The sequence below is a fragment of the Haemaphysalis longicornis genome, unplaced genomic scaffold (genome assembly GCF_048455015.1).
Source record: "Haemaphysalis longicornis isolate Haplotype H1 unplaced genomic scaffold, Haemaphysalis longicornis Haplotype H1 scaffold_4, whole genome shotgun sequence".
Taxonomy (NCBI): domain Eukaryota; kingdom Metazoa; phylum Arthropoda; class Arachnida; order Ixodida; family Ixodidae; genus Haemaphysalis; species Haemaphysalis longicornis.
The window spans coordinates 198,708,282-198,780,370 of record NW_027526361.1 but is presented as its reverse complement, the minus strand read 5'-3'; positions in this window follow the sequence as shown (position 1 = coordinate 198,780,370).

Below are 72,089 nucleotides of genomic sequence, written 5' to 3'. Positions count from 1 at the left end.
TTGAGTTCTGAGTACATTTTGAGTTTGAGTCCATTTTGAGTTCTGAGTACTTTTGAGTTTGAGTCCATTTTGAGTTCTGAGTACATTTTGAGTTTGAGTACATTTTGAGTTTGAGTACATATTGAGTTTTGAGTACATTTTGAGTTCTGAGTACATATGAGTTTTGAGTTTGAGTTCTGAGTACATTTTGAGTTTTGAGTCTGAGTGAGTTCTGAGTTTTGCGCTCAATGTGAGTTTGAGTTTGAGTGAGCGCAGATTTGCTGCTCAGCATTGAGTCTGAGTTTGAGTGAGTAGTTACTCGAAAAAAAAATTGTGAGTGAGTTTGAGTGAGCCGCGCCAACTTTGCCGAGGTATGATCAGGGCTCCCTCACCGCCGTCCCCTATTTTACAAAAGCTATCCCGACGATTGTTCCCGTCGCCACCACTAATGCCTCTTTCACAATTTGTTCAGTCGGCTGACAGCGGCCGTAGCGCCGTTATCCTATGATTGCGGGAAATCAACACCAGCGCGAATGGGTGCAAAGACGCCCGAGAGCCACCGCCGCCGCCGACCATTAGCTGCACGCCCCTGCCGGTAGAAAGCAACTTGCCCCGTTGGAATGCCGGCGTGAGTCCATAATTCTCGTTTATATTGAAAGCCAGTCCGAGCAACATAGTCGCCTCAGCGGCCCTCATTGACCAGCTGGTCATAGTTCTTCCGAGCAAGGACAGCTGGCCGAAGTCAAGCCATCCCTGACTAGGGACGCCTTCCACGGGGCGAGGCCCAGTCACCAGCCTCTGCTCGATAATAAAATATTTATGATATGCAAAGCATCTCTTTGTCGAGGCTCCTCCGTCCGGGGTCCGGCGTTCCCACCTCTCCTCCTCTCCACAACAGATGGGATAATGCCACTCTCTCTCCCCTCTTCCTCTCCACACAACCTGTGCGATAGCGCGCGCTGCTCTTCCGCCGCCCCTCTCCACACCACCTCGGCACGCTGCTCCTCCTCTCCCCTCCTGCTCTCCTCCTCCTCTCCACTTCAGATAACCAGGTCCGCGCAGTGGAGTTGACGAAATCCGGTCTGCTGTTTGGAGCTATTGCCGAACAACAGACCGGATTTCGTCAACTCCACTGCACTGCCGACAGCATCGCTGATGTATCCGCACTGGAAGAGGCCCAACATATGGACGAAGTGGCATTTCTGGTTTTTGTGGATATTGAGTCTGCCTTTGACCGCCTGCCACACTCAACCATTGAGGCTGCGCTGGACCGCATTCATGTCATTGGAAGATTGCGGAACTACATACGGGCTTTCTTGTCTGGTCGCCTACTCAAAGTTCGTGTGGGCAACGTCCTCAGCAGTCCAAGAGGTGTCAGTGCCCGAGTGCCCAAAGGTGCAGTGCTTAGTCTGCTGCTGTTCAACCTCCCGCTGTCGGGCCTACCTGACAGCATTCCAACAGACCTAGAACGCAGCGTATGCATTTCCGTTTATGCTGACGATGTTGCACTGTGGACCCGGGGACCGAAGCGTCAGAGCAGCCAAATCAGGAAATCTCTGCAAAGAGCGCTGGATGCGATTTCGGAGTATATCACGGCAATCGGACTGCGGCTTTCTACTACCAAGTCAGAAGCTATGATATTCCACCCCAACCCCAGAGCACGTTATCGAATTCCCCCATCGGAAGTACACGGCTCACAGCTCCGGTGGAAGACCCAGGTCAGATATCTGGGACTTACTATTGACCATCGCCTGACCTGGGGCCCGGGAATCAAACAGCTGCTCGGTCAGTCCAGTCGTGTCCTGAAAGCCATCCGTCAACTCTTGGCCAAGGGGCGTGGGTGCTCACACACTTGGGCACTACGAATTTACGATGCTATGGTGTGCTCCGCAGTCCTCTACGCTGTGCCCCTAGTCACCGTCAAGCCAACGCGGTGGAGGAAACTCGAGATCGAGCACAGAAATGCACTTCGGACCGCTCTAGGTTGGCCCCGAGCGTCGCAATGCGCGGGAACTCTTTGTGAAGCTGGTGCCTGGCCCCTCGCACTTCGCGCCCTACAGCGAGCTCTCAATCATGTCGAGCGGCTCCATAGGGCACCAGACGGAGGCGCCCTCCACGAACGGCTACGAGAACGACCTCATTCTCGAATAGGTATGATTGTCCGTACCTTCGAAACGGTGATCGGCCAGCCCCCGACGGATCACATCATACCTCATCCACCCCACGTGACGAGTAAGATCACCATTAGTGCAACTCTACCGAACTTGACCTCAAAAAGGATAACTCCACTCTGTGAATTAAGGCATGAAGCAGCGGCCTGCCTAGAGAACCTTGAGGGCACGTGCTGATATTCACCGATGGGTCCGTGTTTCCAGACAAGGGGGTGGCGGCTGCAGCATCCATCGCGCCTGCCTTCGCTTCAGCCAGGCAATGCCGCCTGCCAGTGGCCAGCAGCTCCACAACGGCAGAAATCGCAGGACTTCACTTGGCTGCGGACATCATTAATGAGTGCGAGCAGAACCTCACCAACCGGAAAGTAGCCATCCTCTCAGATTTCGAAGGCTGCTCTCCTGAGGCTCGACCGGGCCCACCTCAGCTGTCTCGCTGTGCAAAGTCTTGCCAGCAAACTGCATAGCCTCAGCACCAGAGGCCTTAGCATTCATCTGCAATGGCTACCTGCTCACGTAGGCATCAAGGGAAATGAGGCGGCTGATCGTCTGGCAAAAGAAGCGCATCATCCATCCACTTCGATGAGTGAGGCAATCAGGCCCCTGGACGTCGCGCAGTACCTTATCCGAAGGGACCTCCAAGCCATGCATCCTGACCCCCGAGTTGCATCCGGCAAGCCACCGCACGCGCTTCCTTCGAGGGGACTGACCCGAGATGACCGTGCTCTCCTTCTTCGTCTGCGAATCGGCTGTCACCGTTGCGCGGAAAGAAGTCACAGGCTTCGCATCTCCAGTTCACCCGCCTGCCCACACTGTCCTGCAATAGAGACACTCGCGCATGCACTGTGCGAGTGTCCACAACATTCGCTGGCTCGATCAGCGCTGAGAGCGTCGTATCCGAGACTGGGACTGCCTTCATGCACCTCATCAAACCTGTTGTTCCCGGATTGTTATAAATCAAATCGCGAGAAAGCGTTCCGAGCCCTGCTGGACTTTTTAAAAGACACGGGACTCTCGGACCGGCTATGATGCCGTCAGTACTGTCCATGCTGCGCGGCTTGTGAACCGTTGTCTTATTCTCCTTTTCTACCTTTTTCTGTCCACCCTCTTTCCTTTCTATCCCCCTCCAAGACTCAGTCTTGATTGAGGTGCCCTCAACCCGAGAGGCAGTTATCGGCTGAGTGAACTTTCGTTTCTCTTCTAATAAAGCAACTCTCTCTCTCTCTCTCTCTCTCTCTCCCTTCAGTTGCTGCTTTCTGTCGAGACATCGCTGCACCCTCCGATGAGCGGACAATGGACGCTGGCGTTCGGCAACGTGACAACGCTTCGAAACGCCAGCGTCGAACAGCGGATTCTTGGCTTCGAAAACGAGAAGCCGCAAAACGTTCCCCACTACTCGATAAATAAAGAAGACATTTAATACGCTTCTACACCTGTCTACTCTAACAACAAATTAACATGCTACTACTCCGCGGCTTTGCATCTCCTCAGGTGTCCCACGCGGGAAGATGGTGTAATTTTTTTCTCTCCCTCTCTCTCTCTGGTGGACGAATAATAATAGCTGTGAGTATGGTCGCACATAAAGACTCTCTTTCCCCATTCGCCAGTGTATTTCACGCCTAATTCCCCGCACGGGTCACCTTGAGTAATCTTGGTGACGGTGAGTGGCGACAGCGCGTACCCCGAGCCCCCCATACTTAAGCTGTCACCTACCGTGGCTAGAAGTTGAAAGGTGAAGGGTTAGAAGCCGTGAACGGTGGCCGTCGGAGCCTTGGTCAAGCTCTGGCCGATGGGCTCCCTGCCTGTCTACCAGGCAGGGAGCTCCGGGACCTCTTTGACTACCAGGGACAAGGTCAAAGGAGAAAGTAACCCCGTCTCCCTGCTTTCCAATGTATCATATGGCATTTTCCAACCCCCCCCCCCCAGACGTGATCGGCCCCCGAAAAGGGGTCGCACCGAAGTACCTTTTCCTCCGTTGCAATCAATCTCGCTCCCAAAGCCCGATAATTTCTCGCGCTTTCTGATCATGGAATCTGTTGACAAGACAAAACCAATCACTTCCCAGTCCGTCTTTCTAATCTCCAAGTATCTTGAAAGCCTTGTTGGAAAGTTGTACAAGGCTAAGAAACTGAAAACGGGAGAACTTTTGATTAAGGTAGACAACAAACAGCAGTCCGCAAACCTCCTTTCACAAACGCGCATGGTCAATGTTGACATCAAGATCACACCTCATCGCAGCCTTGATAGCTGCCAAGGCGTGATCTCTGATCCCGATCTTCTAAGTGAAACTGAAGCCAATCTGCTCTAGGGCCTCCATGATCAGGGTGTGACGGCAGTGAGGCGAATAACCATACGCCGAAACGATCAAATCATACCTACCAAACACATCATCTTGACGTTTGACCGCTCAACACTTCCTCAGTCTATCAACGCAGGCTTCGTTAGATGTCCGGCCCGACCCTACGTGCCGAATCCACGCCGCTGCTATAAGTGTCAGCGGTTTGACCACGGCACAAACTCTTGTCGTGGGAAACTGACGTGCGCCAAATGGGCAGCACAAGATCATCCAACCAATAACTGTGAATCTGAGCACTTCACCTGTCCGAACTGCCAGGGACCGCATGCTGCCTATTCCAGAAGTTGTGAGAAGTTTAAACAAGAGAAACAGATTATTGCCTTGAAAGTAAACGAGAACATCACCTTCCCCGAGGCGCGCAAGAGGTTCGCCTCCTTCCCTCTGGGCAGGTACGCCGACGCAGCTCGCCGGGGGGCGGAGCGGCGTCTGGTTTCGGCGGGGACCCAGTACCGCGAGTCGGACTTGGTCCCGCCCCCTCCCCCCAGGGTTGCCCCACGCAGCCCAACCAGCCTCTGCACCGCTCGCTCACCCAGCAGCGGCTGTGGTGGAAACGTCTGTTGGGGATGCCGCTGCATCCACTGCTTCCTCTCCACCGGCCCAAAGCACACGCGAGGGCACGGAGATGGAGACGGAGGCAGTCGCAGCGACCCCCTCCTCTGCCTCACTGCCTGTGCCTGAACACCTCGTGCATCTCCTCAAACCGAGCGCTTTATCTGAAATGTCACCGTACCGCCGCGAAAACTAAGAATTGCAGTCAGCCGCAATATAGCAACGATAAGCTATACATTTTCGATAGTTTTCCAATAAATTATTGTTGCGGTCGCCGTTGCTCTTCTATTTTTGCGTTGTCTTCGGTACTACACTGCTACCGCACCTTATTTAAGCTATGTCGCGTCGCTTATCCCGCATCAACGTTATAAAATCTTTTATTTTTCTGTCCTAAATAACAATGACGTCGTCTCGCCTGGCTGATTTAGGACTTCTCCCTAAAATGGTAGTGTGATTACATTAAGGAGGGAGTCCTATGAGTGTGAAGAGAAAGTTGGCGGCTCTTACTACTTAAAAGCACCACCGCATACCTTTCTTTTTAAGTGTGTTTTTCCAGTAAAAAGCAAGTATGTGGGAAACGCGCAAGTATCACTGGGGGATTGCCCACGCGCCCTGCGCAAAAAGTCGCGGCAAGCTACTGGACGCGAAGGAGAAGCTCTCAAAAGAAAAATACCCTGGAGCCGTTTACAAGATCCTGTGCGACGACTGCAACTGCGTGTACATCTGTGAAACCGGAAAGTTCCTGAGTCGCAAAAAGGAACACCAACGTGACTAAAAATAAAAAGAACATCACCCCGAATGCACTCGGAGAACACCTGGATGTTCATAATCACAACATTGAGTGCCCAGGTGGTCAAAAGTATACCGGAGTACTCCACTACGGTGCACCTCATCACCTGCGTTGCGTCGGCGCGTTAAACACCCTACAATCAATCATATCAAACAACATTGAGTGGGACACAGCCCCAAGGGTAGCACAACAAAGACACGCAAATACCAGGTCCCTCGAGGAATCGCTTATGATGCAAATAAAATGACGTACGATCAAGAGGATAGAGCGCACGATCATTACGACATGATCTATGATCTACGATCTACGCACGGTCATTACCACACATTTCGCGAGCATAAAAACCGCGGCGACGTATTATCTCGCCTTCTTGGGATTATAGAGTTTCTTAGTAAGCACACCAGAAGCAAAACCGGGCTGGAAATTTGTGTAGACACGCGCCGTGGGGGGGGGGGGGGGGGGGCGAGGAGGAAAGATGGGTAGACCAGTGCTGCTGCCTTCGCATGTTTATCGAATTCTTAAGCGTCTTTTTTATTTGCATTCTTCACTGTGCATTACTATGTCTACAAGGTAGCCGAAATTGTCGAAACCCGCTTCGGGTCTCTCGCTTTGCTTGTAATCTGGAAGTTCGCTCAATTTGTTCATGCTAAGACAGCTATGCTTCACCATAGGGAATTGGGAGGACTAGTGCCGGTGACCGACCATCGGTATATATTTACACTAGCGGTAGTACCCGGCGGTGCCCGGGTGGGCCATTATATTAGGGACAGCAATCGGTATTTGTTAGTCGCCATATTAGGCTACTTCATTGGGAAGCGGTACGCACTCGGAAGCGTCTGCCTCCTGTCAGTACATAGGCTCTTACTGCAGGCGCGTCGTGGTAATGTGAAACGACTGGTACTCGTGGTTTACTCCAACTCTCGCTAAACAAATTGCACCAAGATGGCGCGTTTGAGCGAATGAGTCAGTGAGTGAAAAAGGTTTTATTGAGCCGGCGAAGTGGGAGTGGTTCCCAATTTCAGAAAACCATGTGATGAGTGGGCATCCTTCGCTCTGGAGGAAGTATTGTCTGGACATCCAGATAGCTGTTAGTCACCAGTTTCTCCCACAGCTCAAGGTTTGGAAAAGTGGATGGAAGAAGGAGCTTGCAATTGCACTCTTAATATGATATGAGGAAGAGTGCCAGGTTGCCAACACAACTTGAATTCGGCAGGAGATTGCGGCAGGAACACATGATGGAGGCCGGCTGGGTGACGGGTATTCTTCCTCGTAGGAAGTGCTATCTCACAAGATATGAACGATGCTCATCGGTACCGTTTTATCATAAGTAACATGGGCTCCCTACGGGAGGCGCGAGATTGCAGGAAGTCCCAGCAGATGCCGATGGCTAACCTTTGCGCGTTTTACTGGTACATTTACATTTTACATTTCACATTTTACATTCTACGTCTTTTACATTTATGATATATGACACCTACGGGAGACGCGTAGTTGCCGGAGGTGTCAACAGTTGGCGACCGCTAAGCGAACGCGGGAAAACTAAACTGAATTTTACGTCCAAAAGAATGCAGATTAAAAAATCTCGCTGGCCTTCTTATCCACATGTTAGGACAAAATCCTGAAAGCGGTTTTTGGGCAAATAAATGGACAGCATTTTCAAGAAAAAACGAATGGGAGATATCAACCGGCTGGGTGGTTATTTACGAAAGTGTAAAAACACAGTGTTTTCCCGAAATCCCGCTTGCCTCTATTGGGAGGGTGTCATTGAAAAATATTGTATAACAGTGTTGAGATACGTGAGTAAGTTGCCTATCCAACGAAAATCACTTCGATATCTCAGATGGCGGGCGGTAAAAAAATTAATATCTGAAAAACCATTTTACCGCTTTTCACTCTCTCCATGGCGGAATTTTTACAATTTTAAGTAATATTGACGTCCAACACCGTAATCAGAATGTGCCCTTGCAATCTGTAGCCGTTTGAAAGAGCAGTTTGGCTAGACGTGTACATAACCTGTGAGGCCTTTTTGGCTCATCAGCCGTGTCATTTGTAAAAAAACAATTTGACCCTTTTAGCGGCGTCGCAGAGCGAAATCCTTAAAAACGGTTCTGTGCATTTGTATCAGTAACATACGCTAGGAAAAATCAGTTGGATTACTGAATCGTTGAAAGATATACTTAAGAATCTTTAGGAAAACCGTTTTAGTTCCGGAATGCGGAATCACCTCGCTGGTGTAGGTTAGGGCGAAATCCAAAAACTACTTTTTAGGTATTCTTAAGGGCTACTTATATTAGCAAAAAGCGCTTGGATATGTGAATGGGTGACTGAGAAAATCACGAATTCGCGAAACCACAATTTCGCCCTTTTCTTCGGTTAGAAGGAAATTTCTGAAAAACCCGCCTTAGTGAGCACCTACTCAATGACGCAAATAAACTCGTGAAATTTCAAGTCTCTAGGTATAACAGTTTTGGCTGGGCGTTGATGAGTCAGTCAGTCAGTCAGTCAGTCGGGCACTTCTTTTATAGGTACAGATAAACGCAAACCCACAATGTGGATACTTAATTTGCAGTAAGGAGAGTCCGTTTCCCGGTACGTTTTTGCAGTAGCAGTACATGTGTTAACACCGCCTGGGCATCTTCACTGAGCGGGTAATTAGTCACCGCGAAAGTTGTAGCGGACAGTTCATGCCCCGGTTCAACGCGAATGCTTTGTTTTTGTAGGTACTGGCATGAAACCTTTCGGAGCTTTTCAAACAATATAATATTTGAAATTTTAGCAAAATAAAAGTCTTCTATGAGTATTCTCCCAAAATTTTACGTGATTGCTAACTACCTGCTTGCTCTGCAGAATATTAGGCACAACCATTTCGGCAGACTCTCAGTAGAAGGAATACATTTTGCTTTCATTTTGATTAGCTTTAAAAGAGCGCGTTTTTTTATGTTCATACAATTTCACACTGTTTGCGGTTTTGTGGCACTGTATATGAATTTGCGGCCACTAAAACGTTTCAATTCAAACCCATGATGAAGCAAAGGCGAGCGTACGGTGGATTACGGCCCATGTCAACACAAACCGGCTTGATGTGAGCCATTTAGACGCTAGCGCCAGATTGCTCTCTAGTGTATATTGCAAGAAACATCAAGTATCCCGTATAGAATCCGAAACACAGAATTGGCGATTTGACCTGGTCAGTGACCACGCCTTTGATATCAAGATACGAAATTACCAAATAGACCTACGTCCTACCCTGTACTACGTAAATACAAGGGACTGTGATGGTAAGGGGAAGTGGACGCTTGCGCACATTTTACCCGCATGGTTTTAAGTGCGAGGCACTTTATAAGCGACCCTGAATCCGCCGTCATCCGCGCTCCTCCTCCTCTCCCCTAGCACCGGCGCGAGGAGCGGAGAGGAGCGTCTGTACCAACGGTGCAGCGACGTCACACCCCACGTGACCCGCGCGCGCTCCGCCTCCCGCGCCGTGGCTGCGCGCGCCCGCGCCGGCTCCCGCACCGCTCCTCGCGCCGTGACGTCACACTGCCACGTGACCGCGCGCTGGCGCCTTTGCGTCTGCTCCCCCTCTCCTTGCGCCGTGACGTCACATGCTCTGCAGCTGGCGCGCCTCTCCCCCCGTTAGGTTTGCACTCACCCTCGGCGCGCGCCTCTCCCCTCGCTTGACAGCTTCCCCTCGCCGGTACTGCGCCTCTCAAGGCGATGGCAGAACTACTACGCCGTGTACTCTCGGCGCAAGAAATGCATTCGCACTTCCTCACCATTCCCTTCGGGGAGGTGGGGGCAATTTTTTTTCGGCGTTGTGTCCCTTGAGTCGGCTATCCTTCCAAGGCAAAATTCTTGAAAACAAAGTGTGCTTGAATCCTCTGTCATAGGAATCGTTGAAACACGAAAGTGCATTGTGCAGCGAAATCGGCAGCGGAGCGTGATTTCCGGTCGGCGGCTGTCTTGTGGGTGTGTTTAGCGAGCGATGTCCTGCTGGCGGGTCGCTTTGGCAAAGGTGAACTAGCGTCATTTACGTGCCGAATATGACGGCAGTGAAATCTTTTGGTATTGCGGCATAAAGCACTTTTGTGTTAAGGTACAAACCGCAAAAAAGAACAACCTAAGTATAGCGTGCTCATTAGTACTAAAGGTTGCTTCTCCGCAAGGCGACCCCATGTGCAGGGGTTCACCCTTTTCAGGCCGCGTGCTTCATTGTGTTGTCGTCCCTTTCGTGACGTATATGACGTCACCGAAGTGTTTGTGCATCCAGGAATAAAACAGTTTCGTGTTAAAAGCAGCGTTGTTTTGAAGCGACGCAGCAGCGCCATCGCAATCCTTGTGTTCTTTGGTTGGGGCGTAAGCTTGGGGTGCGCGAAAAAGAGCAGTAGACTGGAGTGCCAGGAGTTGCCCTGCTATAAGAGCACAAAGCGACGCGCACTGACCCCGTCCTTTGGCGCGTCGCTTTGCGCTCTCTTTGCAAGGAAACTCCGGGCACTCCTCGTGCGCTTCTGCGCCTTTTCTGGGTCCCCAAAGCGACGCCCAAACCCGAGAACACATGCGTTTGCATGGTGCTACCACATCACTTCAAAACAACGCCCCTTATTGAAGAATTTGGCTTCTGATAGCAAATTTTTTTTTGGTCCCAGCTTACCGCCCTCTATGGAATAATATTATACAATCAAAAATCCCCAAGAAAAGCGTGTGTTCTAACGCGCGTTGACAGTTTCACTCTAAACAACAGCAAACCGTAGTACTTACTTTGCACTAGAACTGCCGAGGTATGGCTTAGTAAATCTTCTCACGATATGAATTACGCTACGTACACGGAGTTCTGGAGCGTTGGAGGTCGAGGCACGCCACAAGGCGCAGTTCTTTCCCCACTGTTATTTAACATCGCCCTCATCGGCCTTCCCAAACTATTAGATGCTATCCCTGACCTTCGACACGGCCTGTATGCCGATGATATAACGTTATGGACGGGTGCAGGGTCGGTAGGGGAAATGCAAGATCGTCTTCACCAAGCTGCTGACATAGTGCAAGCTTATACAGCTAAGTGTGGTTTATGCTGCTCTCCACAGAAATCTGAGCTTCTCCTTGTCCGGAAGCGCCACACTCGAAAAAATCAAGACCCAGGCATCAAAATTACACTTGACGGAGCTACGATCACGCCTTCCCCACACATAAAGATACTGGGGATAACCTTTCAAGAAGACTGCTCTAACTCCACACTTCTTCGGCGCATCACTCAAACAACAGGACAGATTTTTCACGTGTTCCGCCGAATCAACACGAAGACTAGAGGGATGACGGCAGCAGACACACTACGGCTTGTCCAAGCTTTCATCATCTCTCGCATCAATTACGCCATCCCGTATGCGATCCTCTCCAAAAGCGACGTAACCAAACTTGATACACTCATTCGGAAAGCATACAAAAAAGAACTTTGTCTCCCCGTCAGCACGGCAACGAATAGACTTCTCAAACTGGGAGTACACAACACTGTGGGGGAGCTCATAGAGGCTCATTTTGTAAACCAGCACCACCGTCCAGCGACCACAAGAACCGGACGCCAGCTGCTTGGTCGCCTTGGATGCAATACCCAAGAAGAACAAGGCCGTTCTTCCATGGACATACCCACAACCATAAGGCAAAACATCTATGTGGCTCCTATTCCACGGAATATGCACCCTCAGTTTCACCAAGGAAGACGTGCGGCGAGAGAACAGGCATTAGATATAGTCCATGGATCAAACCCCAAAACTGTGTACACGGACGCTGCCAACTACGCTCGCATGGATACGATGACAGCTGTCCTCACCAGATACACCGAGCATGTCGCCAGTGTCACACTTACTGGAATCAACACTACCCAAGCAGAAGAAGCAGCCATCCCTCTTGCCATTGCCCACACTTGAGCCGATACAATCATCACTGATTCTCAAGCAGCATGCCGAAGCTACCTACGCGGAAGAATATCAAGACCAGCTGCAAGAATCCTTCTCCAGCAACCCCCTCAACGCAAGATCAGTCTGGTTTGGGCGCCTCCCCACTCGTCCCTTCGCGGTAATGTCATGGCCCACACGACAGCCCGAGAATTAGCCTACCGGGCATCGCGAGACGACTGGCTTCAAGCGACTCATCCCCAAGTAATATACCAAGGCATCACACAGCACTACAAGCTGACTACGCACGAGTATCCTCCTGCCCACCCATCACTCACCAAGGAACAGGAGCATAAACTCAGGCTGTTGCAGACAATCACGTTCCCACACCTATCTAAAGTTCACGCCATCAACCCCACCCTCTACAGCGCCACATGCTCACACTGCGGTGAGATCTGTACCCTATACCACATGGTCTGGGCCTGCCAGAAAAACCCAAATGTTCGCCCAATTCCCAACCCTTCTTATAAGCAATGGGAGAGAGAACTGGCCAGCTCCAGCAGCGACACTCAGCTTCGGCACGTGGAACGTGCGGAGAAGGCAGCAAGCTCCAAAGGGATCCTGAAATGAGGAGTCCGACCACGTGCTCCCTCCTTTTTTTCGCAAAATAAAGTTTACTCTCTCTCTCTCTCTCTCTCTCTCTCTCTCTCTCTCTCTCTCTCTCTCTCTCTCTCTCTCTCTCTCTCTCACTGAACTGAATGAAATTTTCGATGTTTTAAATTACCTGTTTCGCGTGTACAATGCGATCAAAAAATTATCTCAAGGAACCACACACAGCACGTGACTGTTCAAGTGGCACATCATTTTTATGGATGCCGTTTCATGACTCCATCAGCGCCTTTTAGACACGCGCTGTTACTACTTACTCCAGTACTCTTTGAAGTAAATGCTGCGGTTGGGAGTTTAAGATTAGTGCTGCATAGGATTAGTACTTTTCTAAGATCGGGGATTGGGTTCCGGGGTTGCTTCAAGCGTGGTAGTGCATTCGAAATGAACTCTTAGTATTAGCTTTTCGGCTCCGTTGAAAGACACGTGCCGAAAGATTTTCTTTTAGTAGCTCCTAATTATCCTGGCGGAGTTACCGCTTCTCTAATGTATGTGTTTCATGCAAGTTACACTAAGGAGACTTGCATACGGCTTCAGGTGCACGTGTACGAAAGCATCCTGGTAGGCTAATACTTTGTAATAGGAGAAGCTGTAGGCACGGCTCACCTTAGGTTTATTACCGTAGGAATAAAGAAAACAAGACAAAATAATAAACGTCGGCACGTGGCACTTATCTATCGTAACCAAGCTTTTGGTTTCGTAAAAGTTTGCGGACACAATGATACAAGCATTGTAAAATACCATAATTCGTGCTTGTTCGCGGCATTCGAAAGGAATACGAACACATATCAGATCCGGAAATTTTTAAGCAAAGCTTTCTACGAACAGTGATGGGGACCGTGCCGTCGCGAAAAGCACTGCAGAAAAGCCAACACTAAACAAATGGTTTCACAAAATGATGATGTTGATAACCAACGGCACATCAAAAGCCTCAATAAAACACGCTTTTTGCAATTGCAATTGAACTTGAGTAGCTCGCGTTATGAGGGTGTTTGTCTATTTACACAATACAGGTACTTTCGAAGCAGTTTTGATTTAAAGTGAAGCTTTCGAGGTCTCATTGGTGGCGTCCCCTCACCAAACGTGCCCCCAAAATCTCAAAAACGTCGCAATGACGAATCCCTCTGGAGAAATCTGAGGGTATCAACCATCGTTGTTGTTATATCACGGGGCGTTAGTCTTTTGAATGACAAGAGTGAAAAGATTGTTATTCTCAAAAATTTAAAATAAAGAGACAGCCCTATCAAATTTCATAAAACATTTCTAGAAAGCTCGCATAATATGCTTGCCTCTTGGAAGTTCGAAGTACGACTGAGTAATAATTTTTTCGCCCTTCTGAAGAAAATAGCCATAAGCTTAATATAGCCGTCAGTCTTAGGCCTTACTGTAAGCCTAGAAAAATATCTGTAATCGTATTAACAGGTAGAAAAACGCGGCCGTTCACATTTTATAGCCGAACGCTACTTTCAGTGTCTTTAGCAATAAATGTAGTTGTTCTGAAATAGTTACCACTACTTCAAAAAATTACAAAAATGGGATGCGAATATTATCACCACCAGACGGGGTTTACCACAAAAAGTTCATCCGGGCACTTAAGTCCGTCCACGCGTCTTTTCAGAAAAGGAATAAACCATTAAATAAAACACAGATATGGAGTTTGTACAAAAATGTAATGGTTGTCAAGTCGTTCGGGCGCTTTTTGTTATCTAGATATTCTTCTGGGGACTTGCAGCTACTTAGAAGGTGTACGCGATGGTTCAGCTTCTCCTGGCACTGCGCCAGAGCTCCGAACAGCCGAGTCTTCGTCAGAGCAATGAAAGGCTCCGTGGTTCAAAGCAAAGGCTGTCCATTACGCCCCAACGTGTTGCGTCTTTCGTTAGGGCGTGGTATGACGTTGGTGGCGTCATAGTGGCTACCTTGTGTTTTGTTGTCCAATCCTTACCACAGATGGGGACCACTTGCCCTTTGGCCAGTGGCTGAAGCGGACAACGCTGAACAATAGTCAGGTTTTACGTTAGCGCGGCCATGCGTGCTACCTCGATATCGGGCACGGGCTTGCCTAGATGTCGGCCGAGAAGCAGCTGTTTTGGTGACCTACCGTCATACAAAGAACTAGACCTGCAATTCGGTAAACCAGACCCAATATTTCACTTTCGAGTGTGGTTGATTTCAAAATTATTTCACTACTTACGCCCCCAGAAATCGCCGACGCTATCGACGACATTTTGGTTTCACCCCTCCCGTCAAGGGGAATACAACACCCTCAAAAAGACGGTGTTGTACCGCAGCGAGGCCCCTGAAGAAAGCAGACTTCAGCAGCTATTATGTCGGGAAGAGCTGGGCGACCAACGGCCTTTCCAACTGCTGCACCGGATGCGGCAACTACTCGGTGCGAACGCGCGTCAGGACGGCCAGCTCCCACTTTTTAATAAACGTTTTCAGCAACGGCTGCCCCCGTCAATCCGCGTGGTTCTCGCGGGTTCAGATGAGACGGCTCTTGATCGACTGGCCCAACTTGCAGATCGCATCACGAAATACTCTACTCAAACCTTCGCCCCCATAGCTGCTGCATGAACACACGAACAAGCAGATCGACTGTCGCGAATCGAGGAGAAAGTGCAACAACTTACCGAGACCATGCAGCAAATTTTGCTGTCTGGCGTTCCCCAACCGGGGGAGCGACGACGCAACCGATCCCCTTCAAGACAGCCAAGCTCCTCCCAGAGAAGCCGGTCACGAGATAGACATGATGGAGTTTGCTGGTACCACCGTCGCTTCGGCACGGGTGCTAGCCGCAGCGATCAACTTTCCTCCTTTGTGGCAAACATTTCGGCTAGTCGTTAACGGCGGTTTACGACATCAGCTGTCCACCCAGGCACCTGTACTTCGTAGTCGACCGCATAAGCAACTGGCGCCTACTAGTCGTCACAGGAGCCGAAATCTCTATTGCCCAGGCCAACCCTGACGATTGCCGACGTAGCAAGAACATATCGTCGCTGCAGGCGGTGAAAAACCTTGCCATCGCTACGCATGGCTTCCGCTCGCTGACAATAGATTTCGGACTTAAGCGCCAGTTTCACCGAGTCGTTGTGGTGGCGGACGTTAATTTCGCCATCTGGGAGCAGACTGATGATGATGATCGTTGGATGTTTATGGCGCAAGGCCAACTGGGGCAAAGAGCGCCAAAACAATAGTCGATGATAGGGGTGAAACCTTAAACACTAAGTAAAATCAGCAAAAACAAAAGTAAAATCACGAAACGACAATGAGCATGGCTGGTGTATAGGGCCAGATTTCATGATGCGTGATAGGAAATGAGGTTTAAAAACTTGACGTCGGACAAATACTCAAACACACGTTTCACGGAAACAATGGCATCATCACCTAGGAAAAACGATGGATGTAGGGGAATATGTTGTCTGTAGAGTTCTCTGAAGTGTTTGTGTCGTGTTGTGTGAAGTGCCTTGCATGTGATTAGTATGTGCACTACGGATAGGGCCTCTCCGCACCTGCTGCACTGGGGTCTAGAAGATCCCGTCAGCAGATACGAGTGCGTCGCATGGGTGTGCCCTATCCGTAGCCTACCCAAGGCGACTTCCGTGTGTCTGTTGCGCGAGTCAGCTGTGTACCGTCCCAAGTGTGGCTTTATTACATGTAGTTTGTTGTCTGTCTGTTCGTCCCAGTGTGTTTGCCATGTTCTGCGCAGGTGTTGTCTTATGTGTGGCTTGAGGTCTGTGTAGGGTACCGTTGTAATGTCCACAGTGTTCCTGAGTGCAGCAGCACCGGCCCTCTCGTCTGCCAACTCGTTCCCAGCGATCCCTGCGTGTCCTGGGACCCAGCAGAGGACCAGCTGATGCTTTTGTGCATACACGGACATGATAGTGCTGAATACAAGATTAACTATGTGGTTTTTGGGGGGCTTGTGCGATGACAGTGCGCGAACAACACTCAAAGAATCTGTATAAATGATGGAATTGGGAATTTGAGTTTCAAGAATGTGTCGTACAATCAGTAAAATTCCATACGCTTCTGCTGAAAAAATTGATGTGTGCACGCTCATGGTTCTGGCTGCATTGAAATTAGGACCATGAGCAGCGCACGACATCATACTGTTGGTTTTAGAAGCGTCACTATAAAATTCTGCACAAGTGTACTTAAACTGCAAAGACAGAAAGTGCTGCAGTATTGCAGCTCGTGGTACATGATTTTTGTCAAGTCTCATAAAAGAAAGGTCGCACGACACAGGGCGAACTTGCCAAGGCGGTAAACTGTTAAAAAAGGATGACCTGTACACATCTAAAAACGAAGCACTGAGATCCGAGGCTCGCTCTCTCACTCTAAGTGAGAAGGGCAGAGGAACGGATGGGCGATTTGCAAAGAGCAGAGATGTTGATGTGTCGTTAAAGACAGCATAAAAAGGATGATTATTCAGTGATGAAATTTTAAAAGCATATAGCAAGTCCATGTACGTTCGTTGGTTGTCAAGGCTCCACTTATCACACTCGACATACAGACTCTCGACAGGGCTAGTGCGAAAAGCACCCGAGGCGAGACGAAGCCCCAAGTGTAGCAGTGGGTCGAGCATTCGCAACACTGTCTTAGTCGCCGACCCATATACCACACTGCCATAGTCTAAACGAGACCCAACCAAAGCAGTGTAGAGCCGTAGTAGGAGTTCTTTGTCGGAACCATAAGATTGATGGGAGAGAACCTTAAGTATATTCATTGTTTTCAGACATTTATGTTTAAGTTCCTTGATGTGTGGAATGAATGTAAGTTTCTGGTCAAACACAACACCTAAGAACTTGTGCTCCTTGTTCACAGGAAGCGACACGCCATTAAGAGTAATGTCTGGGTCTGTATGGACCCCGCGCTTCCTGGAGAACACAACGCAAGAGCTTTTTACAGGATTTAATTTAAAACCGTTCTTGTCTGCCCAGCCGGCAAGTTTCTTTACACCAAGCTGGACTTGACGTTCGCAGATTGACATATTGCATGATTTATAGGATATCTGCACGTCATCTACATACATGGAATAAGAGATTGTAGGTGGCAGTGCCTTACCAAGAGAGTTCATTTTTACTATGAAGAGAGTGCAGCTCAACACGCCACCCTGTGGCATGCCATTTTCTTGCACGTAAACGTTTGAGAGTGCACAACCAACTCTTACTCGAAACGTTCTGTCTGACAAGTAACTAACAAGAGTGTTCAACATGTTACCCGAAACACCGAATGACTTGAGGTCACTAAGGATCCCATAACGCCAAGCGGTGTCGTATGCCTTTTCAAGGTCGAAAAAGACAGTTAAACAATACTGCTTATGCGCGAAGGCATCCTTGATATACGAGTCAAGAGCTACAAGTTGATCATTCGTCGATCGCCCCACCCTAAAGCCTGCCTGGCAGCTCTCGAGAAGACCGTTGTACTCAAGGAAGTACACGAGCCTGCGATTTACTATCTTCTCGAAGAGCTTGCACAGGCAGCTCGTCAGGGCTATAGGACGGTAGCTTGAGGGGGACGACGGGTCCTTTCCCTCTTTCAGGAAAGCTACAACTATAGCCTCCTTCCAGGAGTTTGGAATGTGCCCCGAAAGCCAAATCTTGTTATATAGGTGTAAGAGTGTTAGAAGAGTGTCTGCGTGCAGGTGTTGTATCATTGTGTATGTGATGTTGTCTGGGCCTGGAGCTGAGGGTGTACACGTGCTCAGAGCAGCCCTCAGCTCATGTAGTGAAAACAGGGAGTTGTACGAAGTCTGTGATTTGTTGTTGTCGTGTAGGGACTTCTTTTCACAAGAGGCTTTATGTTTCAGGAAAGTGTTCGTGTAATGTGCTGAACTGGACACGTGTTGGAAGTGTTGTGCGAGTGTGTCAGCCTGGTCTTCCAGAGTGTCCCCTGTTGTACTGACCAGGGGTAGGCTGTGTGTCTGTTGTCCTTTGTGAGTTTGCGTATACGTGTCCATACTTTCCGTGTGTCTGTGTAGGAGTTTACTGATGTTATGAATGTACGCCAACTCTCTCGTTTTGCCTCACGGCGCACACGTTTTCCCATCGCCTTAGCCCTTTTGAACAAGAGGAGGTTTCCCGACGTGGGGTACCGACGAAGGATACCCCACGCCTTGTTCTGGGCCTCTCGCGCCCGCCTACAGTCCTCATTCCACCACGGCCTCCGCTGGTTGCGCGGGGCACCAGAGACGTGGGGAATGGACTTTTCGGCGGCGTCGAGGATGTGCGCCGTGAGGAGTTGGGTAGCTTCTTCAACGTGTAGGTGTCCTATGGATGTGTGGTGTAGTTTGGATGTCTCTGTAAATGTATTCCAGTTAGCTCGTGCTTCATTGAACCTATTATGGGAAGAGGAACTGCTTGGGCCTTTACCTATATATGTAAGTGAGGTGGGGAAGTGGTCACTGCCATATGGGTCAGTTCCCACACCCCACTCGAGATGAGGAAAGAGAACTGCGGAGCCAATCGCCAAGTCAAGACATGAGTATGTGTTGTGTCCTATGTTATGGTATGTAGGCTGTTTACTGTAAGGAATTTCTCTGTAAGGAATTTCTCTATGAGGCGACCTCGGGCATCCGTGCGAGAAGAGCCCCAAAGAGTGTTGTGAGCATTAAGGTCGCCTGTCAGGATGTATGGTTCGGGCAGCTGGTCAACCAGCGCCTCGAAGTCGGAGCTCGTAAGTGAAACATCAGGAGGGATGTATATGGAGCATACCGTTATCAACCTGTTAAATATTATTAAGCGTATTGCTACAGCCTCAAGGATAGTGTTCAAGGTGACAGGGTGGCATGCTAACGATTTCCGGACGATTATGGCCACACCGCCAGAAGAGTGTGTGCAGCCATCCCTGTCTTTCCTGTATACCAGGTAACTATTCAAGAAATTTGTGTGTTTAGAATTCAAATGTGTTTCCTGAACACACATAACACTTGGCTGATTGGTATGCAGAATCTCATACACGTCGTCAAGATTATTCAGAAGGCCTCTGCAGTTTCATTGTACTATGTTCTCTCTTCCCATTATGAAGTGTTCGGAGCTACTGGACTGTGTTGTTTATGTGTCGTCTTTCGGGGCTGTGACTCTCGTCTTTTTTGGCTTGTCGGGAGGCTTTGGCGTCGGGACGCGTTCCTTGCGGTGCACCGCAGACAAGAACGGACCGACGTCCATTTCATCCTCGGATGTCCTCGGAGCGCCTGAGGGATCAGGCTCCTTGGACCGCGAACCCTTTGGGGGGCGCTTTTCCTTGCCCGCAACCACCGAGGGGTTAAGGAACGCCTCGGATGGCACAGGCGGTGCGGTGGGGGTGGGAGCTGCCGCTGGCTCCCCCAAGTCCATCTCCTCTGCGCCCTCGCCTGTGGCTTGGGACGCTGGAGTGGAAGTGGAGGATGCAGCATCGCTTCCACCAGACGTGGTTGCCCCCACAGCCGCTGCTGGCTCAGCGAGCGGTGCGGAGGCGGGTTGGGCTGCCCGAGGCAACCCAGGGGGGGGCGGGGCAGGGACCAGGTCAGACTCGCTGAACTGGGTCCCTGTGGACACCAGACGCCGCTCCACCCCCCGGCGAGCCGCGTCGGCGTACCTCCCCAGAGGGAAAGAGGCGAACCTCTTTCGCGCCTCTGGAAAGGTGATGTTCTCAGTGACCTTTACATTTATGATTTGTTTTTCTTGCTTAAATTTCTCACAAGTGCGAGACCAAGCTGCGTGGAGCCCCTGGCAGTTGGCACAGGTGAAACTCTGGGTGTTGCAGTTTTCGGACGGGTGGTCATGTTGGCCGCATTTCGCACAGGTAAGGCGGCCGCGGCAGGAGTTGGTGCCATGCCCAAACCGTTGGCACTTAAAACAGCGCCGCGGGTTAGGGATGTAAGGCCGGACCGGACATCGAACAAAACCTGCATTGATGTATTCTGGAAGGCTCGACCTGTCGAAAGTTAAGATAAGATGCTTTGTAGGTATTTGTTTGTCCTCTCTACGTATGTTTATGCGCCTGACTGCTGTTACGCCCTGACCTCGAAGGCCCTCCAGCAGGTCGGCTTCAGTTTCGTTTAGTAGATCGGGATCGGAGATCACGCCCTGGGAGCTGTTTAAGCTGCGGTGGGGCGTGACCCTGATGTCAAGATCACCGATTCGGGTCTGGCTCAAGAGTTTTTCTGCCTGCTGCTGCTTGGTCACTTCGACCAGCAATTGCCCAGTTCTTTGTTTCTTGGCTTTGTACGCCTCACCAATTATACTCATCAGGAACTTCGATAACAAGAAGACAGACAATGAAGCGACAGATCTTTCTGTGTCAGTTGACTCAACTACAAGAAAACGGGAATAGTTGTTTACAGTTGTTGGAAAGACAGTTGTTGAAAGAGGTGGAAATGGAACTTCGGTGCGGCCCCTTTTCGGGGGCCGATCACGTCTGGGGGGGGGGTTTTGAAAATGCCATACGACACATTGAAAAGCAGGGAGACGGGGGTACTTTCTTCTTTGACCTTACCCTGGTAGTCAAAGAGGTCCCGGAGCTCCCTGCCTGGTAGACAGGCAGGGAGCCCATCGGCCGGAGCTCGACCAAGGCTCCGACGGCCACCGTTCACGGCTTCTAACCCTTCACCTATAAACACATTGCCACGGTTGGATCCAGCGTATGTTTGGGGGCTCGGGGTCCGCGGTATCGCCAATACCGTCACCAAGATTACTCAAGGTGCCCCGTGCGGGGTGGGAGCAGACTGCCTGAGCCACTTCAACCTGGATGTGAGCATATGTAACTGTTGCCTCAAGGATAACAACACATCCTTCAAAGTACGTGGTTTGGAGTCAAACATCTGCTTATCTGGCATCTGCGCCTTTCAGCCTGCCACCACGTCCTGATTGAATTTCCTCCTCTCATCAAGCCCCGTAACTCGGAACAGCCGGTGAAACATAACGTGACTCACCAAATCGTTACCACCGGGCCGCCAGTCATCGCGCGGCAACGACGACTGTGCAGCAACAGGCTTCAAGCTGCACGCAGTGAGTTCGAGCATACGCTGCAGCTGGGAATTATTCGGCCTTTGTCTAGCAACTATTCATTCCCGCTGCACATGGTGCCTAAAGATGAAGGGGACGACTGGCACCATTGCGGTGACTACAGAGCCTTGAACGCATCAACAATGCCGGGCCAGTATCTTCTGCCACAAGTTCACGATTTTAGTGCGCCGCTGGCAGGTACAAAAATATACAGCAAGATCTATCTCGTAGCGGCATACCACCAAGTCTCCGTCGAACAAGAGGACCTACCAAAAACAGCCATAAGAACTCAATTTAGCCTGTTTGAGTTTGTCCGTATGCCCTACGGCTTGAAAAATGCTGCCCAGATCTTTTAAAGCTTCATAGATGAAGTCACCCGGGGTCTTCCTTTCGTCTTTGTCTACCTGCATGACATTTTGGTTATTGGAATGGGAATTGAATTGGGAATTTGCCGCGGCAACCCTTCTTATTCATCCACTGCCTGACGCTCCCACACGCCTCATGGTGGATGCCTCCTCCACATCGGTCGGAGCAGTGCTGCAGTGACAGGAGGGTGCACAGTGGAAGCCACTCGGCTTCTTTTCGAAACGCCTGAAACCTGCAGAAGTACGGTACAGCCCTTTTGGAAGGAAGATGCTCGCAATTTATTGTTACATTAAGCATTTCCGCTAATTCCTAGAAGGTCGTGAGTTCTACATCTAGACAGACCGCAAGCCCCTCACCTACGTATTCAACAACAACAGTTCCTCCTACTCATAACAGGATATTCGTCAGCTCTCATTCATCTCTGTGTTTTCTACAGACATCCACCACGTTCCCGGGGTCGAAAACGAAGCAGCCGACGCCTTGTTTCGCGTCAACGCTTGCGGCACAAAAGTCCAGCAGTTCGAGGCGATGGCCGCGGCTCAGCGGGAGGACGCTGAGTTGACGAGACTCAAAGGTGACGGATCTGCACTGTCGTGCTTTTGGAGGTTGAACTTTCCTACGTCCACGGCATGCTAACCTGCGATACCTCCCAGGCAACCCCACGACCTTTCGTCCCATTGAATTTTCGCCGAGTGGTAATCAACACTTTCCACTCCATCAGCCAGCCAGGGGTCCACGCCACCCAGCGGCTGATAACAGAACGCTTCGTTTGGCCCGGCGTCAACGCGGACGTGCGACATTGGGCTCGGTGATGTGAAACGTGTCACAAGTGAAGGTGACTCGTAACACTCGGGCTGCACTACAGGAATTTTGGAGTCCTGAGTCGCGGTTTGACCACGCTTACGTCGACCTGGTGGGACCGCTACCGCCCTGCCAAGGTTCGAGGTACCTGCTGACATGCATCGATAGATACAGCCCAAGGCCCGAAGCTATACCAATAGCGGAAATATCAGCTGAGACCATCGTGCAGGCCTTTGTTGAGACATGGTTGTCCTATCTCGGCTGCCCCGCCAGCATAACTATTGGCCGGGGACGGCAGCTCCAGAGAAACCTCTTTTCCTTGCTTTCCACCCCCTTCGGCACGAGGCTGCAGCATACAACCGCCTACCACACCGCCAGCAATGGAATGGTGGAGCGCTTGCACAGGCAACTCAAAGCTGCACTTACAGCGAAACTCGGTAACCAGCGCTGGGTGGAAAAGCTCCTGTTTGTTCTTCTTGGCCTACGCTCAACGTTGAAGGAAGACCTCGGTGTCTGCGCAGCAGAAATGGTGTACAGCTCAACAGTGCGCCTCCCGGCAGAATTCTCCGACCAGACACATTCCGCCCCAGCAGCCTCCGACCACATAGAGAAGCTGCGCAAAAGGCTTGCGCAACTCAGGCCAACAGCACCTCGCATCGCCCGTAAAAAAAAACGTTTTTATTTTTCCCGACATGGACTTAGCTACACATGTGTTCGTGCAACACGACGCAATGAAGCCGCCCCTCATTCTGCCGTACGGTGGCCCTTTCAAAGTTTTGGGCCCTAATAACAAAACCATCACAGTCGACGTGCGGGGCAAACGAGAAGTCGTCGCCGTCGACCGCGCCATGTCTGCTGATATTGAGGTTCCTGTTCATGCAGAATCTCTCTTACGGATTCAGTGATAAGCATTCCACCGGTAGCTGCTGCTTTCCTTTAAAAGCTCCGCAATCTAGGTGGGAGCCTCTGTAGCGGAAGCCACTCGGCACCCCAGCTCAAGCTGCTCTCGCGAGGCGGGGTTTTTTATTTCTCTCCGGTCTGCCGCCGGCTTGACGACAGTGCCTCTTTGTGGAAGGCGCGTATTGGCGACGTCGCCGATGGCTTCCGACTGGGGTCATTCCCCCGCCCTCTTCAACGGTCGCCGTCGGGGGAGGCGTAACTTGTTGTCCGGCCGACTCCTGCATTAGTCCTGGCACCACTGCCGTCTGCTCGCTTGGGAGGCCTTTTTCCTCTTTCTTTTGAAGGACGCGGCGGTTCCCCTTCTTTCCCTCGTCGGGGACGCTCCAAGCGTATGCCTCTTTTGAAAATAAACAGTCTTGTCTTGAAACTGCAAACCAAATCCACGTCTGCTTTTTCGCCTCCTTCAGCAGCTGACATTCCCGGCTGCTACATCTTCTTAGAGACAAAAAAGTTAATCCGGACAGAACGCGTACAGGTAGAATCGCAGGCTTCCAATTAAGTTTGATTATTGAATAATACTTGAAAATTAGGGCGTGCTTACCCTCTTGTGTGTCCGTACTAGGTCATACTGTTTCGCAGGACCCAGGTTTGGAGGTCAAGGAGTACAAATTATGATCTTTCTAGAAGCCTTAGGTTGCCTTTTCAATAAGGAAACCAAAACCGTTCATTTCACATGGTCATGCGGGAAATAACCATGCCTATACGTCCCAATAAAGTTTTGCTTATGTTAAACTATTCCCGTTTCACCACTGCCAGCCATATTAGAAAATGAGTGTGCAGTGTTCCAGACGTCATCGACTGGACAAAAAAGCAAACATTCTGTTTGAACGCGTAGCGTTAAGGGCTCTGTTCGCAGAAAGCTTGGCGTCGGCGACTTTATTGAAGGTGAAACTTTCGTTTTCGCCGCCTTTCGGCATCCACTGGAACCGGTGGCACGGCAGAGAAAACAAAAACACATTTGCGTTCGTGTGCTATTATAACCTGCAGGCCTCCAGATCAAGGGCTGAGTGCGTTTCACTGGACCAACTTCGCACCCCCTGAGGGCACAAATAGCTGGCTGGGTGTGTGCCTCCTGGCCGGTGAACGTAACTGCAGGTGCCTAGAACAGGTGCCATACTGGCGCAGTGAGGCGTGATTCCGGAGAAGCTGTCGAGTTAAGTGCGGCCGGTGTATCCTGTCGCAGTATTCTGCGCCAAGACGAAAAAAACTGAACTGAAGAAAAGGACCCAGAGAAAGCACAGCAATAAAGAAGTCTTATTATCGTTATGCTTTAGTCTTGGAACCACGTAAACAAGGAATACCGGAAAAAGTTTCTTTTGGTTGCTCAGGAAAAGCGAACACTGACATTGGGTTTGCTCCGGCAATGCTTTGCCAACTGCCGGCATTGGGAATTCCGACTCCCCTGCTCCAACAGATCGGCAGCAAGAGCGAAAAGGTTTCATGCGATGCTAACGGGCACAGATAATGCAGTCGCGTTGACCGCCATATGGCGAATCTTAAGCATCCTCTACTTTTTGTTTGCTTATGATAACTCGTCTATGGTTTGATAGAAGTTTCTGCGGCAAACAGAAACTTCTGTAAACTTTTCCAGATTAAAAACGCGTTCACAATGTATTTAAACTTGTATTACGGGTACATGTCCCATCGCAAACCTTTTCTGAACATACTGGTCGGCAGCAACCTACACGAATTCTTTTGTGATTCAACCGCTGAAAAAAAGACATGAAACAACTGTTTCGTTCAACGATACCCGCATTTTCTAAATCCCATTTGAGTGGTGCCCTCAACAATTGGTGGTTTGCCACTTGGGTGCTTGTTTGTCGTTTAACTCAGCAAATACTGGCATCTTTTGTGTACGAACACTCTGGACACAGAATTTGAACTAAGTACACAAACGTGACCAGCCACTTAAATTTGTAGCAGAGTGTGTTAGGCTAGAACAATATTGAGAAGGATCAAAGCGAAGTTAGGAAAACTGGTGCGCTGGGTTTCATATTCCTTGTGCAAATGACGAAAGGTACTGGTGAGCCGGGTAAACTAACTTTGACAACCAAGATAAACATAGTTCGTTTTTTTCTTGTTCTGAGAAATCGATACCAGAAATTTGAAAGACGCCAAGATGAGAAAACACGTTTGTTTCATTCATCGTTAGAGTAACACTGACGCCAGTTTTAATTTGGGCTACGCCCAGATAAGCTGTCCAATTAAGAAGAAAGAGAATGGCCATGCGGCCCACTTGATGATTGTCTGTAGAACCTATGGCTCATATGGGCAACTGCACGATTTGCGTAGGCGGGAAAAGAAAACGCAAGTTAGTCATGGCTTATAAGCATGCGGAACGAGTTATTTGCGCCTACCTTTAATGCATATCCTTTTTGTAAGAGTACGAATGAGTGTGTAAACAAGGGCAGTTTCGAAAGTGCACGTAAACATATAAGCACCAGTGCGCACTGTTGTTGGTATTTCGCGCACTATGCTTCTTATAGATGCACAGTAGTATGGCGCTGTGGAGTTCCCTCGCACGATACTGACCCTTTTTGCCGAGCATACCCAATGTTACACGAAACGATTACTATTAACCATAACAAAACAAGCCAGGTGCAAATACGGTCAGAGACAAAGTGAGCACGGACAGCGATACTTAGCGGTATTGTGTAGCTATTTGGAGGACTGGCGGCAAACAAAGCGTTTCGCACTTCGCTGCAGATTAAACAGCGTATTAACGTTCGCTTCACATGCTGTACTGGACATGTTATCGCAGATGTTACGGCACACACGATTTAGGGCGAGAACGAGCATTTTTGTTTAAACTGTTGAAAATATAAGTGAATAAGTCACCATTTTCTGCAGGAAAAGCGCTGGGGCATTATAAAACACCAAATCTTTCGATTATAACAAACGTTTATGTTGTCTACATGGCCCCTTGAAACGACGCTTTTCGAGCACGTTGTTGGCAATAAGACGCCATCTAAAACAACAATTTAAAGGTCTAAGTTGGATGTAGCTTGCAGAACTTACGATTTAGCACGTATATTGATATATATATATATATATGTATATATATGTTTATATATTCCTTAGTTGCTGCAGCAATACGCACAAAGTAAAAGTACGCTATTCTGAGACTTTATTTCCAACGTTTCGACCTGAGACAGGTTATCCTCAGGAATGAAAGATTTGGGAAAAAATCGTATGGACTCAGGGTGGGGGCGGCACGCCGAAACACAAGCCACATAAGATACAAACGCACAAACGATCACACACACTATACAGAGCTTATTCTGCAAAGGCAAGCAAAAAAGACCCCCAAAACAAACAAATCAAACAAACAATAAAAAAAACAAAAGAAAGAGGGGGGGGGGGGCTGGGAGGAACATACTGCTGAACACAAGTGGTGGGGATGACAGGAAATGCGACAAGTTTATGGGTGGCGAAAGGCCGAAAAATATCCGCGGTCTCCAAGAGGGGGAAACAACAAAGCACATGCCGCCACGAGCAGTGCGTTTACATGCGCGTCACTGGTAACAAGGATTAACTACCGACCGTCTTCAGCGGTAATATCACGAATGCAAGCGGGGCCCTTTACTGTATTTTGAGCCGAGACAGCTTCCGCGACTTTGGGGGGTCCCACACAAGCCAATGGGGGAGCCCATTTGAGGCGACCCCTACTCCGCCTGCGCCTCCCTCTGTACACGGCGTCGCGTCGTGTCGTGTCGCGGCAGGTGAATGCACGGCGTCTTACCTGTTAGCACCCGGCCTGTCACCGGCACGCGTGGACCCCTGGGCTTATTCTCTGAAAATATGGCCGTGTGCGGCAATTTGTAAATATATATATATATTGTTACGGTACGTGTACGTCTGCAATACCCCACAGCGCCATCACAAAAAACCAACAACGACGACGACGAAGAAAGTGCTGGTAGACCCTGCGCTGGATCTCTAAGGGCCCCTATGTAAATACTGTACATATATCGTTCTACCTTTGTTATATCACTTTATTTTCAACCCTGGTTCAAGTCATTTGCTCTGCCGCCACGTAACAATATATGTATATATATATATATTTTTTTTCCACTCAGCAAGTGCCGTGTTGTTACCGGATGTTTTACGTTCTCTGGCATATTCCCCTCCTTGATGAGGGAGAGGAAGAGAGACTCCCTCGCATGCAGTGTGCATAAGGATTCGGTGTTCATTGTGGGATTGTCCCTGAGGAAGGAAGTTCCACTTCCGAAACTGTCGGACTAATTTATAATAAACAAGTTAACCGCAAAGTTGTTCTTATCTTTTACCTGACCGTTTCTTCTGGCCCGTTGCAAAACTCATCGAAATCTATATATATATATATATATATATATATATATTGTGAGCGCTGTCTTCACATTGATTGCTTGAGTGGTCATTCTCCCTATTGTGTCCAAACACACTGTCATCAGCATCCTCTCGCCCACGCATCGTTTGGTGTCATCATCGTATCGCCGGGCGCACGCGATCGTAATCATCATCGGAGTTCGCTGGTTCGGCTGGCTGCTGAGTAACGACCGCCGGAATAAACACCGCCCTGCATTAGGCCTGCTTTCCTGCTACCCTCTCTTAAGTGGTGGAGTTGCTTGTCGGCCCCGTCCTCTGCCGCTCCCAGCTACACCCCTGGAGCTCCGTTCGGGTCGACGTCTCCCGCTCCACGAGCCAACGATGCAACGAGAAAGCGCGTCGGAACACAGCGCTCCACCGCCCTTGACATGGGTGATCACAGGCCACCAGCGCGACGCTCCCTCCTTCGCTGGTCTTCGGGGTGAAGACGTTGAAGATTCGCTCGACCAGTATAATCGCGTCAGCATATTTAACCGGTGGGATGATGCTTTTAAACTGCGCGATGTTTCATTCCACCTAGACCTGGTCGCAAAGACATGGTACTTCAACAACGAGGCAACCTTCGAGAACTGGACCGATTTTACTCAGCGTTTACGCAAAGCATTCGGCACCCCGTCAGCTCGCGTCGATGACGCCAAGAAAGATCTGGGTTCTCGCGTCCAACGTCCCGACGAAACATATGCGGCTTACATCGAGGACGTCCTCACCCTCTGCCGCCGGGTGGACGAAAGCATACCAGAGGCTGACAAGGTGCGGCGCATCTTGAAGGGCATTGCTTCATTTGCCTTTAACGCCCTCGCTATCGAGAATCCCCTGACAGTCAGCGATGTGCGGGAGACCTGCCAACGCCTCGATCAGTTGCAGTCACTTCGCCTTCAGCCTGAGCCGGCTCCTCTGGATGGGAACACAGATTTGCGTACTCTGATACGCGCAATCATTTGTGAGGAGCTAGGCACCCGTACCTCACCGTGTCTGCAACGCGATCACTGCCACCATAGCCCATCTCCGCTGCGGGATTTAATCAAGGAAGAACTGGCATCCATGACAGCGTACTCACCGGCAAATTCGAGTCCTCCTGCCCCTTACATGACGACATACGCAGAGGCCGCTTCAAAACACTCCTTGTTCGTGGAATCGCCTCCGCTTTCGACTGCTCCCGGACATTTGACGGCCATTGCCCCCTCTCGGGGTGCCCAGGCGTACTACGCGCACGTGCGCCCCGACCGCCAGCTTTTCCCTCGGGACCGCCCGGTTTGCTACTACTGTGGAATTCGGGGCCACATTTCCCGTTTTTGCCGAAGACGCCAGCAGGATGAACGCCGAGGGTACGCTCCTGATGAGCGGGACAACGCCCGCTTTGCTTATGGTACAGGTAGAAGCACATACGTCCCTCCTAATCGCCGTTCTTCCCCGCCTCGCGATTCTCCTGAGTTTTCTCAGCGTAATGCGCCAACCCGACGTAGATCGCCTTCGCCCTACCGTCGCTCGCTGTCCCCTCTTCGTTCTGCCTCACTTCCCAATAACGACCCTTCGGAAAACTAGCATCTGCAGTTTTTTGGGGGGAAACTGCATTGCTCGAAGACGCCAGAACTCCTCCTGAACGTCCGTGGAACTTATTATTAGTGGAAGTGGAAGGTTTGCGTATTGAGGCACTTGTTGATACGGAGGCTATTGTGTCAGTTATTAGTGCACAGTTATGTTAACATCTGAGGAAGGTGAGAACTCCTTACTCCGGGCCATCCTTGTGTGGGGCAAATGGTGATGCGATTCGGCCTTCTGGATATTGTACAGTGCGGGTTACCATAGACGGGCTCCTACATTACGTTCAGTGTGCGGTGCTGACTCTGTGTTCTCATGAAATTATTTTGGGCTGGGACTTTTTATCAGCATCGTCTGCAGTAATTTCCTGCCGCGAGCCTGCGATTCACCTCACTGAGACAGGAATGGACTGTGTATCCGATCCTTCCGTACCGCGGTTGGTCTCTGCCGAAGATTGTGTCTTGTGTCCCGGCCAAGAAACGGTGTTTTCCGTAACGTGTGACAGTATCGCCGATGGAGATTTGCTTGCCATACCACCTGGGAACTTCGCTCGCAAAGGAGTTATAATACTGCCTTGTGTCGTTCACTTTTCACAGGGATCAGCTTTCATCGCCGCACTAAACATTGCCTTTGAGCCGATTCTGCTTCCTAAAGGCACTAAGGTTGCTTCTATTCTAAACGAGGAAGTTGGCCGTCTTGCGCTTTGCCCTATAGCATCACTCCAGCATGCCTGCGGACAAGCGATTACGTCTTCGAGCCTTACATCCACCATCAGCACTGAACTAAGCGAGGAAAATCAAAAATCACTACTCGCCCTCCTTACCAAGCACAAGGCGTTGTTTGACAGCCATTCCCTCACTCTTGGACGAACATCAGCAGCGACTCATCGCATAGAAACCGATGGTTCTTGTATCGTCCGCAGTCGTCCCTATCGCGTTTCATCCGCAGAACCTAAAATCATTCAAGAAAATGTGGACGACATGCTTCAGCGGGACATTGTTCGCTCTGCGGGCAGTTCCTGGTCTTCGCCGGTTGTCCTGGTCCGGAAGAAAGATGGCTCAGTGCGCTTTTGCGTGGACTACAGAGCGCTTAACAAAATAACCCGGAAAGACGTCTATCCTATGCCTCGAATTGACGACGCTCTCGACACGTTACACGGCGCAGAATAGTTCTCGAGTCTCGATCTTCGGTCAGGGTATTGGCAGATTCACATGGCCGAAGCCGATAAAGAAAAAACAGCCTTCGCCACACCAGACGGCCTCTACGAATTTAACGTGATGCCGTTTGGACTTTGCAACGCTCCGGCCACCTTTGAGCGTATGATCGATACTGTACTTCGTGGCTTGAAGTGGAAGACTTGCCTATACTACCTAGATGATATCGTCATTTTTTCGTCCACTTTCGCTGAACACCTTCAACGTGTGGATGAAGTCCTCACCTGCCTTGGCAATGCTGGTTTGCAGCTGAACACCAAGAAATGTCGCTTTGCCAGTACCTCAATCAAAGTCTTGGGCCACGTTGTAAGCAAGGAAGGTATACGCCCAGATCCAGACAAGATCAATGCGGTCCTCAATTTTTCCCGGCCTCTTCGCCAGAAAGAGCTACGAAGTTTTCTGGGCTTGGCTTCCTATTTCTGTCGCTTCATCCGAAATTTTGCAGCAATAGCCTCACCCCTTCACAAATTACTCACATCCAGAACTCCATTCATCTGGACCCAAGACTGTGAAAAAGCTTTCCAAATCCTGAAACAATCTTTAACTTCTGGACCGGTCCTCTGCCACTTCGATGAGTCGGCACCCACTATTCTTCACACCGATGCAAGTGGTCACGGTCTTGGTGCTGTCCTTCTTCAGCGTACGGATTCCTCCTCGGAGCGAGTAGTTGCCTATGCAAGCCGCACTTTACTCCCGCTGAAAAGAAGTACACCATAACTGAAAAAGAGTGCCTCGCCGTTGTTTGGGCAGTGCAAAAATTTCGTCCTTACTTGTATGGCCGCCATTTCTCAGTGGTAACAGACCACCACGCCCTGTGTTGGTTATCCTCCCTCAAGAACCTCTCGGGGCGCCTTGGCCGCTGGGTACTCCGTCTACAGGAATATGACTTCACTGTGACTTACAAGTCGGGGAGAAAGCACAGTGATGCCGACGCTCTTTCCCGTTGCCCACAGCCGACCACCCACTGCCCACAGCCATCGTCTCAAAGTAACTCATCGCCTTCAACAACTCCGGTCGCGTTGCCCATGGCCCCTTTGCTAACCACCGGTCAAGATATACTACAAAACCTTGTTTCTCTCCAACGAGCCGACCCGTACTGCAGACGATCACTGGATCTTCTCGACGGTTCAACATCCCCTCTTAACAGCCGAACGCGCCGCCAACTAAGTAAATTTCGCCTTTCCATTGGTGGAGCCTTTTACCACCACAATTACCACCCTACCGGAGACAGATGGGTTCCAGTCGTCCCTCGCTGTCTTCGAGCCAACATATTGGAAGTTTTCCACGATGACGCCACAGCTGGCCATCTTGCTTTCTACAAGACCTACGACCGCATCAAAAGCAGATTCTTTTGGCCAGGCCTTTCCTCAAGTGTCGCTAAACATGTTGCGTCCTGCCCTTCGTGCCAGCGTCGCAAACGCTCGACCTCAGCCCCTGCCAGTATGCTACAGCCGCTGCCATGTCCTTCTGCCACATTCGAAGTTGTGGGCATCGATTTGTATGGACCCTTGCCTCTCACTTCGACTGGTCATCGATGGATTATTACCGCTGTCGATCACTTGACACAGTATGCAGAAACTGCCCCTCTACGTACCGGCTGCGCTTCTGAGGTCGCAGATTTCTTTTTGCAAGCCATCTTCTTACGGCATGGACCACCTCGTACTCTTTTAAGTGATCGTGGCCGAACCTTTCTGTCAGCAGTCATTGAGGAAGTTCTCCAAGCTGCTGGTACTGCCCACAAAACCACGTCGAGCTATCATCCGCAGACAAATGGGGTAACAGAACGGTTCCACCGTACACTTTGGGATATAATTTCTCTCTATATCAACCCCGACCACAGGAATTGGAACGTCATACTTCCCTTTGTCACATACGCCTATAATACCGCCGTTCAAAGCACCACCGGATTTTCACCGTTCTTTCTCGTCTACGGCCGCCACCCACCGTCCATTCTAGACGCATCTTTCTTTTCCTGTCCCGTGGATACCACAACCAACATCACCGACCAATTTGTTTCTCGACTAGCGCAGTGCCGAAACCTCGCACGATTGAACACCGAGTCTTGCCAAAATGACCGCAAGTCGCGCTATGACGCAGACCGACGGGAAGTTATATTCAACCGTGGGGATGAGGTACTGGTTTCGACGCCCCTCCGTGCGCCAGGACTCTGTGAAAAGTTTATGCCGCGCTTCATTGGTCCGTACAGCGTACTACAGAGAACATCTCCAGTCAACTACGTCGTTGCTCCCACTCGTGGAGTGGCTGACCGACGGTGCCGTGGCATCGAAACTGTCCATGTTTCGCGCCTAAAGCCCTTTCGGCGCAGATCATTTTCCCTTTGACGGCCAGGATGGCCGCTTCAGCCGCCGGGGAAACTAGTGTGAGCGCTGTCTTCACATTGATTGCTTGAGTGGTCATTCTCCCTATTGTGTCCAAACACACTATCATCAGCATCGTCTCGCCCACGCATCGTTTGGTGTCATCATCGTATCGCTGGGCTCACGCGATCGTAATCATCATCGGAGTTCGCTGGTTCGGCTGGCTGCTGAGTACCGACCGCCGGAATAAACACCGCCCTGCATTAGGCCTGCTTTCCTGCTTCCCTTTCTCAATATATATATATATATATATATAAATATATATATATATAAATATATATATATATATATATATATGTATACAGAAACATAGGTCGGCAGTCTACAACGCCAAATGAGGCATAGGGGTGTGGTTAGGCTCTATTTTTTACTACGATTAATGAAGTTAAGATTTTTTTTAAATATAAGGAAGAAAGAAAGAAAGAAAAACACGCGCCCAGAGTGGGGACCGAACCCACGCCTTTCGATTAGATCTCGAATGCCTTACCAATTCGGCTATCTGGGCGACTGTGTACTCCTTCACTTTCTGGGCTATTTATATTTACTAGAAGTGTATCTGACGCTTGAGGGTGGTAGCCAGCGCCACTCTGACTACACGGGGAGAAGGGGACCTTCTTTTCAACCCCCGGGGCGTGACTCAAACGTCTACAGCCTGACATGAGTGGGTAACTGGCGGGAAGCCCTCTTATGCTACTTAGGCATCAAGGCTGCCATAACCGAGACCCTCGCTAGGCTTTCGCAGAATAATATAGTAAGGAAATGAGGGGCTCGTTGAGGAAATACAGAAACATAGGTCGGCAGTCTACAACGCCAAATGAGGCATAGGGGTGTGGTTAGGCTCTATTTTTTACTACGAATAATGAAGTTAAGATTTTTTTAAATATAAGGAAGAAAGAAAGAAAGAAAAACACGCGCCCAGAGTGGGGACCGAACCCACGCCTTTCGATTAGATCTCGAATGCCTTACCAATTCGGCTATCTGGGCGACTGTGTACTCCTTCACTTTCTGGGCTATTTATATTTACTAGAAGTGTATCTGACGCTTGAGGATGGTAGCCAGCGTCACTCTGACTACACGGGGAGAAGGGGACCTTCTTTTCAACCCCCTGGGCGTGACTCAAACGTGTACAGCCTGTCATGAGTGGGTAACTGGCGGGAAGACCTCTTATGCTACTTAGGCATCAAGGCTGCCATAACCTAGACCCTCGCTAGGCTTTCGGAGAATAATATAGTAAGGAAATGAGGGGCTCGTTGAGGAAATACAGAAACATAGGTCGGCAGTCTACAACGCCAAATGAGGCATAGGGGTGTGGTTAGGCTCTATTTTTTACTACGAATAATGAAGTTAAGATTTTTTTAAATATAAGGAAGAAAGAAAGAAAGAAAAACACGCGCCCAGAGTGGGTACCGAACCCACGCCTTTCGATTAGATCTCGAATGCCTTACCAATTCGGCTATCTGGGCGACTGTGTACTCCTTCACTTTCTGGGCTATTTATATTTACTAGAAGTGTATCTGACGCTTGAGGGTGGTAGCCAGCGCCACTCTGACTACACGTGGAGAAGGGGACCTTCTTTTCAACCCCCGGGGCGTGACTCAAACGTCTACAGCCTGACATGAGTGGGTAACTGGCGGGAAGCCCTCTTATGCTACTTAGGCATCAAGGCTGCCATAACCGAGACCCTCGCTAGGCTTTCGCAGAATAATATTGTAAGGAAATGAGGGGCTCGTTGAGGAAATACAGAAACATAGGTCGGCAGCAGTCTACAACGCCAAATGAGGCATAGGGGTGTGGTTAGGCTCTATTTTTTACTACGATTAATGAAGTTAAGAATTTTTTTTAATATAAGGAAGAAAGAAAGAAAGAAAAACACGCGCCCAGAGTGGGGACCGAACCCACGCCTTTCGATTAGATCTCGAATGCCTTACCGATTCGGCTCTCTGGGCGACTGTGTACTCCTTCACTTTCTAGGCTATTTATATTTACTAGAAGTGTATCTGACGCTTGAGGGTGGTAGCCAGCGCCACTCTGACTACACGGGGAGAAGGGGACCTTCTTTTTAACCCCCGGGGCGTGACTCAAACGTGTACAGCCTGTCATGAGTGGGTAACTGGCGGGAAGCCCTCTTATGCTACTTAGGCATCAAGGCTGCCATAACCGAGACCCTCGCTAGGCTTTCGCAGAATAATATAGTAAGGAAATAAGGGGCTCGTTGAGGAAATACAGAAACATAAGTCGGCAGTCTACAACGCCAAATGAGGCATAGGGGTGTGGTTAGGCTCTATTTTTTACTACGATTAATGAAGTTAAGATTTTTTTTAATATAAGGAAGAAAGAAAGAAAGAAAAACACGCGCCCAGAGTGGGGACCGAACCCACGCCTTTCGATTAGATCTCGAATGCCTTACAAATTCGGCTATCTGGGCGACTGTGTACTCCTTCACTTTCTGGGCTATTTATATTTACTAGAAGTGTATCTGACGCTTGAGGGTGGTAGCCAGCGCCACTCTGACTACACGGGGAGAAGGGGACCTTCTTTTCAACCCCCGGGGCGTGACTCAAACGTCTACAGCCTGTCATGAGTGGGTAACTGGCGGGAAGCCCTCTTATGCTACTTAGGCATCAAGGCTGCCATAACCGAGACCCTCGCTAGGCTTTCGCAGAATAATATAGTAAGGAAATGAGGGGCTCGTTGAGGAAATACAGAAACATAGGTCGGCAGTCTACAACGCCAAATGAGGCATAGGGGTGTGGTTAGGCTCTATTTTTTACTACGAATAATGAAGTTAAGATTTTTTTTAAATATAAGGAAGAAAGAAAGAAAGAAAAACACGCGCCCAGAGTGGGGACCGAACCCACGCCATTCGATTAGATCTCGAATGCCTTACCAATTCGGCTATCTGGGCGACTGTGTACTCCTTCACTTTCTGGGCTATTTATATTTACTAGAAGTGTATCTGACGCTTGAGGGTGGTAGCCAGCGCCACTCTGACTACACGGGGAGAAGGGGACCTTCTTTTCAACCCCCGGGGCGTGACTCAAACGTCTACAGCCTGTCATGAGTGGGTAACTGGCGGGAAGCCCTCTTATGCTACTTAGGCATCAAGGCTGCCATAACCGAGACCCTCGCTAGGCTTTCGCAGAATAATATAGTAAGGAAATGAGGGGCTCGTTGAGGAAATAATGAAACATAGGTCGGCAGTCTACAACGCCAAATGAGGCATAGGGGTGTGGTTAGGCTCTATTTTTTACTACGAATAATGAAGTTAAGATTTTTTTAAATATAAGGAAGAAAGAAAGAAAGAAAAACACGCGCCCAGAGTGGGGACCGAACCCACGCCTTTCGATTAGATCTCGAATGCCTTACCAATTCGGCTATCTGGGCGACTGTGTACTCCTTCACTTTCTGGGCTATTTATATTTACTAGAAGTGTATCTGACGCTTGAGGATGGTAGCCAGCGTCACTCTGACTACACGGGGAGAAGGGGACCTTCTTTTCAACCCCCTGGGCGTGACTCAAACGTGTACAGCCTGTCATGAGTGGGTAACTGGCGGGAAGACCTCTTATGCTACTTAGGCATCAAGGCTGCCATAACCGAGACCCTAGCTAGGCTTTCGCAGAATAATATAGTAAGGAAATGAGGGGCTCGTTGAGGAAATACAGAAACATAGGTCGGCAGTCTACAACGCCAAATGAGGCATAGGGGTGTGGTTAGGCTCCATTTTTTACTACGATTAATGAAGTTAAGATTTTTTTTAAATATAAGGAAGAAACAAAAAGAAAGAAAAACACGCGCCCAGAGTGGGGACCGAACCCACGCCTTTCGATTAGATCTCGAATGCCTTACCAATTCGGCTATCTGGGCGACTGTGTACTCCTTCACTTTCTGGGCTATTTATATTTACTAGAAGTGTATCTGCCGCTTGAGGGTGGTAGCCAGCGCAACTCTGACTACACGGGGAGAAGGGGACCTTCTTTTCAACCCCCGGGGCGTGACTCAAACGTCTACAGCCTGTCATGAGTGGGTAACTGGCGGGAAGCCCTCTTATGCTACTTAGGCATCAAGGCTGCCATAACCGAGACCCTCGCTAGGCTTTCGCAGAATAATATAGTAAGGAAATGAGGGGCTCGTTGAGGAAATACAGAAACATAGGTCGGCAGTCTACAACGCCAAATGAGGCATAGGGGTGTGGTTAGGCTCTATTTTTTACTACGATTAATGAAGTTAAGATTTTTGTTAAATATAAGGAAGAAAGAAAGAAAGAAAAACACGAACCCAGAGTGGGGACCGAACCCACGCCTTTCGATTAGATCTCGAATGCCTTACCAATTCGGCTATCTGGGCGACTGTGTACTCCTTCACTTTCTGGGCTATTTATATTTACTAGAAGTGTATCTGACGCTTGAGGGTGGTAGCCAGCGCCACTCTGACTACACGGGGAGAAGGGGACCTTCTTTTCAACCCCCGGGGCGTGACTCAAACGTCTACAGCCTGTCATGAGTGGGTAACTGGCGGGAAGCCCTCTTATGCTACTTAGGCATCAAGGCTGCCATAACCGAGACCCTCGCTAGGCTTTCGCAGAATAATATAGTAAGGAAATGAGGGGCTCGTTGAGGAAATACAGAAACATAGGTCGGCAGTCTACAACGCCAAATGAGGCATAGGGGTGTGGTTAGGCTCTATTTTTTACTACGATTAGCCTTGATGCGTAAGTAGCATAAGAGGGCTTCCCGCTGGTTACCCACTCATGACAGGCTGTAGACGTTTGAGTCACGCCCCGGGGGTTGAAAAGAAGGTCCCCTTCTCCCCGTGTACCAGAGTGGCGCTGGCTACCACCCTCAAGCGTCAGATACACTTCTAGTAAATATAAATAGCCCAGAAAGTGAAGGAGTACACAGTCGCCCAGATAGCCGAATTGGTAAGGCATTCGAGATCTAATCGAAAGGCGTGGGTTCAGTCCCCACTCTGGGCGCGTGTTTTTCTTTCTTTCTTTCTTCCTTATATTTAAAAAAAATCTTAACTTCATTACTCGTAGTAAAAAATAGAGCCTAACCACACCCCTATGCCTCATTTGGCGTTGTAGACTGCCGACCCATGTTTCTGTATTTCCTCAACGAGCCCCTCATTTCCTTACTATATTATTCTGCGAAAGCCTATTGAGGGTCTCGGTTATGGCAGCCTTGATGCCTAAGTAGCATAAGAGGGCTTCCCGCCAGTTACCCACTCATGACAGGCTGTAGACATTTGAGTCGCGCCCCGGGGGTTGAAAAGAAGGTCCCCTTCTCCCCGTGTAGTCAGAGTGGCGCTGGCTACCACCCTCAAGCGTCAGATACACTTCTAGTAAATATAAATAGCCCAGAAAGTGAAGGAGTACACAGTCGCCCAGATAGCCGAATTGGTAAGGCATTCGAGATCTAATCGAAAGGCGTGGGTTCGGTCCCCACTCTGGGCGCGTGTTTTTCTTTCTTTCTTCCTTATATTTAAAAAAAATCTTAACTTCATTAATCGTAGTAAAAAATAGAGCCTAACCACACCCCTATGCCCCATTTGGCGTTGTAGACTGCCGACCTATGTTTCTGTATTTCCTCAACGAGCCCCTCATTTCCTTACTATATTATTCTGCGAAAGCCTAGCGAGGGTCTCGGTTATGGCAGCCTTGATGCCTAAGTAGCATAAGAGGGCTTCCCGCCAGTTACCCACTCATGACAGGCTGTAGACGTTTGAGTCACGCCCCGGGGGTTGAAAAGAAGGTCCCCTTCTCCTCGTGTAGTCAGAGTGGCGCTGGCTACCACCCTCAAGCATCAGATACACTTCTAGTAAATATAAATAGCCCAGAAAGTGAAGGAGTACACAGTCGCCCAGATAGCCGAATTGGTAAGGCATTCGAGATCTAATCGAAAGGCGTGTGTTCGGTCCCCACTCTGGGCGCGTGTTTTTCTTTCTTTCTTTCTTCCTTATATTTAAAAAAATCTTAACTTCATTAATCGTAGTAAAAAATAGAGCCTAACCACACCCCTATGCCTCATTTGGCGTTGTAGACTGCCGACCTATGTTTCTGTATTTCTTCAGCGAGCCCCTCATTTCCCTACTATATTATTCTGCGAAAGCCTAGCGAGGGTCTCGGTTATGGCAGCCTTGATGCCTAAGTAGCATAAGAGGGCTTCCCGCCAGTTACCCACTCATGACAGGCCGTACACGTTTGAGTCACGCCCCGGGGGTTGAAAAGAAGGTCCCCTTCTCCCCGTGTAGTCAGAGTGGCGCTGGCTACCACCCTCAAGCGTCAGACACACTTCTAGTAAATATAAATAGCCCAGAAAGTGAAGGAGTACACAGTCGCCCAGATAGCCGAATTTGTAAGGCATTCGAGATCTAATCGAAAGGCGTGGGTTCCGTCCCCACTCTGGGCGCGTGTTTTTCTTTCTTTCTTTCTTCCTTATATTTAAAAAAAATCTTAACTTCATTAATCGTAGTAAAAAATAGAGCCTAACCACACCCCTATGCCTCATTTGGCGTTGTAGACTGCCGACCCATGTTTCTGTATTTCCTCAACGAGCCCCTCATTTCCTTACTATATTATTCTGCGAAAGCCTAGCGAGGGTCTCGGTTATGGCAGCCTTGATGCCTAAGTAGCATAAGAGGGCTTCCCGCCAGTTACCCACTCATGACAGGCTGTAGACATTTGAGTCGCGCCCCGGGGGTTGAAAAGAAGGTCCCCTTCTCCCCGTGTAGTCAGAGTGGCGCTGGCTACCACCCTCAAGCGTCACATACACTTCTAGTAAATATAAATAGCCCAGAAAGTGAAGGAGTACACAGTCGCCCAGATAGCCGAATTGGTAAGGCATTCGAGATCTAATCGAAAGGCGTGGGTTCGGTCCCCACTCTGGGCGCGTGTTTTTCTTTCTTTCTTCCTTATATTTAAAAAAAATCTTAACTTCATTAATCGTAGTAAAAAATAGAGCCTAACCACACCCCTATGCCCCATTTGGCGTTGTAGACTGCCGACCTATGTTTCTGTATTTCCTCAACGAGCCCCTCATTTCCTTACTATATTATTCTGCGAAAGCCTAGCGAGGGTCTCGGTTATGGCAGCCTTGATGCCTAAGTAGCATAAGAGGGCTTCCCGCCAGTTACCCACTCATGACAGGCTGTAGACGTTTGAGTCACGCCCCGGGGGTTGAAAAGAAGGTCCCCTTCTCCTCGTGTAGTCAGAGTGGCGCTGGCTACCACCCTCAAGCATCAGATACACTTCTAGTAAATATAAATAGCCCAGAAAGTGAAGGAGTACACAGTCGCCCAGATAGCCGAATTGGTAAGGCATTCGAGATCTAATCGAAAGGCGTGGGTTCGGTCCCCACTCTGGGCGCGTGTTTTTCTTTCTTTCTTTCTTCCTTATATTTAAAAAAATCTTAACTTCATTAATCGTAGTAAAAAATAGAGCCTAACCACACCCCTATGCCTCATTTGGCGTTGTAGACTGCCGACCTCTGTTTCTGTATTTCCTCAACGAGCCCCTCATTTCCATTTCCTTACTATATTATTCTGCGAAAGCCTAGCGAGGGTCTCGGTTATGGCAGCCTTGATGCCTAAGTAGCATAAGAGGGCTTCCCGCCAGTTACCCACTCATGACAGGCTGTACACGTTTGAGTAACGCCCCGGGGGTTAAAAAGAAGGTCCCCTTCTCCCCGTGTAGTCAGAGTGGCGCTGGCTACCACCCTCAAGCGTCAGATACACTTCTAGTAAATATAAATAGCCCAGAAAGTGAAGGAGTACACAGTCGCCCAGATAGCCGAATTGGTAAGGCATTCGAGATCTAATCGAAAGGCGTGGGTTCGGTCCCCACTCTGGGCGCGTGTTTTTCTTTCTTTCTTTCTTCCTTATATTTAAAAAAATCTTAACTTCATTAATCGTAGTAAAAAATAGAGCCTAACCACACCCCTATGCCTCATTTGGCGTTGTAGACTGCCGACCTCTGTTTCTGTATTTCCTCAACGAGCCCCTCATTTCCATTTCCTTACTATATTATTCTGCGAAAGCCTAGCGAGGGTCTCGGTTATGGCAGCCTTGATGCCTAAGTAGCATAAGAGGGCTTCCCGCCAGTTACCCACTCATGACAGGCTGTAGACGTTTGAGTCACGCTTTGGGGGTTAAAAAGAAGGTCCCCTTCTCCCCGTGTAGTCAGAGTGGCGCTGGCTACCACCCTCAAGCGTCAGATACACTTCTAGTAAATATAAATAGCCCAGAAAGTTAAGGAGTACACAGTCGCCCAGAGAGCCGAATCGGTAAGGCATTCGAGATCTAATCGAAAGGCGTGGGTTCGGTCCCCACTCTGGGCGCGTGTTTTTCTTTCTTTCTTTCTTCCTTATATTAAAAAAAATCTTAACTTCATTAATCTTAGTAAAAAATAGAGCATAACCACACCCCTATGCCTCATTTGGCGTTGTAGACTGCCGACCTATGTTTCTGTATTTCCTCAACGAGCCCCTCATTTCCTTACTATATTATTCTGCGAAAGCCTAGCGAGGGTCTCGGTTATGGCAGCCTTGATGCCTAAGTAGCATAAGAGGGCTTCCCGCCAGTTACCCACTCATGACAGGCTGTAGACGTTTGAGTCACGCCCCGGGGGTTGAAAAGAAGGTCCCCTTCTCCCCGTGTAGTCAGAGTGGCGCTGGCTACCACCCTCAAGCGTCAGATACACTTCTAGTAAATATAAATAGCCCAGAAAGTGAAGGAGTACACAGTCGCCCAGATAGCCGAATTGGTAAGGCATTCGAGATCTAATCTAATGGCGTGGGTTCGGTCCCCACTCTGGGCGCGTGTTTTTCTTTCTTTCTTTCTTCCTTATATTTAAAAAAAATCTTAACTTCATTAATCGTAGTAAAAAATAGAGCCTAACCACACCCCTATGCCTCATTTGGCGTTGTAGACTGCCGACCTATGTTTCTGTATTTCCTCAACGAGCCCCTCATTTCCTTACTATATATATATATATATATATATATATATATATATATATATATACGATAGAGAAGTCAAACTGAAAAACATAACAACATTTATTCTAACGTTTCAACCGGGGGCCGGTCTTTGATCTTTGGAAAAGACCGGCCCCCGGTCGAAACGTTAGAATAAATGTTATGTTTTTCAGTTTGACTTCTCTATCGTACAGCTAACCTCATAGCCAGGAACCTTTTCTCTTAACTTTATATATATATATATATATATATATATATATATATATATTTATAGCGAATAAGAAAATGGGAAATGAGAAGCTCCGTGAAATATGACAGGAAAAAGGGTTGGCAGTCAAGAAAACCTCGGAAAGCAAAGGGGAGGTTGGAGTGGGTCATAGGAAGAGATGAAGAATTTTTTGAGTCGAAAAGAAAGTGGTGAAAAAATGCCCGCCGGGTAGGATCCGAACCCACGACCTCCAGAATATATATATATGTATTTATATATATATATATATATATATATATATATATATATATGTATATATATATAGTTATATATATATGTCGTGCAGGAAAATATTTCTTGGTCACCGGCAAGAAGCAGCAAAAAAAGGACACACTTCGGAAAAAGAAAAGGTTTGACGTTTCGGCCGAGGGACCGACCTTTGTTAGAATAACCAATTCTGACGAAGGCCGGTCCCTCGGCCGAAATGTTAAACCTTTTCTTTTTTCGACGGTGTTTTTCTTTGTTTGCTATATATATATATATATATAAATATATATATATATATATATATATATATATATATATATATATATATATATATATATATATATATATATATATATATATATATATATATATATATATATATATACAGAATCAGATTAGGAAAAGAGCTGCACGTTGAATTACGACAGAAATTAGGGTTGGCAATCAAGAAAACTTCAGAAACCCAAGGGGAGAATGTGGTAGGACATTGCAACAGATAAAGAATTTGGAAGGACCGAAAGAAGAGGAGAAAAACTTCCCGCCGTGTGGGATCCAAGCCGACGACCTCCAGAGTATGCGCCTAGCGCGATGACCACTACGAGACTGGCGGGGCTGTTTCCCCTCCACTTTCTCGGGTGTTTGTGTTAAGGTATTTTATTTTCCTGCGCTTTGAGGTGGTAGCCAGCGCCACTCGGACTACTCGGGGAGGAGGTGACCGTCTTTTTAACCCCCAAGGCGTGACTCGAGTGTCTAAGACGTGTCGACAGTGGTCGACCGGCGCTGAACTCTTTTTAGCTACTATAGCAACAAGACTGCCACAACAGAGGCCATCGCTATTCATGTAGCTAATCAGAATGAAAAATGAGGGGCTCGTTGTATTAAGATAGAAATAAGGGTTGGCAGTCAAGAATGCCTCGGAAAGTAAAGCGTGAAATGCGGTAGTTCATTGAACCAGATGAAGAATTTGGAAAGACAAAGAAAGTGGAGAAGAAATGCCCGCCGGGTTGGATCCGAACCTACGACCTCCAGAATAGGCGTCTGGTGCGATAACTACTACGCTACCGGCGGGACTGTTCCCCTGCACTTTCTCAGGTAATTAGGTGAAGGTAATAAATGCGAATGCATTTCTTAGTCGGGGGTTGTCGTGCGTTGGCCGGCGTGCGCCTAGCAACAGCTGTGGCGCGCCTAGCAACTGGAGCACGTAGTAGCTCGGGTGGGAGTCGCGGGGGCAAGAGGAGAAGAGGAGCGCGCTCGGCGTGTGAGGGCGCTCGCATCGCGGAGCTCGGGCGGAGTAGCGGAGAGTGAGTGGAGAGGAGGAGCGCGCTCGGGCGTGTGAGGGCGCTCGCATCGCGGAGCTCGGCGGAGAGAGCTCGCGCGCGGGGCGGGCGTGTTGCGCGGGTCTCTCTCTTCTCTCCGCGTACCCTCTCTCCGCTCGCTGCGCTCAGAAAAATATATCTACCATTCACGGCAGTTGCATTGATCTGGTGTTTACGCGAAACTGTGCCGCGCGTAAGCTTCTCAAAGACCCTTTGACCGTGCACTTCAGCGACCACAAGGCGGTGATTGTGGCCGTCAGGTACAACGATAACACAAACAGGTGCTGATGAATGAATAAATGGTTACGTTCTCATTCTCGTCTCTCTTCATTAAGTGCGCCATAATTAATAATTACTCGCAGCGCACTCATCGGTGCACCCAATGCATTCGCATTTCCGCACGATCCCCTTCGGGGAGGTGGGGGGATTTTTTTTTTGTTTCCAGCTCTGAGGGGTGGTGGCCAATGCCACCCTTCACCCCGAATAGCCCGAGTGGTCATAGGTAAAGCCTAGTAAAATGCTTCCATTCTAACAATGTAATCCTGGTTAAAGTGTCGTACCCCATCGAAAAACAAGAGTTGTGTGCTTGTTTCGTACCCTTTGTTGCCCTAATTTTCATATCAGCAGTGTCATATTGTAATAACGGCTCTCTGTTGCTCATCGAATATTTGGAAATCTTCTCAGGAGAAGTTGGGCTAAACCCGGGTCACTCGACTAAGCCTGAACAAGATCAAATATAAATAATTTCAAAAAAATTCTTTAAGATATGCTTTTTGAGCCGGCAACAGTATTGGGTTATCTGGAGAGGATATAATTAAACAAAAGGAACTACAACAATAATTGTGACATTAGTTTGAGGGTGGATGTCACTGAAGATAGAATTGCACACTGAGAAAAGAGGATAAGATAGACCCGTTTCCATCGCTTCCTGTGTAGGGAAAGTAATAGAACATCTTGTTCTAAATTGATTATTCAACTGTATGGAAGCCAATGAACATTTTCCGCACTCTGTGATCGGGTTCCATGCAAAACTCTCTACGCATGGTATCAAGCTCCGTCTAAAACATGACATCATCGACGGGGAAAGGTGTTTACCTCAAGACGCCAGAGCCATATTGGGATTATATTTAACCAAGGCTTTTGAAAACGTCAAACACTCAGCAATAATTGAAAACCTCGGCTGACTCGGCCCTGGGAAATGGGTATACAACTACTTAGGCAACGTTTTTTGCGAAGGCACAGCTACTCTAACTGTGGGGGGAGTCCACTCAGATGTCATCAATCTTGGGAGCAGGGGAACTCCGCAGGATTCAGTCCTTTCGCCCCGTTTTTTTTCAACGTAGCCCTAAAATTCCCTCGCACTTCCCCGAGGGGGACAGTGTGTAAGTGCGAATGCATGGTTGTTGATTGCGAGATTACGGTGGATATCGTGATCTTGGAGTGGAGAGGAGGAGCCCAGCACCCGCAGTCACTGAGCGGAGAGAGGAGGAGGAGAGTAGCGCCCGCCGTTACGGTGATGATGATGATGATGATTAGTGGCTTTCCCTTTGAATCGGGGCGTCGGTTGTCAGCAACCGACTTGCCTGTTTTATTACGTTTACTTGCCCTACTCCCAGCTAAGCTATAGATTTGCTTCCTCCCTCCCATCTCTCCCTCTTTTCTGTTTTAAACTCATTGCCCCCACCCCCCTTATTTTCTCCCTTCGCTGTTCTAAATTCTCGTCCGCATGATTACTCCGCCTGCGTACCCATCCCTTCCCTACTTTTCCTCCACCACCACTCCAGTCGCCTCTTCGTCACCTGTGTGGCCTTGAAGTTGAGGTTCCCCCTCGCCCCAAATCCCAAAGCCTCCGCCAGCGTCGTTTCCCCCTCACCCCGCGGTGGCCGTATCTCGGTGCAGCTCCTGACAATATGGTCTATAGTTTCCCGATCACTGCCGCAGCATGCACACGTTTCATCCTGCTGCCTGTAGCTACCCGTGTATACCCGGGTTCTTAGGCACCCTGCCCGTGCATCGAAGAGCAACGCACTGCCTCTCGTATTGCCAAAGAATCCCTCCTTCTTAATTTCCCGTTTCTCTGCCCTATAAGTCTCCAGGGTTTTTTTCGCTTCCATTCTCTGTGCCCACTTCGTCGTCTCTGCTGCCTTTACCTGCTTTGTAACTGTTGTGTAAACCCCGCTTTCCCCTACCGACTTTCCGTACCGCTTGGTCAGCTGTCTGGTCCTCCGTCTCCACCGCGTGTCCACGCTCCTCAAATACAGGTACTTAAACACCCTCGCGGCCCATTTTTCGTCCTCCATGTCACGAAGTCGCTCCTCAAACTTTATCTTGCTCTGTGCCTCCCTCGCCTCGAAAGATGACCAGCCCATATTCCCTTGTACCGCTTCATTTGTAGTTTTACTGTGGGCCCCTAGGGCCAATCTGCCTACCGCCCTCTGATTTACTTCCAGGCCCGCTTGGGTCTGTGGCTTCATGCACAGAACCGAATTAGCGAAAGTTAATCCTGGTACCATGACCCCTTTCCAGACTCCCCTTACCACCTAGTATTTGCTGTATCCCCAGAGGGCTCTATGCTTCATTATAGCCGCGTTCCGTCTTCCTTTCGTCTTAAGGTGAGCCTCATGCGCCTGCGTGTAATCTTCGCTGTTGTTCAGCCATACTCCTAAATATTTATACTCTTTTACCAATGGTATTTCTACTTGCTGCACTGATACTGTTTTGTGCTCCTCGCCGTCATTAAAGACCATGATCCCCGATTTTTCTCTGCTAAAGGATAGCCCTAGGTGCGTCGCTTCTTCACCGCATATATCCATCAAGCCCTGCATACTTATCCGGTTGTCCGCCATCAACAATATGTCGTCTGCATACATTAGTCCCGGAACCCGTTGTTCCACTACCTGCCCGTTTTTCATGTAGGATAAGTCGAACCCCATCGTGTTGACTTCTAGCTTCCTTTCTAACCCCGTCATGTAGATCATGAACAGCAGCGGAGAGAGAGGACATCCTTGTTTCAAACCCTTGTAGGTGTATACAGGCCTATTGTATGTTACCCCCTCCCACACTATTTGTACTTGGTTCTCCCGGTGTAGCTCCCTGAGTAAGCTAATAAATTCTGCCCCAACTCCCTCGTCTCCCAGGATACCCCAAAGCCACTCCCTGTCTACATTATCATACGCCGCTTTAATGTCCAGAAAGGCTAACCACAAAGGTCGGTTTTGCATCTTCGCCACCTCTATGCATTGGCTTACCACGAATAAGTTGTCGTCTAGTCTTCTGTCCTTTCGAAACCCATTTTGAAGCTCCCCTAATATCCTATTTTCTTCCACCCACTGCTCTAGTTCGAACTTCACTGCCTGCATTGCTAACCTGTACAGCACTGACGTGACGGTTACTGGCCTATACGAGCTTGGGTTTGTCCTGACTCCTTTGCCCTTGTACACTAAGTTCATCCTGCTCATTTGCCACGAGGCCGGTATTGACTTTTCTTCTATCCTTGTTCTGATGGCTTGCAGTAGTTTTCCCTTGCTCTTTGGTCCTAACTGGTTAATCAACTCCATCGGTATCCCATCCGTGCCTGCCGCGGTATTCTTGGGGACCTTTTCCTCTGCTCTTTTCCATTTCAGCTTGTCCCCATCTATCTCCAGACATTTCGGCCTAACCGCCGCGACATCTCTCTGTCGCTGCGGGGCCTCTTAATCCACCTTACCGAACTTCTCCGTGATGATTTTGTGCAGGTATGCTAATGCTTCCTCTCCCTTGAGCATCTGCCCCTGCTCGTTTTCTATAGTACCGCCTTCTGTGGGACTCGTACGTTTCCCTAATGCCTGCACATGGTTCCAAAACCTTTTCGGCGCGTCTCTACCCCTTCCTCGTATTTGCGCTACCCATCGCTCGCTGTCCCCCTTTATTTTCGCCTGCACTAATTGCTGCACTTCCTGTTTCATTTCCTTATACTGCTCCCATTTTAGGTCCACCTCCTCCTGATGTCTCCCCATCCTCTTGGCCTGCCTGTGCTCTCTAGACGCCTGTTTACGCCTCTCTATCGCCGCCTTTATTTCTTTGTTCCACCAGCTTTTGGGTGTTTTTTTTCCTCTCCATCGATTGGCCCCCTCTGCCTTGACTATTTTTTCCTGCATAGTCTTGATGAGCCTGACATATTCCCACTCTTCTCCAGGATTTCTTTCTATGTCAGCCTCTATGCTTTTGGCTATATCCGCAATTTGTTTGCTGTTTAACTTTGTGCGCTGCCCTGGTCGACCCGTTTTTTCGCCCCCAAGTTTACCAAAACTCAGGTTTATGCACTTGTGGTCACTGCCCAGACTGTGGCCCCCTTCCTCATCTATGGCCATTCCATCCAACCATTCATAAAGTTCCTCTGAAATAAGGCAGTAGTCAATGCTCGACTGTCTCCTACCACACTCCCACGTTATTTGTCCCTCGCATTTTTGTTCCCTATTTACCATGATCAGCTTCTGGTACTCACATATATCTAGCATTAGATTTCCGTTGAAGTCGGTGTACCCGTCTAGATCTTCAATGTGGGCGTTCATGTCCCCTACCAATAGTACCTCCCCGGAACGTTTCAAATCTTCGATGTCCTTTTTTAGACACGCCACCAGTTTTTCGTTTTGTTCTTTGCTATCCTTACCCATCCACAGGTAAGACACCCCGAAACCCATCTCCCTACCCTCCACTATCCCTTTCATCCACACATGTTCTTTACAGTCTTCTTTCACTCTCTTCCAATTAGTCCCCTGCCGTACCAGCATACCTACTCCTCCGCCTTTTCTCAATCCAGCCGTCCTGTTACAACCTTCCCATACATACTCTCCGATTACCGGAGGTTCCTCCAAGTCCCGTAGGTGCGTCTCGGTCACAGCGTATACCTGGATATCTTCCTATTCTAGCTGCTTAGTAATCTCCATCCACTTCTCTCTTTTCCTGCCACCCTGCATGTTTATGTATGCGATATTCAGTTTTTCCCCTCTCTTCTTTACACGCCGTCGTCGTCCCTTTCGTTTGCCTGCCCCGATATGCACCGACCCCGCTATCTCCTTTTGTTCCTTGCATTTGTCTACGCCATCTTCGCAAAGGCCTGTGGGCCCCCTAAAAAAGCCACAGTTCGCGCCGCGTGTCGTCTTCCGATGGCTGCTCCCACCTGCCCATTGAAATGCACTCCGTCACGCTGGAACGCCCTTTTCCGGCCCATCCATCGGACATCCCTGTTGATGTCTACGACAGCGAAACTCAGCTCCTTGCCCAGCTCCCGTATGTCTCGGTTCACCGCTACCACTTCCCTTTCCACATGTATCCCTCTCCCAAGTATCTCTGGTACTATGCTCACGACGACCTGCACATGTGGGCACAGCGCCCGAAGTTCGTTCACCCCCTTTTCTAGCTGCTTGCGCACTCCCGCGCCCCTTCCCTGCAGAACGTCATTGGTTCCTCCTGCGATAATCACTAGGTTCTGCCCCTGCATATTTTCCCACATTTTATCCTTTGCCTTTTCTAACACTACCCTGACCGTCTGCCCCGGGAACACGCCAACCTGCACTCTCTCGTCCTCTCTCACCCGGCCTCTAATCTCCATTTCTGAGTACCGCATGTTGGAGTCCCCCGCCACGATCACCATGCGCCTCTCTTCCTTTTCCTGGCTGCCCCCCGGCGCGGCCACCTGCTCCCGCGCCGGCTGAGTCAGCACCAGTCCGGGATCGTCTTCCGGTGTGGCGCCTTTGTCCTCCTCCTCTCCCTTCTCGTGGTCAAGCACTGCCGACCCATCTGCCTCGTGACCTGCTTCATCGTTTGTCGGGATGTCACCCTTCGTCGCCATTTTGACCTCCATTTGCGCCAACCTCGCTTCGAGTGCCTTCCTCTGCTCTTTTTCATCCTTCAACTCCTTCTGTAGCTCGCCTACCTGAACTCTGAGCTGCTCCTTTTCTTCTTCGAGCCGGTCGAGGCGCGACGCTAGCACACACACTCTGCACATGAAGTCCTGCCCTTCCGCGTCCTCGACCGACTCGAATCTCGTCTCCTTGAGCGGGTATTCGTGCTCGCACCCCATGCACATCACACCCGGCTTCTTCCTCTGAGGCATGGTACTGCTCGTCCAAGGCGTGCCCAACTCTGGCTTACTTCACTGCCGCGTTCTCGCGCGCTCCCCTCCAATCTAAAAGTAAGCCGCAACGTGCGATTCTTTCTTACAGCATCAATTCTTCTTTCACGAATTACTAATGCTTACAAACCGCCACGTGCAACGACCTTGCGACACCTCTGATTCGGTCACTTCCCTACGCTAACAACTACCGCCCCTTTCAACTAACCTACATCTCTCTCTAAAACATGGTCACTCTAAAAAGGAATAATAAATTTGAAACACTTATCCGGTTCCGTCGTCGATGCCTCCACCGCGCTCTGTACGTCCGCACACCTCGACAGCTCGAACTGAACACGAGCGCCCTCACGCGTCGGAATGCGGAGCGCCCGCTACGCGAGCGAGAGCTCTCCCGCCCAAAGTGGAGAGGAGGCGCCCAACACCCGCAGTCACTGAGTGGAGAGAGGAGGAGGAGAGTAGCGCGCGCCCATCTCCCCCCGTTGCTAGGGAAGACGAGGAAGAAGACGAGGAGCGCGCGCACCCGCAGCTGTTGCTATGCGGACAACGGCGGCGGACGATTAAGGCTCGCTTAAGAAGTGCATTCGCACTTAATAGGGCTTCCCAAAATACTGGGAAAGATCGATCGTCTCCAACACGGCCTCTATGCGGGCGATCTCACTATTTGGGTCCCCAAAGGCAGTGACGGGCAAATTCAGGCCATCTTACAACAGCGTATTGAGGTGATGGAGCGGTACGTAACTCTCAGGGGCCTCAGCTGCTCCTCGCAAAAGTCATAATTGTTGCTCTACAGACGCACTTGTATGGGTACACGTACAGACCCGAACCCCCCGGTTGTAAAGATTTTCGCGAATGGAGCGCAGCCCATTCCCACAAAGTGCAGTACACGGGTTCTGTGTCTCGGAATACAAGCCAATGGACACAACTCGAAAACCGTCCTCGCGCTTCAAAAAGCGTGCATCAGACAACTCGCCTCATATCGCGAATTGCTAACCGGCATCACGGTATCAAGGAGCACAATCTTATTCGGTTAGTTGAAGGCTTCGTCCACAGTAGGATAATTTACGTCACCCCTTTTCTACACCTCAAAGAGGACGAAGAACTCAAAATTGACGCACGTATTAGGCGGGCCTACAAGCAGGATGTCGGCATCCCGATCACTGCTCCGAGCGAACGTTTGGAAGCGCTGGGGCTTCACGATACCCTCAGAGAACTAATAGAGGCTCAACGGCTGGCTCGACCAGAGCGGCTTAGCTACAGCCATACGGGTCGGCATATTCATGGCTTCCTGGGCATCAACCACCCCCTAACCGGCATTCACAAGGTACCCTTGGATCTCGAAGTGCGCGAACATATTCAGATCCCACCGATCCCTAAAAACATCAACTCGGTTCACAATATGGAACGCGAGCAGGCAAGAGTGAGAGCCCTGTACAAACGATTCGGAAATTCGGAGGACATGATATACGTGGACGCGGCCGATTACCCGCGGCCGCGATGCCATGGCCCTTGCAATAGTCAGTCTCCAAGGGAATTCCATCAGCTACGGGTTGGTCCGCATGTGTGAACAGGAGGTGGGGCAAGAGGCGGCCATTGCTCTTTCAATGATGGTCTCCGCAAAAACCAAGTACTTAGTGAGGACTTATAAATCTGCTATTATAAAGTACGCCACGGGGCGTAATTTATATGGGAACCTGCACACCCTGGCCAAGTTTGGAACGAATGAGTGCACGACGCCGCTCGAGGATTTTCTGACCGAGCTGGTGACAACAAGGACGCTCATTCACTTCGCTGTTCGGGCAGGGATTGGCTCGTGTCATACAGAGATATCATTGATCACTACAGGCTAGAGCAGGCCCACTTCCTCCCCGGTTCATCCTACCCCCAATAATTGACAATCCGTGGCTCAGCGACTTCTGCAAACGAACTCCTGTCCCAACCCGGTTGCGGATAGTCCCTGTTACACCGGGCAATATTCTGACAAGTGCCACCGGTGTAAGGACAGGGCATACTTACCCCGCATGCTGTGGGACTGTCCACAGGCGACAACTTTATGTCGCAGCATCGCTAGTGTAGAGCTATGGGAGGCCGTATTGCGCAGCTCCAACCTGGCAGGTTAATTCTGGGGCATCAAGCTGGCCGAAGACGCTGGCCGAAGACGCCGAAGAAGGGGTCTTTGCCGACGTCTAGGATTACTCGCTGGTTTGCAGTAAAGTTTTTTGTCCGTCCGTCTGTCTGTCTGTCTTTTGGCTTGACTTTGCGACTGCACGGCTCGCCGACCATCGGATAGAATCAGTAGGCCAAGGGCCCTGTTCTCGACGCACTGATTTCACCGTGAACTGTGGATTAAATGGAGGTCTTTTCTGATTGGCTTTCAATTTCGGTCACATGCTTCCGGTTAACAAACCGGTTGTGTGTGTGGTCGTCATTTTGACGTTTCGGGACGTTTACTCCCACCAGTTTTAAAATTTGCCTGATTTCACTCATCTGAAACCGCATATTTCATGGTCTACATTGAAAACCTACACGAAAAGCAGTGGCCAGGACAACATAGGCTTGTCTTTGCTATTCAACAGCAATACTGATTCTATGGCACGCCCTCTTTGTGAATGGCTGAAAAGAAGTGGCATAATTTAAATAGTGGAACGCCTACGTCACACATTCGCCACTTCAGCCTGTGTAAAATGACGTGATGCTAGGTAACAGCTTCAAAGTGATGGCTGCTGTCGCCGTGAAATAGGGCAAAAATTTCACATACACGGCGTTTTTTCTGCTGGTCGACGAAATTCATTTGCTTACTTCAAGCAAAGTCATAACACGTTTGTTCTTGGAATAATGTGTCTTTGGTTTGTTAGTTTGTAGACTGTATCAAGCTCTAAGTCCAAGTCTCTCCACGCATGCGCACATGCGACGCTTCGCTGACTGGTACGCTAGTAGAAAGCTCAAAGGCCAATGAAAGGCAGGAGAGGACTCAGCAAGGTTATTATCGGTACCAAGGTAATAAAATCAACCGACACGTTTATCGTACAGCGTAAAACCAAGCTGAGGGAAGTACGTTTTGCGCTCGGAGAACTTGAACAGCGGTCAGCAGCACGGCCACACAACTTTGAACTCTTCTCCGCCTAATGAATGCAGTCCGTAGGTACGAGGTATTTGCGAAAAATCGAGCTACGTTTACTGCAAGAGACATCTGCAAGAAATAGACTGCAAGAAATAGACATCTAAGCTAGTTTTACCGCTCAAACAAAACAAAAATATAAACTGACTATACATTTTGTACTGGCATCGTGGTTTATGACTGAGTAGTCTGGAGCACGAGTGCATTGTATTGAAACTCGCAAGTTATAATCCCCTATAGGGTATGTTTTTTTAAGTTGCCTTGTATTAGTTTGGGGAATGTTTCCTATACTGAATTCACCATTTTGGCGCTGTAACGTTCGTTGCTCCATGAGTGAGTTTGCAAAACGCGGGCAGACTGACACTGACCCGCTGGCGAATTCTCGTTGTCGTGGTGTTGCCATAAGCACTGACTGCTTGCGGGCAGAGTCCCAAATCAACCGACCCTTGGCCTGGTGCAAACACGCCTCTTACGATACAGGCACGAGCCAGGAAAGCTTAATTAGGAGGGTGCGAAGCGCATCGCATTTGAGCGGCTCTGGTGGCGCGGAGGGTGTTCATCCACTGCGTGCACTTCCGTTAGTGATTGCCACGGTTCCAGCGGTGCTGGTAACCTTATCTGACACATTTTACAGCTGACACAAATGCAGAAGCGCGGTATGCTGATGACTGATATATAGAGAACGCCCAGCCAACGATAACGTCGGATACCAAGCATTTTGTTTCACAGAACCAAAACCATTACTTGTTTGAATTTTAAGCTTGAATATAGTCTAATTACGTATTCCCTAGTATAGACGTCGCGGCTTTATTTTGTGCGGCGGCCACTGATCTTGCAAGGTAGTTTTTCTTTTGTCAGGCTTTTTAAAATATATTCCGCCTTATCGGCCGAATAAACGATGAAAAATGTCGTTGTTTAGGCCAGTCTACGCAATTCAAGCAAAAACGCAGCTTGACAAATTCACTTCAGTGTCCTTTTAATATCAAGCAGACGGAACAGCCGACCACTACTTTTTAAACGACGGTATGAACTGATATGGTGCCGAGCTCTTTTTCCTAAATTAAATACTTTAGTATTTGTTAAATGTTACCGTTCACCAAACAATAGTGAAGGACCATTTGCTAACTTGCTGACGTGTTAATAAATATACTTTACTGACTGATACCTTACGTGTCAAGGAGACGCGTACCCAACACACCAGCAGTACCCGCCCCATTGTGCTCGACGACGACAGAAATACCACTTGTTACCGGTCGCCTGGTGCCCGCACCACCTTGCTCCACCTTTGATCACGGCTCTTCCCTGACCGACAAAATAATTTTTTTCTGTTGAAGCTCGAGAAGCCCTTCTCTGCTGAACTCAATATCGTAGGAGTAGACAGGGGCTACGAGGTATGAGGAGGTGCCTGGGTTTTGCTGCATGGTGAGCCGCATCCTTTTAAGTGCGAATGCACTTCTTAAGCGACCCTGAATCACGCGCCCACCGCCGTCCGTCCGTCCGCACCACATACCCACTTAGGGCGATTGGCCAAGAAGAATTCTTTCGCATCACCCGTGCATTCCCACTTCCCAATCGACGACTGCTGCTTCGCCAGGAGCGGAAGTCGGGGCGAGTACTGCGGCGTCTACCTCGTCGGTCACGTCTACGCGAACCTCGTGTCGCACGCCGTGTCCACCTCGCCGGTCAGGGACGAGTCGCCGTACAGTGCCGTCTACACCGACGCGTACTCGGGCGACGGAATCGTGGTCGTCACCCTCTACCTCGCGCCAAACATCTCGTGGACGCGGCGATGGAGAGTGTGGCCAGGCGCTTAAAGCCCTCGAACCCGGTCGTGGTTGTTGGGGACTATAATGTGGACGTGCGAAAGGGCGGCGAGTGGTTGATGGAATACATGCTCGCCAACCACTCCATGACGTGCCTACCGCTAGAGGCTCCCACCACCATCAACGGCAGCTACATCGACCTGGCCTTTGCGAGGAACTGTCTGATACGCGCGGTATTGCAACAACTCTTGACCGTACATTTCAGTGACCACAAGGCGGTCATAATGACCGTCAACTACAACGACAACACCAACAAGTGCTGAATAAAGAATACTGTCGTTTCACTTTACTTGCGTGTGTGTGTGATCTCCTCGAACATACACTTGATTCACCAAGATTTCCAGAGAACGACTAACGGGGTGTGTGAATCCCCACTTGATCACGCGGGGGTGTTAAATGCAACTAACGGGCGAATGCCAACACAGTTCAACATAACTCCCCCTCATAGCATCACCCGTGCATTCGCACTTCCCCATGCTCCCCTTCGGGGAAATGCGGGTGTTTTTTAGAGTATTCTGTTTGAGCGATTGGGGTGAAAAGCTTAACGCTAGCACGAGTGTTCCTTTTCGAACTAACTAGCGCACAAAAAGGGGTTCGGGACAGGGCGTCCGTTATCACATCCTCGCTCCCCATCTCATGACTCACAGCAAAAGTATAGCATTGTAGCGCAAGAGCCCAGCGCGCGCGGTAGCCAGGCGGCTCACCTCGACTTTTCAGGCAAGATAGCGCCATTTGGTCCGTCTCTACCACGAACGCAGTGCAGTTGGCATACAAGTGTAAGTGACGCAGTGCAGAAACTATCTTCGAACCATTTTCTTTCTGTCACGGAGTAGTTTCGCTCTGCGGGTTCGAACGATCGGCTGACCAAGGCGACCGGAAGCGCCCTTTAATCCTTCTGCACTCGCCCCGTTTACAAGCAGAGATCGTTTGCGTCAGCTTGTACCATGAGTACTGTGTTTGGGTAGGTCGAACTGCCTAAATTCGGCTGCGTCACCGAGAGCTTTATGTGGGGCGCGAACAGCATCTTTCTGCTCCTCAACCCAGCTACACCAAGCCTTTTCTGTATTAGTGCGGCTGAAGACGCTTGAAGAGTCGCGAAAATCTCGTTGAACAGTTTGATCCCCCAAAGCGTCTTAACGCCTTGATGTCTGTCGACCAAAGATACTCGACCAGAGCATAATCCTTCCTTTCGGATGGCAAGACGCGACTAGTATCAAGGGTGAAACCCTGCAAAAAGTCATGACACTCCGCCATCTCACCCCTCTGTGGTCACAGGGCAATACGCGCATCACGCAATTTCGTGAGAGCACTCTTTAGATGTCGAATGTATTGCTCAACGGTGCGAGAATACCCGACAATATCGTCCAGGAAGACCATGGCAGCCCGGTACGTTGCTTGTCTGAGAACATGATCGATCAATCTCTGAAGACTAGGTGCCGCTCTGTAAGAACCGATTACAGGCTTGAGAACGTTCTGACATGCCCACTCAAGGGTAATGGCCGAGGTGCAGAGCAGCTGCCTCGTCAAGTTTAGGGCTCTTCACTCATTCTCATTTCCGTACAACGACGTCATGCTCACACAGAATTTTCTCATGGCCACCCAGTGAGAATGGCCAGACGTGATGGCAGGCGCGTCTGTGCTAATAGACAATTCACCAGTTCCCAATTTGGTGCAATGCCAACATATTCTTATTGATTCATGCTACCTCACGCAACACAGAACAGACCTGACTGTTTATTAAATTTTGTACCAGTATGGTTCGTTTCCGTAATTTTATCTGAGTTAACCATAACACCTAATAATGCTGTTTACTTTGAGGTAGTTTTCAAACCAAGAAAATAAATAATGGGAAGGTCAGATATCATTTTGTAGTAAGGGGGAAACAAAAGAAAGCTGACCCAGAAGTAAACATATTTTTCGAAACTAAAAACACTGAGACTCTCAACGGGGAGCCGTCCAGTTCGCGATGGAGGCCCTTCAACGCCAGCAGTCATAGATGCTGCCTCCCCTACAGGAGGCTGGTATCTGCGACTAATTTAGCCGGCCAATAAAGATGTTCTCTCTCTCTGAACTGTGTGACACGCCATGCAGTACAAACAAACCGGCAGAGATCACACGAAGTTTGTGGTCACAGTGCACGTCAGGTGTGCAGATAGCTTGTTTGCTAACTAATGCATCGCTAAGACTTGTAAAGGAGAATGCGGGGCTGATAGCAATTACCGTGAACAAATATGGGCTTCATAGTTCGGAGCACGGCAACTTGTTTTCAATAAAAATTTAGAAAATGGGCCTACTGAGACGCCACCTAAAGTTAGACCACACGCGTTAACCTCAAGGATTTGGGTCTTGTCGCGTAAAGGGAGGTCAACACCAAAACACCGAAAAAAGTTCATAATATAGAACTGTACCCACGGTGCGTTAGGACTAACTCAGCATGTACAGGTGTGCCAGCTGCCGTATGAGACACCGTCAGAGAACCTTGGTGTTTTTATTATTGAAAGCGCATGCCAACGCTGAGCTGAACACGGAATGACACAAAAAATTGTGGTTGATCCCTGTTCCATTGGAATCGGTAAAACACAAAAGTGAAAGGGGCCTTCAAAAGATCAGTTGAATTTTAAAGGTACCTCATTCATTGGCGAGGGGTTCGCGAGCCTGACCCCGCGAGGCGAAGTGACACCGACACGCAAGAAACAAAAACACAACCGGTTTATTCCGTGACAACAAAACGAAAAATGACATGCACAGAAACAGCATCTTGAAACACATAACGGTCTGGGAACAACGTGGCAGCGGAGGAGGGTGCCTCAATTCACGCGCGTCCCCCGCAACGAAGGCGCTGGCATCGAGGCGCCAACTGTCGCCGCTCATTACCGTCATGATGTGCTACTTAGCTTCGGATCTCCTAGACGGCAGCACCATCTAAATAAGTCACAGGGAGCGACATAAGGGGCTTTCAAAGACCTGCTCATGTCATTTCGTCTACAAGATAGATGTAACGTTCCCCTTTATTGGGTAGAGTTCACTAAGTAGACAAACAGTCCGGTTGACGCCGGCCTTCATGAGGAATAGTATTTTTTGTCACTGCTGCCAAAATAGTGGTAATGGAGTCCTCTTATCACCACAAACACCCGTAGAGGAGGAGATGGCGTCTATGTCTTCGTATTTATTTCTGAAATTTTGGCATAACAAGAACCGAGAGGAGATAGGGATGGGCTCTTCGTAGACGAAGGTGACTGGCTTAGGTTAAAATAGGTTCTAAGCTCGGCGCCACAATCTCCATAGTGCTCTTTGAGACATACAGGTCGTCGGTTTCCAATGGGGCTTTTAAGAAACTAAATCACTGTAGGTCTGGAGCATGCAAGCGTATTTTTTTGGAAATAAGGCTCAGTTTTCTAGCTTCTTAATTGAATTAGTAACGTAGCTCCAATGTTGCTAACACAGCAGACTCTCGTTTTAACAAAATCGCTCTGTAAACTGGAGCATGCAAGTGTATTTTTCGGAAATAAGCCGCAGTTTTCTCGCTTCTTAATTGAAATACTAACGGAGCTCCAATGTTGCTAACACAGCAAACTCTCGTTTTAGCAAAATCGCTCTGTTGGAATTCTCGTTAGATGCGAAGTTTTTCCACGGCCCCGCTTAGTCAAAGGAGGAAAAATGATGCGAGATTTTGAACAAGCTCCGCTTGTAAGTAAGCTCACCTTTCGTCGGGTAGTTCGTTTAGGGGTGTTTACTGCGTTCCCTTAAGTCTAGCGCTAATTTAAAGAATTTTGTTTTGCGTTTTTACGCCGTTTTTGTCACTGTGCAGCAATTGTGTGTTGATGAAGCTGATGTAAGCACGCAAATGACTCAAGTAAATGGCTATGCTCTGCCGAGTACATGAGGAACCTCGCGCGAAGCCGCATACTTTTCTGCTATAAAGCTTGCTTTAATTCCTCACTTGAGAAGTGTGCTTTTCGCTGAGTATATAAAAGTTTACCAAACTAGCCTCAGCCACTGTAGAGTTTACGCCATATATCAGGAGTTTAGGGCGAATGCTCCCCTTTTAGGGCTTTAGAGGTCAATAAGTAACCGCAGCTTGAATTAAATTAGTCAAGTAAAAACTCTAATCCAACGGTGGCCGGCTAAAAATGGTATTCCACAAAGAGTGACGCTAGGGCTAGCGTCCAATGTTCAGACATACTTTTAGGAGCGCATGCGGACGTGCACTGCTCACAGGCGCACGTCAATATGCGCTCGTGAGGAGCACCCGACGCCTTGAGGGTTTTTGCGTGAGCTTCCGGCACGTGAGGATCTCGAAAAGAAATACCACGAAAAAGTAGCGATCGAACGCGAGCGCGCGTCTCTTGCGGAGCGAGTTCGCACCCCGCGAGTTCGCACCATGAACACTGGGAAGTGTTCTTTGTGGGGCCTCGCGTGCTGTTTCTCTCACCAGTTCACGTGCGTTCACGGGTGAAGTGGAGAGAACAGACGCCGAATTCTGAAAGGCGGTTGCCGTGGTTTCTAGCACGTGCTAACGCTGTACACTTTGGTAGAAGGAAGTAACTTTATCGACTATCCCGGAGCTCCCGGGATAGTCGACAGGGCAATGTATGCTCGTTTAATCAGTGTTTTGCTCTTCCTCGCTAAAGTCAGCCAGCCTCCTTTCCTATGAAGTGGGGGCAGGATAGGGTATGGGTAGAAGTTTGGGGTTCAGTGTGCAAGTCCACGAAGTACGATTAATGCTGGGGTAGTCCCCGCAGCTCGGGCACTTGGGTGTCCCCAGTAATCGCTGGAATCGGTGTGTGAGGTCAACAGTAGGTAGCGTGCTTGTACAGTGGATTCCCAGCGCGTAAGTGTTTTGCGCGGTGTTCGGTTTTTCTGTTTTTTTTTGACGAGTGGTCCATAGCAGATATGGGATGTCCACAGGTTTTTGATGTCCTGGTTGCGTCCTACGTGTCCTTGAATGTGGCAGCGCATGGTCAGGCGCGCGGTGGTTTAACGCTCAGACGAGGACTCGTGTGCTCTCATTTCCAGGCACGCCTTCGCCACGTAAACAGATCACCTTGCATCACTTTTGACTTGTAGCGAATAGATTGTTGAGTATGTTTGCGGTGTTTAGGTGTATTTGGTTGCAGAGAAGTTGTCGCATGTGGCCTGTGAGCCTGTGTAGGTGTAAACTATACCGGTGTGTGGCGCAGAATGGCAAGAGTGCTGTATAGCACACATGACTCCCCTTGTATCCACATCAGCAGTTGCACTGAGGTGAAGTTCTGTGCCTGCTGTGATGACAGCATGACGAGGTCTAGGATAACGGTGTCACCCGTCCCATCTCGGAGGCTGGTGTCTGTGTAGTAGACTTCTGTTTTCGGCTCTCTCTTGTTGATCTGCATCACGGTGGCCTTAATGCGAAGGATTCGTGTTTCGCTGTTCCTCTCCGGATGCATGTCATAGTGGGCAAGGTAGAAGTGGCTGCGACATAATGCGGCAAAGGTGTGTTTTCTTCGTGCAGATCTTCAGATTCCTGGTCGCTTCGGTCCAACGTGACCCCGCTGCTGCTGCGGCCATCATTGCTCCGATTCCGGGTGCGTCTCCATGTCAAGAACTGCACGCGGTAACCTTCGACAGTGATTCAACAAGCAGTGACATCAGCCACGTGCGTGCCGATTCAAGTTTATCTGGTGGACCGACTCCGCACTTCCTTCACTCAGCAACCAACGTCGCCACCTTGGATGAGCCAATCATCGATGTCCCTGGACCTATGATGTCTTCCACAAGCTCTATAAAGTCTGCAGTATCACCTTCACTCATCAATGAGCTGCTACACAAAGATGAAAAGATGTGTTTTCTTCTTGCAGTTATTTTATCGTAAACGTTCTCGTTCCTTTTGGCCTGACGATCGCTCACTGTTGCTGTTCCCTAGCCCACCAGCCACCTGTTTTAGGTGATTTGTGCGCATATACATGGTACATGCCAACTTCTACTTAGTAGGGACCAAGAGTTAGACCCTGGCCCTTCTAAACGCGCCGACAATTTAGACGTTAGTCAATCGACCACATGCATCCATCTCTCCTGATAATGAGACAGCTCGAGTGACCCACTCTACGGTGGCTCAGCGTTCCTCTACGTTATCATTCACTGTTGCTGATAGTGCAGGCAATTCTTGTTTGCCTTCACCTTCGTTACCCTCTGCCGCCTCACAGTTGACTGGAACTGACAGTACCACCATCAAAAACTTGGTGGTCAAACTATTACGACTTCAGGATCAACTCCCAAACGATGTTGCTGCCATAAGGCTACACCAGGAGAACATTACCTCTTGTTTTCATAGTCTTGAAAGTGCTGTCGGATTTCTTGAGTCTGGTGTGTGGACAACACGCAAAATACGTGAGTTCGGAAGTTACGTTGCTAAATAAAACACTTGGCAAGCTTACTGAAAAGCACGATGATCTGGAGAATTCTTCTTATGAGATAATATTGTTATCCATGGTTTAGCAGAAGACTCCACTACAGGGCTCCAAGTTGATGGACACTGTTTCAGAGCTTTTAACAACTAAACCGCTGGTTGATTGCCCGCCTATAGAACGGTGCTATAGGCTCGGTAGTAACCGAGAAGGAACCCCACGCCCCGTCATTTTGAAGATGCTGGATTTTAGATGGGAAAATGCAATAATGTCAAACGTGTTGAAGCTCAAAGAATGTGATTTTTATACTACTGAATGTTTCTCTCGGAGAGTAAGAGCCATCCGGAAAGAAGCTCTGGTCATCTTTGGAAAATTTCGTGCAAATGTTTCAGTGGTGAGGCTTCATCATGACCTCGCCTTTATGGATAAATCCACTACACATGGAACGAAGCTTCCAATGCGCTTGTGCACGATCGCAGCCATTCAGACAAGCTTGTACCCCGGGGCTCATCCTGTAGCACAACTTATCCCGCTGCAGGAGACATGGCCACTCATTCTGGATCTTTCGATTGACTGCGCGATAGCTCCCATCAGAAACTGTAGGTGCTATGTATTAACGCTAAATGTATACCCAAGAAACTCCTCATCATTCTTTCTATATTTTCTTCACATTCCCCTCACATGATTGGTATCAGTAAAACGTGTTTGCGCGATGGAATTTATGACGGAATTTACTCCCCCTGGCTCTGTGTCAGTTCGGGCAGACAGACAGTGCGCTGAAGGTGGTGGCGTTGCTATTCTTTTTCGTTCTGACTTGAACTTTCATCGGCTTCCTTCCCCTTTGAGCACGGAGTCTGTTTGGTGCAAGCTGTATCTCCAGAAGATACGCGTTGCAATTGGTACTGTTAATCTCACCCAAAACTGTTCTTTAAATGACACGAAACACCTTAAACAGTACGTAAGTGAAGAGAAGCTTAATGCTACCAAACCCGTCTGCATGGCTGATATTATGCACCAGGGATTCCCCGGCCTTCGTTATCATCATCTGGAAGAGACAGCCTAATCAACAAAAAGCTACTAAACTTTCCGCTTGTTACCTCGTTAAGATTCTCAATTCATCCACAATTAAGAAACAATGCACTCTTGGATGTGGTTTTTGTTGGCTCCCACATTGAAGAAGCAGGATTCAAATGGGAAGTTATTCGGTATTTCGGGCACCAAGGCGGTTCTCGCTACCCTAAATTTTCCCATTAGTAGGCGTCACTACGTTTCGTGATTTTCAGCATACCCACGACGTCTTTATAACATATTTACTGGTGGAGGGCTTTGATGAATTCAAATTGCTTAACACCATTTCAGATGTTCATGCTGTCGTGAGCCATTTAGAAAGGCTAATTAAAAGCTGCATCGAACGTTTTGTCCCTCTGAAAACTAAGAAAAAGAACACTAAGTTTCTGTGGATGAACTGCCAGGTCTTGCAGCTTTCGCGCCATGTGCGCAGGCTCGGGCGAGAGAAGCGCGCAGATAACATGGGAGCATCGAGGAATTCACGTGGTCTGAAGAACAGTTACGCCGCTGCAAATCGAGCTCGGCTAAGGACGTCTTTTATAAGCACCAGCTGACCGGTCTTTTGAAAAACAAGCCGCGCAGGATTTGCTCGTCCATATCACCCAAAGACTCATCCTCCAGTTCTGTCCTAGTGGGCAGTGCAATCCTGAATGACCTGGTTTTCATCTCGAACGCTTCCACTGTCGGTGTCCAGTCTATTTTCACTTGAGAAGAATATTTTCCCCCTTTGCCTCACGCAGACCCACGCATCTCGATAACCGACGCTGACATCGCTGTTGAAGGTGTCTAAACCTTGTTTTTAATCTTGATTAAAAAAAAATGTGCTTGGCCTTATGATATGACGAACCTTTTTCTCATTCCTTACTCACAGTGGACGTCTAGATATCTCACAGTTTTTATAGAAAATCACTCAATACTGGAATAATACAATCCTATTGGAAATTGTGTAATGTTATCCCGTTTTCTAAATGAGATATACAGTGCATCGGTAGTTACATACCTATTTCGCTTACCTACAATTCATGTTAACTCCTAGAACATATAGTATATAGTGTCAGTGGGCACGGCGGACCCGGAGCGGACATGCGGCATAAAACGCCATTCTTCTGCAGTGCGCAGGTTTTCCTGCTCGGCCTTGCCGGAACGCATCTTCGCTTTGCCGCCGACGCACCAACATTCGACACGTGCCAAGAGGATCCACCGTTTCTGCCTCGCATCGTCAGTTGCTGCCTATCGGATGTCGTGCTTGATGCGCCCCCTTCGCGTCATGTGACATCACCTGCTTCCCCTATAAAGGACTGCATCCAGAACTTCAGTTTCAGTGGGCACGGCGGACCCGGAGCGGACATGCGGCATAAAACGCCATTCTTCTGCATTGCGCAGGTTTTCCTGCTCGGCCTTGCCGGAACGCATCTTCGCTTTGCCGCCGACGCACCAACATTCGACACGTGCCAAGAGGATCCACCGTTTCTGCCTCGCATCGTCAGTTGCTGCCTATCGGATGTCGTGCTTGATGCGCCCTCTTCGCGTCATGTGACATCACCTGCTTCCCCTATAAAGGACTGCATCCAGAACTTCAGTTTCAGTGGGCACGGCGGACCCGGAGCGGACATGCGGCATAAAACGCCATTCTTCTGCATTGCGCAGGTGGGTGTCTGCTATTGTACAATTAAGAGTGACTGCCGTGGTCTTTTGGTCCTGCCGTGCCCCAAGCAGTGCCTTTGTATTGCCTATGATGTGTACTGCGTATGCTCATTACTCTTGTGTGGGGATGTTGAGCTGAACCCCGGGCCCGAGATCGAGAATATGCTGAAGGAGTTACTAGAAGGTCAAACCAGAATATCTTCGGATATTGCTGCGATAAAGGCCCAACAAGAAAAAATGGAAAAAAGTATTTCCGACTGGAACTCGCGTTTTGCTGAAATGGAAAAACGAACTGCCAGCATTGATGGCCTTCAGAAAACAGTAGCTTTTCTTGAAGCTAAAATTACTGATCTTGAGGACAGGAGCAGGCGCTCCAACTTGGTAGTTTTCGGCATACCCGCTGAGTCTGAAGAAACCGAGGATATGTTGAAAGAAACAGTCCTCACTAAGGTTTTCGCAAACAAGCTAGAGGTCCAATGCAAATCAGTGGGTAGGATTCATAGGATTGGCAAGCCCGGTGATGACCGGCCAGTTATCGTATATTTCCAAGATTATAACGAAAAGCAGCAAATCATCTCGAATGCCCATAAGCTAAAAGGGACAGACATATCGGTTCAAAACGATTACTCAAAGGAAACGCTCCGCAAACGGAAGCTGCTTTGGGATAGCGCGAAAGATGAAAAGAAACGTGGCAAAAAAGTTACCTTAGTGCACGACAAACTTATCGTAGATCGAGAGAAGTTTGTGTGGGATGATTCAAAAAACTCAAGAACCAAAATTGGCAGTTCCCAGCCTAGTAAACAAAAACCATGACCCGAACGCCCTAACCCTAAGCAGCTTCGGCTTTTAAACATTAACGCACGCAGCATCGTAAATAAATCCGTTCAATTGGAGTCTATTCTTCTTGGTAATAGCCCGCATATTGTCGTGATAACAGAGACTTGGCTGAGTGACGAAATCACAGATGACGTTGTTTTTCCCCCCTCTTATCGTGTGTATCGTCGTGATAGAAACCGTAGGGGGGGCGGTGTTGCCGTCCTCGTAAAACTTGCTCTTGATGCAACACTTTTGCATCAGATCGACAATCACGAAAGCCTTACCATAAAGGTATCCTACTGTGGGCGTTCCTTCCTTATTTTTGCTGTTTATCGTGCTCCTGATTCTCCTCCCCGGTTTCTGCATGACTTACACGAGCACATGATATCATTTAGGCATGATAGCATATTCCTGGTGGGCGATTTTAATTTGCCTGGCGTTAACTGGGACTCTCCTTTCCCTACTCTCGTACAATCCCCGCATGCTTCATACCTTCTCGATATTATGATGTGTCATAATTTGCGCCAAGTAGTAAACAATCCGACACGCATCGACGCGACCTGTGCTTCTATACTTGATCTTATTTTTGTGAGTAATTCAATTGAACAATTTGCTGTCTCCGTTGAAAATGGCCTTTCTGATCACTGTATTGTGTCATTTTCATGCCCTGTTGAAACTGTGTCTACCGCTGGTCGAACTAAATGTATCCGCGTCAAAGATTTTTCTCGTGCACAGGATGAAACTGTATTAGATTTTTTAGAACTACACCTGAGCAACTTTCACGGTTCTGATGTCCTTCAAATGTGGGAGACATTCAAACACTTGTGCTTGCATTGTATTGATAATTTTGTTCCGGACAAGGTGAAAAAGACGTGTAAACAAACCCCTTGGGTCTCTCGTGATATTATACATTTGAAAAGGAAATTAAAAAGCCTGAAGCGAGGAGCGTCGTCTCGTGACATTATTCAAACCACCCAAGTAGCCCTCAATCAAGCCATGGCAACTGCTAAACGCAAATATTTTGAACACAGGTTGCCCAACTTTATTAAATCTGCCCCACAAAAATTTTGGAATTTCTTGTCCAACAAAAGAAAACCAATCGAAAAATTGCGTCATGGCGACGCGCTCCTCGTTGAGAAGGCGGACATCGCTGACCATTTCAACACCTATTTTCATAGTGTCTTTTCTTTAGTTACTGAACCAATGCCTGAACTTGTTCCTCTTTGCAGAGCTAATACTGATATTGTGTCCATGTCGGGTGTAATTTCAATGCTGCTTAACTTAAAAACTAAGACATCAACTGGTCCTGATGGGATACCGAACGCGTTTCTTTCTCGATACGCTGAAATGTTATCACATTTTCTTGTAGCAGTCTTCAATGCTTCATTAGCTTCTGGTGTATTACCTCCTGACTGGAAAGTTGGACGCATTGCACCTGTGTTTAAAAAGGGCGACTCCTTGATTCCTGGTAATTATCGTCCCATTTCCATAACGTCATCTTGTTGCAAAATTTTGGAGCACATTATAGCTAACTACATTACTAAATTTCTTAACGACAACGGTTTATTATCTCCCTTCCAGCATGGCTTCCGAAAAGGTTTTTCTACTGTCACCCAACTAACCTCTATTGTTCACAGTTTTGCAAGCGTCCTTGACAAGTCCGGCCAGGTAGACGTAATTTTCTTAGATTTCCGCAAAGCTTTTGACCTTGTTTCCCACGCACATCTTATGCGCAAACTGCTGACAATCGGACTTCCTGCGTTCATAACAAACTGGATTTCTTCCTATCTATCCAACCGCATGCAATATGTCAGTGTTGAAAATGGTTGTTCCAAATCTTTCCCTGTTACATCCGGTGTGCCGCAAGGCAGCGTGCTAGGTCCCTTATTGTTTTTAATATATATCAATGATATTGTTAATGTAATCACTCACCCAGTTCAAATCAGATTGTTTGCAGACGATTGCATTCTGTATAACGAAATAACTTGCCCCGAGGACCAAATCAAACTTAATTCAAACCTTCTTAACGTTCATACATGGTGCACAAAGTGGAATATGCAGTTAAATGCAGAAAAATCCGTTTTTATGAAAATTACCAAAAAGAAACATAGTTTGTCATTTTCGTACGAGCTTCCAGAACAACCGCTGTTCGAGGTGATTGCTTATAAGTATCTTGGTGTTACGATTACAAACAAATTAAGCTGGAACGAACACGTTTCTAACATCTGTACTTCTTCATTTCGCAAACTTTGCCTTCTTCGACATAAACTTAAATTGGCTCCGCCAAGTATTAAACTACTCGCATACACCTCGATGGTAAGACCAAAACTTGAATACGCATGCTCAGTCTGGGACCCGCACAAGCAAAAAAACATTCGGGCTCTTGAAATGATACAGCGCAAGGCTGTTCGATTTATCTACTCGAAGTATCGCATGACTGACTCTCCCACTAATCTGATGAAAGAACATGGCATCCAAACACTGCAAGCACGTCGTAAAATAGAGAGACTAAAATTTCTTCACCACCTCAAGACCAACAAACTTGGAATTAACCCTGACGAGTATATTCAACCATTGACAGCTCGACGTACACGGCATCGACACAGCGCATCACTAACTCCCTACAGTGCCAGGACAAACGTGTTTAAATTTTCTTTCTTTCCGCGCACAATCTCTGAGTGGAACGATCTGCCCATATCTGCTATCAGCTGCATAGATGAAATCGATCATTTGGAAAGTTGAAGTGATGTCGCTTTCTGTGTGTGTGTTTTTCTTTTTCCTCTGTTGCTACATTTTTACCCTATGTTGTCAGTGTGGTACACTGCAGTGATTCTGCCCCTCCTGCTTGGACCCCTTGTGGGGTCTGCAGTATGTCATAAATAAATAAAATAAAATAAAATAACACACTGTGCATTATCGTGAAAGTAATGAACTCTTGTCTAACATGCAACACGGTTTCAGGCACGGTTTCAGACTACTAACCCAATAAGCGGAATTTTATCACAATATATGCCGTAGTTTAGACATGGGTACCCATGGGTTATGCCATTTACATCAACTTTGCCAAGGCGTTTGACATGGTATCTCATCCTAAAGTGTTAATAAAATTAAACGCTGTTCTTGAAAACCCGCTACTGGCTGGTTGGATATCTATATTCCTTACGCAACGCACACAGTGTGTATTATTAAACAAAGTATCCTCGTATATTGTTCCAGTTTCATCAGCGGTTTCGCAGGGGTCAGTGCTGGGTCCTTTGCTTTTCCTCCTCAAAATTAGCGACTTGCATACTTAACTTAAATACAAGCTTCGGCTTACCGCCGATGATTTGGTATTATATTTCAATATTTCCTTATTTCAAGAACACTTAGATTGTAAAATTTTTTTTCAAATTTCTGTTCATAGTCGGAAGCATTGCAAATGACAATGAACTTCCGTAAACCGTGACAATGAGGTTCACAAGTAGTACATTTGGCTTCGCTTTCAGCTACACAGTTAATGCACAGTAAATTGATACCGTAGGTTAATACAAATATCGTGGAGTTATTTTTTCGTCAAATTTGTCTTTGTCAAAGCATATCAACGCTATCGCAAACAGGTCTCTGAAAAAAATGGCTACTATGGACGCACGCTGGCTGACGCACCCAGGGAAACAAAGCTTATTGGCGGAAATTCAAAACAGCACAAAAAGACGGGACAAGAAACCACAACACATGGTGCTGACTAGCAGCTGGTTGGTTTATTCCGCGGAATAAACCCTACCCCGGTGCTAGTCGGCGCCGTGTGTCGTGGTTTCTTGTCCCGCCTTTTTGCGCTGTTTCGAATTTCAGTTAGTATGCACCAACAAGCCCAACCCACCGTTCGAAGAAAGCTTATTGCTTACAAGTCGCAAATACGCCCTCTGATTGAATACACTTCGCCAGTTTGGAACCCGTATAAGCACGAAATAAACCCCAATCAGTTCCTAGTCGGCGCCGTGTGTCGTGGTTTCTTTCCCGTCTTTTTGCGGTGTTTTGAATTTCAGTTAGTATGCACCAACAAGCCCAAACCACCGTTCCAACAAAGCTTATTGCTTACAAGTCGCTAATACGCCCTATGCTCGAATACACTTCGCCAGTTTGGAACCGGTATAAGCAATTCGAAATAAACCAGAGTTAATCTGTACAAAAGAAAAACGTCAGCTTTATCTGTCGTCATTTGGATTGAGAATTTTCATCCAATAATGTACTTCATTTCTCAGGGCGAACAGCTGCAGCTGTGCGTCGCAATACCTAATCACTGAAGTGTCTTTACAGTGTCGTCAACTCCACTGTCGCATTTCTGATGATCATTACGTCATCATCACTGAACCGTCCAACTACGCGTAGATCTCACCCCCTCAACGTTACCTCGTATTTTGCCCGCACTACTTTTTCAAGTAGAGTACATTTTCTGATACAATAAAGAAATGGAATCCTCTCTCCGGCTCAACCCGCTCTCTCCCCTTTGACAAATTTGTGTAGGAAATTGAGTCGTTGAATATTATTGTATAACACTGTTTGTGCGTTCACCTTGTTTTTCTCTTATGCATTGTACCTGACCCACTCTGCGATATCCCTCTTCGACTGCAATATGTATGTATGTATGTATGTATGTATGTATGTATGTATGTATGTATGTATGTATGTATGTATGTATGTATGTGTGTATGCATGCATGTATGTATGTATGTATGTATGTATAAATAAATAAATAAATAAACAAACAAAAAAACAAATAAATAAATAAATAAATAAATAAAAAATTAAATTGGTAGAGAAGCCGTGCAGATTTTGCTCCAGTTGTTTTTGCCTGCTTCCCTCATATTGGCCGGTGTTGCATACTAGAATTTGAAGATATTTATGGCCTGTTCCATGCTTCGCAGTCGTTTAGCCGATTAATTTTTTGCGCATTAAGCAGTTGTTCTACACAATCAGTCGTGCCGGTGTCTCCCAGAGCCTTTGTGGAGGTGTGTTTGGGCACGCCGAGTGCAATTATAGGGTCCTTTCTTAAAAGCATTTTTTATACATATGACCTGATATTTGTGGACATTATGGGATGAAAATAATAAAGTATCATGGAAGGAATCAGAGCTGAGTTAAGAAGAACATCAGCTTCCCAAAGAACTCGGTGCCTGTTCGTAATTCTTCGGGGTGCGTGTATTTTCTCATTTTGAGGATCGAAGAGTTCGCAGACCGTAGGGTTGGCTTTTGCGTTGCTTTTTATTGTTAATAAGCGTACTTCGATGTGCGGGCGCTGGGGTAGGGTTCTGGCTTGCAGGTAAACCTTCATTTGGATGTAATCATACCCAGCTTACTCGCTAAAAATTCCGGCCTCTGGGGAACCTAGCAAAACCACTTCAGGAAAGTGATATTTCGCATAAAGCAAGAAGTCAACGTGGCGATAAAAACACGGAAAGAATTTTCCAGGATTCGGAATATTTTTTTGTAATTCGCTGCCAAAATTTACTCCCCATGCATTTCTATGGGATAGTTTCCATGGCTCAGGAACTTAGTCGCGTAACGTGCGATACTTGAAACTGTGCACAAAGCAAGCTTCCTCCCCCAATATTAGCTGCGCAATATAACTTTACTTTTCGCTAAATAACTAAGAGTAATCACTGTTGAAAGGACTGCCATGAGCGGGAAAGCTGCACGTGTTAACGTGAGAATTTGGGCGAGTTGGTACTTTATTGAAATAATGCTTACAGCCCAGGTCACGGCTACACGCGTAGCGCTCCACCACTACGGCTGATTGCTGAAGAGCTTCTTCTACTTGTGCTGCCAGCCTATCGTTGTCCTTATGGGGATAACAACAGCATATATTTTATGTTTGAATTAGCCGATGCAGTTCAGTGCCATTGGCACGCACTTCACTGAGATATGAAAAGAAGGGGCGATAGGTGTGAAATCTGACAAACAAAATGATCCGGGCCTGCCAGGGATGTGAAACTTTCAGCGGCAAGTTCAGAAATCCATGCGAGGTGCAATAGATGGGCAGACACCTTCGTATACACCTATCGCCAATATAGCTGTATGGGCCGTGTATGGCGAATCTTTTTCAATTTGGATAAAAGGAATACGCACGAGGCGTTCGTAAGGAGAGCAAACACCCCACATTACTCACACTCCGATTTGATGAAATATTATGAGTAATACAATGAAAGGAATTGTGAAGATATTGATACGGAAAGGAAGGGAAGAAACACGTTGTTGTAATTTTGAAGTTCGGTTTCTAAGATTTGAGGATCTTGTAAAGTAGAAAGTTATCAATTACGTTACACACGTGGATAAAGTGCGTTCGTCAAAACCGGTACTGTCGAAAAATTTGCTATATAAACTTACGTTCACCCAAAAGCAACAAAGTATATTTTTAGTACTCCAACAATTATACCTATTGATCACACAAAAGCAAATAAAATATTGGGGTCTCACTGATGACTCATAATCTGTTCATTAGCTATGGGCCGCACTTGACGGTACATATTCTGACAATTTCTGACTCTTTTATTGTAATAGATTACTTTTTTTCTGTAATGGCAAGCGTTTTTGCGCGTCACTGGCAAAAACAAGCAGTAAAAGGGATGCCATATTTGAAAATCCTCCGAAAATATTACGCCTGAATAAAGGCTCATCAATGGCGCTGTTCCGAAAAAGTTTATGCGGACACGTGCACTCTTCGTGCGACACTGCCGTAATCTTTAAACGGCACTGCCATACTGCGACAGGTGATGATGCGAAAGAATAAAAGGGACCTCGTTTTGTTATAAATAAAAAGGAAAGGTCGCACGGGAAACAAACAGTTAGCAATTTCAGTCATGGCCTTGTCGGTGTCCTTTCTCGTTTTGCGTTACGCATCCTAATATTATTTTATTCTTCTTTTTTTCGGGTGACATGTTGCGAAAGGGGAAGTGATTGTGAAGTTCCCGTCACGCTTCCGGGCAAATGTTACTTCGAAGTGGGAATTTCATCACAGCGGTCTTTGAAGTATAGTGACAAATTGGCAACCGTGGAACGACATCATTATTTTATATTGTGGTTGTTCTTTTTAAGGACGATAGTCTTTCTTGGTATACGTAAACCCAGAAATTATGGTCTGTCTGTGTGTCTGAGGCTCGATTCAAGCAGCCGGCCAAAGTGAAACGAAGTCCGCACAATAGTCTTATATACTTACAGCCAAATCTAAACGTCTAAGTTGGGTTTTATTGCTCATATACTTGTCAACATTGTTGAAGAAGAACAAGACATTACGCCAACATAAGGCAGAAAAACAATTCATGAGCATTATTTGCAGTATTCCTTCATCAAAACATTCATATATGTTTGACTTTTGCGAAACGAAATACTACAT